This window comes from Gordionus sp. m RMFG-2023, chromosome 3, assembly GCF_954871325.1.
Source record: "Gordionus sp. m RMFG-2023 chromosome 3, tfGorSpeb1-WG-v2, whole genome shotgun sequence".
NCBI lineage: Eukaryota > Metazoa > Nematomorpha > Gordioida > Chordodea > Parachordodidae > Gordionus > Gordionus sp. m RMFG-2023.
In genome coordinates, this window is record NC_088777.1 from 1,769,304 (window position 1) to 1,841,392 (window position 72,089).

The following is a 72,089-nucleotide window of genomic DNA, read 5'->3' on the forward strand; positions in this document are numbered from 1 at the left end:
TAGTATATTAAATACGAATCCAATGTTCTTTAAAGAGCTTTAACTGCTGGAAACGTTCCTCCAACGAATATCTCGCTTGATCTAGTAATGCAATAAAAGATAACATCACATATTCTTTTTGAGGATCATGTATAGGCGTGTCATCTCCTTCGTAAGAAAATTGTTTTTGAACTTTACGTCTTACGAATGTTATTGTAGGAAAACACTGCTCTTATAATCTCATTTCCGATTCCTATGCAAGCTCTTTGACTGAATCAAGGGAGTTCTGAAGGCCGTTTTCCTTAAAGCGATCTGAAAAAAATCTTGTCTACTTTCTATAAGTATTCAGAATTGTCACTTTGCATGACCTTACTTACTAAATTCACCTGGGTTAATATATCAAACTGGATGACAAGAGTTACCAAAAATGGAAATTGTTTTATTTCTTTAACCAATGAAATGGCTTCTGTAAATATTACTAACCTGATTTCAAATGGCCTTTACACTGCCATCTCTTTTCGGGTAACGGGTTTAACGTAAAATTATTGATATGATCTTTCAAACATATAAAAAAAGAGTATATATTGAATGGACAACGCTAAAAATATGATTTTTCGAGCTAGTGATAATCGTGCCATGTAGCCAAGTGGCAGATTTAAAGCTGTATGGCAATCACAAGGCATGAAAAAAAACGCTCTCCGATTAATTTATAATATCCAAACCCTTTAATAGCATCTTCTCGTGTTTGATTTTTTAGATAATGATAAAAAAAAAAAACGTTTCCAACAAGGCCTGACTGGCCAGTACTGGAATCGATTTTTTTTATAAAGCCATCAAATCGCTCATTTATTTTAACGGAGTTGTTGTTAAAGTTCTATGTATCTTATAACTTAAAGTTAATCATTTCGGGTAGCTTATGCCTGGTGTAGTTCTAATATCGCTGAAAAATATATCGCGTCTTTAAATAGCATCAACAATTATTTTTTTTTCTAACATTCGATTTCCAAGGTAATGATTTATTTTGACTTCGATTTCCAAGCTATGATTCTTTAAACTTTCTTTCTTTCTTTCTTTCTTTCTTTCTTTCTTTCTTTCTTTCTTTCTTTCTTTCTTTCTTTCTTTCTTTATCTGCTCACAATATGACTTCCTGAAGGAAGGAAATGTCTAGCTTTCTGTCTGTCCTGCTTCCCTTCTGCCTTGTCTTTATGTGCAAGAATAGAATCATGAAGGAAGAGAAATGTCAGAGTAGACTGACCAGAGAAGAGACGAGAAGAGAAGAGAAGAGAAGAGAAGAGAAGAGAAGAGAAGAAATTCTTAATTCGACGAATGTGGTGGCATAATATTGTATCCAATTTTAATATAAAAAAAAAAAATCAAATTTCATTTTAATTTTTTTTTTCCCGTTATAATAAAGTATATTATATTTCCTATAGCTAAAAACGATTGAGTAAAATTATAAAATTTGACGGCCCCTAAAATTTTCTAATTTAGCAGGCTCGGAAGCGGCTGGCCAGCGGGCCCACCTCCGTCTCTACAGCACTGCATCTATTAGCCGGCTAGATTTGCAATTTTTAAAATCGCCATCCTAAAATATTGTCTGAACCCCTATACAGCACTACTGTTAAATCAACAAGGAACCACTGACAAACTAACAAGTAAATTTCAATGACATTATATCTATCCTATTTTTTTTAAAAAAAAATAAAATCACAATAATTTTAGGTGATTTTTTATATCCAATATAAATCAAATTCTTTAAGCATTATAATAAAATAAATCGATTTTTTTTAATTTTAAATCTGAAAAATGGTGATGGTAAAGTAAATTAAAATATAATTTTTTGTATAATTTGAAAGTTATCAATATAATCCAACATTTTATTTGGATCAAATTTCATAAGCCCCTATAAAAGAGATATCAAGAAACTGGCTCAACTTATTATTGCAAGTCAAAATAATTAAAAGATAGTATTCACAGCGGAACATAAGGAACTATAGCATTATTATCTAATCCAAGATGACCTAAATATTATATGGACATTTTGAATTAAAAAGGCATAAATTTATTCTTCTTCATTATTTTGATATATCAGATAAAAATATTAACACTCATATGGCAGTTAATATGCAAAAAAAAATATTTTAAAATCTTGTAAGGTTGGAATTTAATTTATGATTTATAGGAATTCATAAATCTCTCCTTTAAAATCCTTATTTATTTTTTTTTATATGTCCAAAAATCTTTATTAAATATAACGAAATTAAGTTTCAATTATTATATACATAATTTCAATTTAAAAGTTATTATGGATATTCTGAACAATAAAATTATTCTTTATAAGTATATCATTATTAAAATAAAAAATTGAATTTTAATTCATTATAACCTATATAAAAAAAAACTGATGAATGGTTTAGGAAAGCTCCTTGAAGTGGTTTTGCCTAACCCCGCTACTGGAACTTTTTGGGGAAAATTTTCAAAATATGATTATATATTATATCATAAAAAATATTTATAAGCCACCTTTATAGAGTATAGTTATATAAGGTATCGATTTATGTATCGTTATTTATATTAATATCTAAATAAACACACGATTATAGTCCATTTCGCAAAAAAAAGTCAGTTTGACTAGCCCCCAGTCTCCCCTATATAGCCTATAAACAAATTAAAGATATAATATGTAGTATTGGGATTCGTTTCCGCCACGATTTTAACCGGAAATGTATTCTAGCCAGGAAATTAGAAATTCATTCGTCAAGATTTTCAGGAAACAGGAAATAAAAAACAACCATTTTTTTTTTAAAGTATAGGACAGTTGTAAATAACTGATTAAAATCTTAATCTCGTAATAATGGGGTTGAGTTCGCGTTTAATTTTTGTTATAAAAATAACATAATAATATATAAATAAATCATTAATTATAATCATAATAACACGAATAGTTTATAATCTCATTATATTTAATTATGGATGTTTTCTAGTTTCTTTTTAACATTATAATGATCCCCCCCCCCCATGTATCTAGGCCACACTCCTATTGGATAATTGATTTTGTTTAGCATGGCGTATAAACGTATAATTAAGCCGTATATTATTGGCGTTAGCCTTGTATATTTTACCGGTAATATGCGTATTCATAAGGGTCTTCGCGTCAAAAATAATTATTTGATATTAGAAAAAAAAGGAGTTCCCAATAACTCTGATAACTTAAGAGAAGAGAAAGTATTTTTTTTAATGTATAAAAACCAATAAATCAAAGTGAGACGTATTATACGAAAGTCCTTACATTTTTAATATGTTGTTAGACTCTATTCAATCATGTGAATCATGCTATAGCTTAATGCCAGTTTTAATGAATATATCGCGTGTGCATCTCTCCACTAACCCTCTTCACCCCAAAATTTAAAATCGTTTAACTCTATTTATTATAAAACTTTAAACAAAACTATGGCATCAACATAATTTTATATAAATTTTTCAAGCACCAAATAACTTTAAAAAAAGTTTGGCTTACCAATTATTATGATACTATCGACACAGTGCGTTCTCAAAGCAATAAATCAAAATTTGTAACTGCATCATTCCTATTACATATATTTTATTATCTCCATCTCTCTGATAAAAAAAATATGTAGGGGAGGCCAATTTCCTAAAGTTATAAAAAATAATGTAATAAATATTATTATTAAAACAATTAATAAGCAGTTTAACGACCATTATAAAAAAAGCGAAAGAAAATATAAAAAAATGTAATTAAAATTTAATTTGTTTAAGGAAGGGAAAGGGGGGGGGGGTATAAATTTATATAATATAAATTTAAATTTTATATATATATTATATATTAAAATTTATATTTATTATTATTACAATGTTTTATATTTTTATTTTATATTAAAAAATAAAAATTAAATTAATTTCGATTTAAAAAAAACATTTTCATTTTATTTTAAAAATAAATATTATATTATATACAAATAAACGGTTATAATTTGTATATTTATTATTTTATTTATAATAATAACTTTTATAATTTTTAATAAGGTGTTATAAAATTTAAATTTAATAAAAAAAAAATTCAGCTTATATATCTATAATTGTATTTATATGAAATGTTATTTGTGAATATTTGTATATCCAGCATCAAATGTTGGGTGAATATTTTGTTAGGGGCAGAAGAGGGTTGAATTGGAATAATTAAAATTTCTTATTAAAGGAAAAATCCGCAGATTGGGACTGAAATTTTAGTGTGAAGGATTACCCCCTCCCCTTTTACTAAAATAAATAAATATGCGTTAAGGATTACCATATCCGTTAACTGTTGTAGAAATATTAAGATAGAAAAATCAATGTGTATATATATCAGAAACCCGGTTTTTTTTAGGAAAAATTATTCTTGCCCGGCCTAAATATATTTGTAAGTCCGGCCCGGATATTTTTTTTAAAAAAAAATTTAGGTCCGGGTATATTTAAATCAAGGCCCGGCATGTACCCGAGCCGAGTGTGGCTTAGGACCGGTCCTGCAGGTTTTCGTATACGCTCATTTTAACTTTTTATCCCCAAAATCTCTCAAATATAACGATAGTGTCTTTATTTGTCTTCATTAACCACAATGATTCCCCTCCAATTTCAACTATTATGGTGCGTCACACCTTCCTCCTCCATTTAAAATGATAAATAAACTAACAACTATAATAATAAAAATAGATGTAAGAAAATATATGTTAAGGAATAATTATATATATTGTATTTAAGAAACCATTTGATAGTGTGTATATATACGATTTGAGTCGATTTTTCAAAACGGTTCAGAGCATCGAAATTTTGGCAAATAGACTCTCAAAGCATTTCTGCCCCAGCTATGCGCGACATCTTTAGGACTTGCATAATGTTATTTTTGGTTGTGTATGATCTTAATCGACTTTTTAACAACACTAACTCGCAACAGATAAAAAGTCAAGAGGTGGGGTTAAATGGTTAATATAATTATATTTTATATAAAACAATATACCGTTTAAAAGGAGGCTAAAGTAAAGGGGCGGGAGGTGGATGTAACTCCTCTTTCTTACCCATCAATAGCGAATCTGTTTTCTCGATCAACTAGGCCCGAAATACTTAAACTAGCCCTCTCTTCGAGTGTGGCCATTTCAGAAGTAATGAAATAACAATTGGTTAATAATTGTTTTAAGCTAGTGGTCAAGCGTGGACAATCCAGAAGTAACGAAATAACAATTGGTTAATAATTGTTTTTAGCTAGTGGTTGCTAAACGGCTAACTCGGTAATTATAGCCAACAGAAAAAAAATAATGGCTAAGCCTCGAGATTACGTTAATACGAGCAAAATCTTAAGGCTTTGTGCATAATATTTTTTCCCTAATATAATAATATTAAGTTTTAACCGTTAACACGTTTTAGTTTATTTTCACAGTTTTTTTTTCCTACTAATTATAAATATTTAAAGACGAAAATCTAAAAAGCCAGTTATAGTTTATAAATAATCCCTTTCTTTATTTCTTCTTATAATTTTTTTATTTATTAAATAAAATGAAATGTTTTTAATATTAAATATATATATATATATATTTAATATTAAAGTAATTCGTGCCAATATTCACTGTTTTGTCATGTCTCGTTTGTGGTAAAATAAAAATATTTTTTTTAAATAAAAAAGGAATTGGCGAAAATTTTGTATAATATAATATATTAAATTTTATTTTTATTTTTTCTTTCTTTTTCTTAATACCATTATATAAAGGGGTGATCACGAAAAGAAAGAAGGGGGGAGAGTAAGGCAAGTAGGAAGGCTTAGAAATAATTTTTCTAAAATATATTTATATTTGTTTTCTTCAATTTTTTTTTTTTTTAAAAAAAAACTTTACTGTGTTTTTTTGAGAATTTTAAGCTAAAAAAATGTATGTATAAAATCTTTAAAAAAATATTATATTATTTTTAAAAAAAAGATAAAAATCGTAAATTTTAAGATATTTTTATAAAATATTTTAAACTTTGTCCTGTATTGTCCGAGGAATTTTAATTAAATATTTAAATTTACATAAATTTAAATATTACATGATATATATATATATATGAATATGTATATAATTCTATTCGACTCGCAAATAACGGAAAAATTTGTGCAATTTTTTCAAAACCACAAGGATTAAGATATATTCTTCGCCACCTCAATTATAACGCTTGTAAGTGATGGATCGATTCATTTCAAAAAAATTGCTCTATTTGCCTCAGAATTGTTTATATATCGTGATTCACATTATCGGAATTTTCATCCTTCCCATCCTTATCTTGGTAATTACAGGTAAATAAAATATTTGTTTTAATTATTAACTCTTTGGAAAAAAAAACATGCCAAAAAAAACTATTCCTAAAAATTATATTATCTAAACATAAAATTGGATCCTCCTGAGATGCATTTAATTTATTTTTTTTATTATTTCATGCCTTTTTATAATTGTAAAAAATTGCGATATAATTAAATCATGAATTTTAATTATGGGTTATTATATAAAAAAAAATATTAAAATCATAAGGTGAACAAATATTTGGGAAATTTGGTTAATATTTTAAATAATTTTTATTTTTTAAAGAAAATTATTATATTAGAATATACAACTTTTTGACAAAAATTACATCTAAAAATGTTTAAATTTAATATTATATATTTTTAAAACTATATCACTGTTTTGTACAGCCCTAAAATAAAACATATCTAATAATTCGGAAATATAAATTATAATAATGCAATATTTTTAAGTAATTATGATATAACGAATTTAACTTATTTATATACTATAAATATAAAATATCTGGAATTTTTTTTTTTGAATATGATTTATATCAATTTAATTATTATTTATTGTAATAAAATTGTCTTTTGATTTGATAATACTGTATAAGGCGGCGGCAATTGCGTTAGGGCTTATGCTTAATGTCATTTAGATAAGTAATAAATAAATGATGATATTACAATATATAATTTAATTATATATTTATACATATTTATACACTTATTTTTATGATTATTATTATTATTAAATATATTCATTTTATTTTGTCGCAACAGGTAATCAAATTTTGTAATTCCATTTTATTAAATGATAAAAAAAACGAGTGTATTATTTAAGTTAAAAAGAATCACGACAATATTGGAAAATATTCGTTTATTATATTGTGAATAATATTGTTGTAAAACAAGTTTATCTATATATATATATATATCTAATATATTCAGTGCCAAGAATTATAAGGTTGGGAACCTGAGACTCCTCTTAGATAATCCTAGATTTTTCTAAAATTCTTTTTAAAAAATTTATTAGTTATCTTAAATATGTCGTATTACAAATAAGCTAATTATTATAATAATAACTTTTACATAATAAATTCATATAGAAAAAATTGTATCTTAATTTTTATCATATAAAACACAGGTGAAAAATGATGTTTGTTGAGATAACACTTCAACCCTAAGTTAGGGGTTTTTTTACGAAGTATAATTACATTTTGTCGGAGTTTATGGTACATTAAAATTTATTTTTTTACCCCATTCCTAAGTGGGAAGTTAAATGGAATTCCTTTCATATTTTCTCTTTGGATAAAATATACTCCAATTTCCCAAATTTTCTATTCTTTTTATATTCTTTCTTTCTTTCTTTCTTTCTTTCTTTCTTTCTTTCTTTCTCTTCTTTCTTTCTTTCTTTCTTTCTTTCTTTCTTTCTTTCTTTCTTTCTTTCTTTCTTTCTTTCTTTCTTTCTTTCTTTCTTTCTTTCTTTCTTTCTTTCTTTCTATTAAAAAATTTTGTCCGAATAAATCCTATCCGAGAAATTAATTAGAATCTGTTCGTAAATCTTTATTTTATAAATAAGAATGAGTAGCCGATCTTTCGACCAAATCGAAAAAAAAAAATTATAAGCTAACTGAAGGACAAAAAAAAGAAATAATTGACATTCTATGGAGGTTTCGAGTTAGGCCAAGATAATTTTTCGAAATCATGGTTCCCACTATAGTGTTGCGAGAAAATATTGATTCCGGGGTAAACCGACCCTAGTTTGGTCTGATTAGGACCTTAGCCATTTCTATAATCTTATTCCTTATCCTTTGATAGACAAACAAAGCTAAACCGGAGAGGTACTTAATTTTAAAACGCACCCCATAACCTAAATATTCATTTTATTTAGCCCAACGTATGGTTATCAGTAGTTTTTTTTTCAATTGAAGTTAAATAACTGGCTGTAGTCGGCTACAAGTTGAACCAAGACACTGCCATATAGCTGAGAAATAAGCCTCTCTTTTTTTTTGAAATCCATTACAAATAAACAAAAATGGAAATTTTCAATAAATTTGGGTAAAATTTATAATTATTTAAAACCATGCCCAAATATTTATTATAAAGATAAATCATATTTTGCCCAATAAAAATTATGTTTGGATTTGAAAGTTTAAATTTACTTATAAAGCATATACATGAATGGTATAGATGATTAAAGTATTTTTAGGGAAAATCGAATATACATGGTTGTGGGCCAACCCTGCTCTCATACTATCCCAAGTCTACCCCAAAAACCCCTACTTGCATTATTACAAAAATGTGATAAATTTTGAATAAGCCCCCCTTATAAAAACTATTCTGGTTATGGCCCTAACTAGTGTTGTTAAACGACTCGTTTTGAGCCGATTTTTAAAAACGGCCAACTCAATATTTCATCTAGAAAGATCTTACCCAAGCCTGGAGATTTTGCTCAAAGATGGAACAAAGATCCAGACATTTAATTGTCGAAATCTTGAGACTTGGGAAATAATTATCTGGCTAAAATATTGAATCAGTAACAACACTAGCCCTAACCCTTTAACCCATTTTTTTACTCCTAATATATTTTTTGTAACACGATGACTCTTATAAAATTTTCAAAGAAATTAATTTATATTTTAATATCATCTTAATATTTTATAATAATAATAATAATATAAAAAATTTTTTTTTTATATATATATAAAATATAACAATCATATTTGTAATATAAATATTAAAGAAAAATGTTGTAATTTTGAAGTGCGATTTCCTGATATTATTTTATATCATTTTTAATAATTTTAAATTAATAAAATATTTTCAAAAAAAATATATGTAAATAAATGTATTTTTCGATATTTTTTTTTTGTTAATAAATAAATGAAGGAAAGAAATGCTCATAATAAATTAAAACACGGTAGAGGTCAACTGTCCTGGGTCATTTATAAAATCGGACATTTATCAACAGAGTCTTCCCTTTGTGGAAGAGATCTTTGACTAAATATAATCGTTAATAAATATTATTCATCTTTGTCAACATATTATTTTTAGAGGCTCAAAGGCAAGGACTCATAAACCCTAAAAGGCGTGGGTAGAACAAAGATTTTTAAAATTTAGCCCCTCCCTCCCCTACTTGGTATTCACTCATCTTCGCTAAAATTAATATGATAGTTTAGAAAATAAGTGCTAATAAGATCCTAATGCCCACGAGATCCCAGCTCAAGTATTTTAAATGCTGCAATTTAACAAAAAAAAAATTAAGAATTGGTTTTAATTATTCAATAACTAAAATTAAACCCTTATTCTATTTAAAATTATTCTTTATATGAATAAAAAAAATTGAACTACCATAAAATCTAATTTATTAAAGATATTGAGGTGTCTGCTTTTATAATAGGATTGAGACCCGGTGCTTCCTGGACAAAGTTCATTCATCTAGATTTTTGTTGTACCATAAAGGTTTACCCTAAATTCAAAATAATATACTTCTAATTACCAACTTTCTATCATGAACCGTTCCTAAGTCAATGAACGCCTGTAGGCAGATCCCTCTCTTGTGACATTTTTCACATATAGGGATTTTATTGTGAATAAAATTATAATATCTAATCTTCCCATTCTAAAATAAATTAAGATTTATCGACATGAAATGCTTTAAACCATTTCCATTAGCTATATACCCCTCTCATTTATTTGAGGAATTAACTTAAATAATTTGTCCACTCTTTCGCGTTCGCATTGCCTTCACCTCTAAAAACTGAGATTGTAAAAACAAAATCATTAATCTTCTGGCATATATTTCAAAATTTCGCCTATGATGCTTAGAAACATGAGAATTATGGGGGTTATATATTTGCAAACAATTTAAATGTATTAATATAATATGTTTTCTTCGTTTTTTTTACCTTATTCGAGATAAATTTTGTTGTTGGGTTATACTTATACTTATTTCTATTTATATAGGATTTTGTATCGAGATAATATTGTGTAATAATATGTATAATTATTGTATCTACAACAATAGGCGAAATATAACTTTTATTTGTTTAAGATTTTTATCATATTATTATTTGTATGAATTGATAATGTAATACTATTTATTATTGTATAAATATTTTTAATGGAATTGTATTATCTATATTATTTCATTCATTAATAAATATTTTCCTTTTAAAAACAATTCCAAATCATAGCAACAATCATCTTATAAAAATTTTTTTTATAAATAGTGCCACTATAATGATCAAAGTTGTAAATGATATAAACTTTATTCTTTATAAAATATTAATTGTTCAAAGACTAGCAAAATATATGTTTCCCAGCTCATTTCTATTTGCATAATATATGATTATATTTTATAGAAATAAAAGAAATAAAAGAACGAACGAAAGAAAGAAAGAAAGATAGAAAGGAAACAATGAAGAAAAAAAGAAGTCCCCTAAAGTTTATATTATCATAATGATAGCTACTTTTGATTTAGATAAAATTATATATATATAATATATATTTTTTTGTCTAAAAAAACGGTCGTTAAACTTAAATTATAGAAGATATTAAAACTAAATTATATTTTATGTTAATTTTTATTTCATTTTCGTTCACACCAAAAAATGTATACACACAAAATCGAGAAAATTATAATAAGTTCCACGTTTCATAAATTTTTCCATGATACTATATGATAGTAAGGGGAAATGTGCCATAAAAGGCCATGTTTGAAGACTGGCCACCACCCTTTAACTTTTTATCTGCTCAAAATTGGTCAAAATGTGTATATTTATGATATATGTATACCTCACCTAAGTTTATTTATTGAATAGATCAATGCAATAAAAAATTTTTTTACTGTCTTTAGTATATACCTCTTTCTAAAAGAATCATGTTGCGTATTTGTTTTTTGTTTAATGAAAAAATTACCAATTTAGATTACCGATATTTTATATAAATAGTGTCTTTAGAGCATTATTCACTTCACACATAAAAAAATTAGGCCTTAAAAGTTTTATTTAATAGACATATAAAGGCGCTTAATAATAATAGAGAGGTGATTCGCCCATTCAAGTAATCATATTGAATTGAAAATGCTATTGCAAAAAAACATTTGGTGAAATTTCAAATGACGAACAAGCTTAAGAATGTTTAGCAAAAAGATAATTAAGATATTAATTTATAATATTATCATTAAATAGATGTGGTAATAAATTGAGATATTAATACTAATTAAATTGGTGTATAATTGATTTTTTATATAACTAAAAAAATGTAGAAATATTAATATATGTCTTTTAAAAGTATAATTTCATATTTGTAATAAAATTCTTAAATAATATATTATGGCCAGTTAACACATAGTATATGGCCAGTCAATACATAGTGTGTATTTCTGTATTGACTGGCCATAAAAACAACTTTCACCTAACCTCATCTAGCTAGAGCTTTGATCCAAATTTTATTTTAAAGATTAATAATTAGGCTACACATTGATATGAAATTTATTTGGTTAAACCCAAATCTTATTATTTTTTTTAAAAAAAAGGCAAGCAATTTCACTTTTGTAAAAGTAGGATTATGCCAAACAAGCCCCAATAGTGGGGTTAGTCGGATCACTTTTTAGGCTTTCTATATACTTGAAAGATTGATATTCCCAAAAATTGACAGCCCGGTAGGGTCAAGTCACACTAATTATGACTACAAGCACGGTCCCGATCTCGTTCTCCGCTATAGATTTTTGTAATTATCCTTAGATCTCATGGGAGGAATTTACATACGAATTTTATATTGAGTATTTCAATTTTATAAATTACTTAAACAACTCGAAACAAATTAAAATAAAAACGAGTTGGATATTATTATTCTTTTTTTTACTATTCCTATTTTTCAATAGGGATTAAAGATCCGTAGTAGGCTGGTTGTAGCCAACACCTATCCGCCTATTTATATAAAAAATATAATTTAATCCGTCGGCCCAATGTTTAAAAATTTTAATTATTAATGGCGGTTCTGGAGCTATCATATTTATTAATATTAAATAAATATTTTTAAAAAAATTTAACTTATAAAAAAGAAGCAAAATTATTTTTTTTTAAATAATTTTGAAAGTCTGTTCTGTTTACTTAACCCAAAAAAAAATATTTCGAAATTCACCTTTGAAAAATTAGAAATAAAAATTAGCAAAAAAAAAATAAAAAACACACCCATTGTAAACTATTGTACCGATATACATTATTTATTAATTAATTTTATAATATAAATATTTAATGTCGTAAATTAAAAGGGAGTAAAGACTGATCTGGAATTCTGTTAGGATAAATCGGAATAACTCCATTTTAACCCCATGAAGGTTAATTTTTAAATTTCTTTCTTTCTTCCTTTCTTTCTTTCTTTCTTTCTTTCTTTCTTTCTTTCTTACTTACTTTCTTTCACGAATTATGTGAAATTAATACTTTATTAAAATTTTATTATTTAAAAAAAAACAATTGAAAAAAAAGAAAATCAAAATTTTTGGTACACATTGTAAAATATTAAAATTTGACGTGTAAATGGCTTGTATTAATCTTTGAAAACCTACCCCTGTCCTTCAGTAGTGTTGTTAAACGACTTGATTCGAGACGATTTTAAAAAATGAGGAAAATATTACCCAAGCGTGGAGATTACGCCAGATGTTCAATCCTATGTGCCATCTAAGAAGCAAAATCTTTAGGCTTGCATAATAATTTTCTGGATAAAATGATGAGTAAGCCGCTTTTATAGACTCAAATTGAGCCGTTTAATAACATTATTTCATTGTCTTTAAAAAAAAAATTTTAATTTAAAGGAAGTTTATAAAAATATTTTTATTTATTTTTTCTTATATGTTAATTAAGAATTAGGTTTAATATTCTACATACGACACGATAAGTTATTAGATTAAAATCTCTTATATCATTATAAAAAATTTTTTTTACTGCCACTTGAAAAAGTTATATCTAAGTATTAAATTCATATAACTGTGGTGACGTAAATTGTTTATATATGAATCCAATACAACAAACATTCTGTAGCGATCTAAGCATATTCTTGTTAGTCTACTGGATGTCTCATCTATTCTATACATAATATTTTTAATTTCAAAATTAGAAAGAATCGATGGCAGGAAAGAGATTCAGAATCCCTATGGGAAGGATTTCTAAATTTCTGTCTATCCTTTCAAATAAAAATATGTATACTGTGTATACTATACTGATGTTGACATAGAGAGAAATATATTTTCTTATCGATGGGTTCATATGTCGAGACACTTAAAACTTTATTACTTCAAAATGTAAGTTAGAATTGTCCAATCTGCCCCATAGCATCGATTGCCCGGTTTCTAACATAGTGAATAAACATGATAAATATATAAATTTAATTTTAATCATTTTATATTTTAGTCACGTGAAAGAGATTGGAGCAGCCACAACCCCCCCCCCCCCCACCGATTAAAACAATTTCAGGCCGGAAAATATGTGCTAAATATAATTTCGATTATAAAAATATATTACACGCTGAGCTAGACACTTTACACGAAACTAGTTTACGGGGAAAGCATTCTACCGCGTATTTTAAGAAAATCCGCCAAGCTCTTTAGGTGCTGCGTGTTTCCGCTTTCCTTCCAAAGTTAACTTATATTTTAGAAAAATAAACCAGAGCCCAAGATAGCTATATTATTCCTGCCTAGAAAAAGTTAGATTCAGCCGGCTAAAAATTCGGTCAAAAAAAAAATTAGAAAAATTATCTACGTTATTGTCAAAAAAATTTATAATAATTTTTTTTTTTTTTTGGCAGATAAAGTATTTCATTTCGTTATTCTTTTTTTTTTTTATTTTTTATCAAAATAAAATGTAATTTTTTTTATATTTGCCAATCAAAGATGATTGACACTTTTATAAGGTTATATTTTTTTTTTTTATTTTTTGAAACGAAAATATAAATTTAAAAAGGTATAAAAAATTTTGAATTTCACAAGGTAATTTTTTTTAAAAAAAAATAAAAAATAAATAATTGTCATAATAAAATTATTATTTTTTGTTATGTTATAAATGGGAACCAGTGCCATCATTGGGGACGGGGCCAAGAGGCGTCCCAGCCTTAGGCCGCATTCCTAGTGGATCCGATCCGACACGATCTAACAGCTGATCGATTTTTAAAATCTGTTTATGAGATCAATTTTTTTTTTGTAATAATATTAATTTTGTCTTTAATTCGATACATGATAATAACCCCAAGAAATATTGGTTTTAATAAAGAAAAATTGATTCTCATAAACCGATTTTTAAAAATCCATCAGCTGTTAAATCGTGTTGGATCGGATCCACTATGAATGCGGCTTTAGTACGACACCACCTATATAGTGTTGTAAAACGGCTGTTTCGAGCCAATTTTTTAAAAACGGCTATCTCAATATTTCTTCCAGAAAAATCTTAAGCAAGCCTGAAGATTTTGCTCATAGAAGGGACAAAGATCTAGACATTATATTTATCTAAATCTCGAGGCTTAGGCAATATTTTTCTGGCTAAAAATATTTGAGTTAACAGTTTTAAAAACCATTTAACAACACTCTACACCTATATTCAATTTAAGGGCATTCAAAACTATTTTATAAGAGGTGGTGCAATTTTTTTTCCTTTCGGAGTTTCTAAAAATACCATACACAATATAAGGCCTTCCTTGTTGGGTGTTCGTTATATCACCTATATTTATCCAACTACGATATACAGAATAAATGAACTTAAACTGAGTTTGAGCAGGTTTATAAAATTTGACTAATCCAATTTTAGGGCTGAAGGATAGTTTATTTATTTTCCTAAAGGAGTTGGCACAGGATTCACCCCATGCCTAAAAAAATGGGAATACATATAAGAATGGTTTTGCCACTATTATATTAAAGAATAAAAGAACGTTCAATGAAGTCTGGCGTTGAAAGATATTTAGACGAAAATGGTGAAAAGCATTTAAGAGTAAATACGAAATGGCATCACGACAATGAACAACACGCTACAACTGACTTCAATGTATAAAAATACTTTTAATAAATGAAATCTTCAATATAGTTATGAATGAGTATTAATATCAATGGGCAATGATAAACCATTATTTGTTTTTAAATAAAACTTTGCAATTATATTCAATTTTATGCACTGATTATTTCTTCACAGGAGTAAGCAGGATTCTGCTGAAGAGGGGAGGGATGGAAGCACTATTAGATAGGTTTATTCCTCATAAATTATTGTAGCCCTTATAGCTATTACTCGATTTTTTTAAAAGAAAATAATAATTCGTTTTTGAACACAGCTCTATATAAAAGTAATTTTAAAATATTAATAATTATATTCAATCGAAATTACATATCTTAATAATAAAATTAAAAAAAATTAGCACTAATTTATTATAATCCCTTTTCTCCTATTATTTTTATATATATACAATATACATATTTAACTAAAAATAAAGGTTATTTATGTAGTAAAACAAAAAATTTACTATATAGTTGATAGTCAAGGATTTTATGTATTAATATAAATTATAACTTTATAATATTTTTTATTTTATTTTTTTTTGTCATACATTAAAAAAAACAAAAGCCCAAAAATTACGTTTTATATTATACTAGACAAATTGTCGCCAAATATATTATTTTTTTTTGTTTAAAGAAAGTAATATTTAACGAAAAATATTTTAAAAACATATTAAAAATTGTTTTTTTTTAATATTTATTTTATAATTATAAATAAATAATATAAAGAAAATAGAAATGAGAATAAAATTTTGCTTTTAAATTAAAAGAAAAAAAATTTTATAATTAATTAAATATAATATAAGTTTTTTAAAAATTAATTCATAAAAAATCAAAAAAAAAATACATATTTTAGATATTCTAATAAAATAATGATAATAATTGTCAAATTAATTTGACGCTTCCAAAGTTTGTTAAATTTTTTTTTACAAACAATTTGTATTTTTAAATAAGAATTCTTTTAGATTTTATATAAAAAAAATATAGAACCACAAAAAAAAACTCAAACCACAACAATAAATTAAGTTTTTTTCAAAAAAGAACAATTTCTTTTAAAGATTTTTCGGTTTAAAAAAAGAAAAGGCGTTATAATAATTATTATTATTATTTATAAGTAAACATTAACACAAATTTTTTTTTTATTTTAAAAATGTTCTTAATGAAAAACTTGTTGGTATAATTCGGAAAATTATATAAATGATATTAGATACACATTCGATACATAATCCACATAATATTAGTAAACATAATTACAACACTCCTCGTAAAGTAGTCGATCCTCACGACTCCTGGAAAAATCATTCCGAGTATAGTAAAGATCTTCCTAATAATTCGGCTACTATCAATAACCCAGGGGTCCATCAAAGGGACTCCAACAGTATCGGCGATATTAATATGCAAGAATACAATATCTCGAACTTACCAAATTACAACGAGTCAAATATTTATTACGCCAATAATTGCTCCATTTATCAGCAGAGCAATTGTTTCATCCCAGAGATCGAAGATCATTATCCTTATTACGACTACGGGATCAATTCCGGTTTCAACGATAATATCAACGGAGCTAAACATCGCGGGTATGGTGTCAAATTTGACCACTTCAATTCTAAAACCGAAGGAGCCGAGGACCTCGATACCGAGTTTGCCAGGGGTTCTCACATAATATCTAAAAACATATTAAGTCAGCTGACTAATGAAGATAATTCTAAGTCGTTTAACGCGCAAAAGTATACAACACTAAAAAATTATTTTTGTTAATTAACTTTAATCGAAATATAATATTAACAAGCAATATATATATATACATACTTTGTTTTAATCATCTAATTGTTTGCTACATTAAGATCCATTTACAGTTAGCGCCTATTCGCGGCGAAGAATACAAAAATACAGCATATATTTTTTTTATGATTCACCGTGGATCTAAACTGTGACTGCAGAGTTACATCCTTCTCTTGATATATAAAATGTATCTCTTTTTATTTAAATGTCGCAACACATATTTATCAGAGATATAGTTTATAGGGATATTTTTTTTTAGAAGAGCAATTAGATAGAAAGAGAATACTTTGTCAGCCTATTTTTTTGTTCAGGCCCAGCCCACCAAAATCAAGAGCAATGTTTATCTAAGAGTGGACTTGGTATGTGAAAGTTTTGTAAGGCGGATGGGGGTGGAGGAGCGGATATATATAGTATATTACTTTCTATTTTATTTTATATAACTTTCTCAACAAGGGAAATTACTAGATAAATTATAACGTCAGGGAAACTGGTCAAAAAAGCCGGGGCTAGTTTTAATTTTTTTTTTAAACAATAACAATACTTTTTAAATGACATCATTAAAACCAAGTTAAAATTTTTATAACATAATAATGGATTAATTTTTAACATTCATTTGCTTGCAATATTTCTTCCTAGAGGATAGCATTTAAATGAATCTTGAAGGGATAGAAAATTAGCAAAATTTACGAAACTCGGGTAGGCCTAAAAAAAACCGAGGCCGAAATTTGAAAATGGAATTATTATATTTATTTATTTTTCCGCCTCGCGTAAAAATATTTATTTTGCGCGGACTTCTAATAATCTCATTTTATGTTAGCGGCAATATGTTTTTTTTCCGCTAATTGCAACACGTTTTTTTTTAATTTAAAAATCTGATTATACCGGAAATGCATTTTCAGCATGTTTGAGAATATAATGAATTGTAGATAATCTTTAACTTTTTGAGTTCATTCATAATTTATATGAAATAAATATGTAAGAAATTAATCTAAATTATATTAAGTTCAAATGTTCACGATAAAAATTTTTCCGAAATTCGTAGGGTAGGTAATTCAAACACGATGAAATCCATTTCCGGGCAAAATGAGATTTTTCAATTTAAAAAAAAAAAACTTGCTCAAAAATTGATTTAAAGTTTAAAAATTAACACAATTTTCGCTAACACATATATATACAATATGAATGTGATTTATTTGCAATTTTCGTAATGACCTTTTTCAATATTAAATTAAACTCAGATAGGACACTCTATTTTTAAAAAACTAAAAAAATGCTATAACCATAATATATAATTTCTTGGCAATTTTTGTATATTCCTTATAATTACTATAATTCCAGAATTGTTTAAACTACATGAGAGAATACGAGAACCGCCTCTCTACACCTTTCACTTTCCCCAGAAATTCTTCATTTTGCGATTTATGATTCTTTTTATTAACATTTACAACAACAACAAAAATAGAGTATATATTTAACATTATATTTGTTTAAATTTTACCTAAATTCTGTTATACACTTAAATAAGAAATAATTTATATTTTACTATATTATATGATTTTGTAAGTTTTGGCGCATCTCGTGGGCTGGACCGAATATATCGTTTAAAAATTATTAACGGACCTGAACCAATAAACAGATGTTCAGGTCGGGCTGCACCTCATTCATACGTTCCAAGTTGTCAATTCCCGAAATCCAGTCTAAATTTTTTTTTTTACTAAACTAATATTTTAGATATGAATACGATTCGAAAAAATAAACACTGCGAACCTCCCCCCCCCTTCCACTTCTGGGGCTCTCCTAAGCAAAATAAATCTACTCATAGCTCTGCACAATTCTCTTGTGTAATTGTGAATAATCGCTAAAATCATAACTATATTAAGTCTTTACAACCCATCCATATAATCTCATTCTAACCACAAAATCTTTAAAAAATAATTTGTTACCATAAAATTAATCAAATCAAAATTTCCTTTTTATAATATATGGCCAAAAAAGATATATTATATGGTTCGAAAAAATTTCTACCCAATTATCAATCCCTACATTAAAACCATGATAATTATATATATTAACGAAATTTTTTTATTAAATTGATAAATCAATACATATTATAATTTTTTTAAAAAAAAACTTTTGTTTTTTTTTGTCAAAATATTAATATACAGGGGGAGGGGGGGGGGATAGAATAGTATATATAAATTTTCTTGTTTTTATTAACAAATAATTTTATTTGCCCCGCACAAACTTTTAATAAGCCGGGGTATAATGACCTTCAAGCGCATTTCTATATATATATATATATATATAACGGAATCGTGCTCATACAACGGGATGAGTTGGGTCAAGGAGCTCCATGATGGATTTAGGATTTGCATTTAGACCCGCCAAGACTAACTGGGATAAATATAGCATTTTTTAAGTCGCAAAATCTCTCCCTTTTCTCGAAGATTTGGTCACTGTTACGATTCCTGAGCATGAAGCACTCCAGTAATCATGGGAGACCATTATATAATATATACATTACACATTTAATATATTTTATTTAATTTAGTAATATAGCGAACTCTTGTAGGCTTTCGGGCCTGGAAGTAAAATGGGCGTATATAACCCAAAGGCGGGAAACCTAATTTCCCCCCCCCCAATAAACCAGTTGAAATATAAAATGGCGCATAATACAACATTCATTATACCTAGTGTTGTTAAACGGTTCGATTTGAGCCCATTTTTAAAAATGGCTAACTCAAAATTTTAGCCAGAATAATATTATGCTATGCCACGTGATTTCGCTAATAGATGTCCAAACCCTTTAGGCGTGCATAACATATTTCTGAATTAAACATTTAGTTAGCCGTTTTTTTAAAAAATCGGCTTAAATTCTGGCCGCTTAGCAACACTGAATTCCTTATCTTTTTACATTTCAAAACTTTACCTTCGAATAACATTTTACAAAATGCAGTCAAAGGTTGCTTAAAATGAAGAAAAATAGGATGATGTCGGTATATATACTATATGTCTGAGAGTAGACCAATTTTTTCAGTTAGGTTTACTTGTCCTAAGCCGAGGTTGGCTGTAAAATTCAGTGTCGGGTCAGGTCTCAATAATTTAATCTCTAAGTGGGTCTCTGACATAAATAAAAAAAAAAATTTTTTTTAAAACAACTTTCCCGGCTTTAAACATATAATATATATAAACTATATAATTAGATTTATTTTATATTTTTAATGATTCAAATTTTGTGTTTTTTGTTTTTTGAAAATAAAAAACTTTTAAATTTGAAATTATTTTCGTATTTTTATAATCGAGTTGAAAAATTATTGTTTATAATATCCTTCTTTTATTATGTATTTTTTTTTACTAATCATTATAATATTATAAGGGTTTTTTTTTGTGTTTTTTTAATGTTTTTTATATAATTTTTGTATTTTTATGATCAAATTTTAAACTGTATAAATAATATTCATTATTGAAGTATAACTCTAGTTATAATATATATCATCGTTTACTAGCTCCTTTTTTTAAGTGAAATTATTTCTTTTTTGTATAATGTCATCTATTTTTTGATGGAAGTGTTGGGTAGTGTGATTGATAGAATAAACAATGTCAACGCGAATGACTTTTTAACCCACTAGCATAAAGACCCTTAAATTTTGTGTGATGATGTATTTTTATGTCTTAATTTCTTACCTATAATTCACCCTTTTATGAAAAACTTTCCTGGCTTTTAACTAATTTGGCAAAGAAAAATAACCCTTTTTCAACCAAAAATTATAAAAATCACCCCTCTAGTTAGCAAAATATAATTTGGCGCATAATTCAAAATTTTGCAAACATGTTCCTTAAAATCATAGCTTTATAAGTTAAAATTTAGAAAGTTTTTTTTTAGCTTAATTAGAAATCACGCGATAACCTTTTGCATAATATATATCACCCTGGGGCAAAGTTGTTATGGGTAAAATAGTTAAAATTTTCCGTCTGTTTAAAGCTGTAAAGAATAATTGAAATGCACTTGTTGACTAAAATGGGCACACTCAAATGGTATGGAGTAAAATGGCGGAAATAATCCGCTTCACATAATTAATCGTAGCTCCTATAGGTGGAAAGCATGACTTTTTTAATTTTATTTTGTAGATAAACGGTTTAGCTAAATATTTCAACATTTTATTGGAACAAAAAAAAACGAAAATACCGACCGTTTTACCCCGGTATTCCCGTAGTAATTTAAGCAGATATAAACTTTTGATGAAGTCAGTTGAGTGCTCAAATGCCAACTTTGACAGGAGACTAAATAAAATATCATACAACTCATTTCTTCTATTTTATCTTTTTTTTTCTTCTTTTTATATGGAACTCAATGACATATAATAATACCTAGACTTGCATTTGAAAGCATCGCAGAATGCAAATCAGCTGGAGCCGCCATTTTGGTAACCCGTATAGTAATTATTCTCATGTTAAAAAACTACTATTAAATTGATAACTTGTTTCCTTAATCATCTCGATGATCAGGCTAATATTTAATAAAGTTTGCGTCAGACACAGGAATAAATTGGCCTCTAGTTTACTATTTTTAATAATGATACGGGTATTCAAAAATGGAGTCCCCAGCGGTTTTCATTGCTGTGCACTTTTAATGAAAGCATCGTCATTCTAGGTATTATTATATGTCACTGATGGGACTCTACTTGGTCTCTTCATTCCATTCCCACACACACCAACATTACCCATACTGAAACTAAAGAAAAATATCTATGGATCTTTTATGATTTTCATTCCAGTAGTCATACATATCTACCAACTCTTTTTTTTAGCCTATAACATTAAAAAAATTCTTGGCGGTCAAATTAGACATTTCACCAAAAAAAAAGAGTGAAATAATTTTTATATATATTAGAATTTATTTATAAAAAAGTTTTTAAAATATAATGATGGTTCCTCTCTGGGAACACACGCGATTGTTAAATCCCTAATTTATACTTGTACTATTTAGGGCCCTTTTTTTTATTTTGTAACATAAGTTTTTATAATATACATGACATTTAATATATAAATAATTTTAAAATGAAAAAGATTACGATATGTAAAAAAAAATTATCCTTATATATTAGTTTGGTTTGAATATCGGGGGGGGGGGAGTTCTTTACCCAATAATCTTTGATAAAATATTGCGATTATTCTTGTACAAAATTTTAAAAAAAATTTCCTTAACCTTATTATCCGCTAGTCGATTTTTAGCGGAAAAAAAAAAGTATTTAAAAATAGATCGCTTTTACGATTAAGAAACATTTATATTTAGATCCGGGTGATAGGCTTACGGTCCCGCTGGCCGAGCGGCAGTTAAAAATTTTTTTTTTCCCCCCTTTAAACAAAAAAAAAAAATTTGACTATATAATATGCCCGTTATAATTACGAGATTGTCGAAACCATTTTAATATAGTAAGTTGAGTTAAATTTGGGAGGTGGGGGGGGGGAGGGGAGGGGGGTTATATGGATTAATATTCGACTCGGATTAAAGGTTCAAAATTCTATAGCGAAGATATGGGTATCGTTTTTGGGTCATTAAATGGTTATATTGCTCAGAATGCTTTTTAAAATAGAAAACTGTTTTAGTTTGATTTTAACTAGTATATACATTGTTAACGGCTAACTAAATATTTTAGCCAGAAAAAAAAATATTGCCAAGATCCCGAGATTTCACTAATATATATCCAAACATTTATGCCAACTTTTAGCAAAATCTTCAGGCTTGTTGTCGTAATATTTTTCTGGATAAAGTATTGAATTTTAATCATTTTTTTAAAAAAAAAAAAATCTGCTCAAATTGAAACGTTTAACTAAGGCTAATTTTTAACGTATTTATTCTCGAAATTATTATAAAAGCGTATATTGAACATAATGCTTGAAAAAATTAGGATCTAGATAGTTTCACCCGAGGGCGTTCGGCTAGACTTTTCATATTGTCAGTGTTCAACTAGTGTTCGAAAGCGGAAAACGTTTAAATAAAGGCGGGAAAAGGGAAGAGGGGTGGCTAAAATTTTGACAATGTTCTAGTCCCCTTGGCCCTACCCATACATAGTAACCAGATATTATTTTAAGATACTTTTAAGATACTTTTTCCACAGTTTTATTACAATATGGAGAACAATCATATTTGCCCCCCAAATTCAATAAATTAAAGAAAATTTTATGATTCCGTATATATTTTATTGTTTACATTCTTATATAATAATTTATATATATTATTTCAATGGATCGCTACGATAATATTTGTTGGAATCTTATTCCTCAATCGAAAACAGTTGATTAAATAACCCCTCTAGGTAAATCAGTAAAAAAAAAAATAACAAATTTATATTTTCTAAGGTTTCGATTAGATATTCGGATATATAATATACCATCCTCCCCAATAACTAATTGTAACTAAAATATACGATTCTACCATTTAAATCTGTTTCTGTGTGGGTTTTCCGCCCGTACCCCCTTTCGCGCATAGTTTTTTGAAAAATCGCCTACCATTTGATTAGTTATTGTAAAAAAATGTCGTATACGTCTGCCCCCACAACTGCGTTATATAAATGAAAACCATTGGAATTTTTATATTTTATCTTTAAAAACTTCGACAGCTATTCAAAAAAAAGTTTTCCCTGAAAAAAAAAAAGGACAGCTAAAATAACTTTATTTATATTAAATATCGAAATTTATCATTGAAAGCCATTTAATATATGTCACTATTTTGTAATATATCTTATGCAATTTTTTTTAAAACAAAAATATATGTTAGTTAGAAAGTTTTGAAGTGAGACCTAGAATATAGGATTTGTAATCTCGACTCTCTAGAAGGAATAAGAAGAAAATGTAGCATATTTATTTTTTTTTAATTCCTAAGATATGTTAATTTATATAATATATTGTATAATTAAATATATTATATACTTATCTACATTATAATATATCATACATATAATATATATAAGGCGACAAATTGTCTAGTATTAGTTAGTTATATGCACAGTTTGACCTCTTCTTTTTTTTTATACACACATCATTCACAATAGTTATACATAATTTTTTATTATAATTTTGTCAATTTTTATCTTTTTCCTTATTATTTGTTCGCAAAAAAAATAATATATAAAAAAATATACCTTTAACTTAAACTAAAGAAAAAAATTGAAAATTAAGATAACTTTCATATTTGGGGGGGGGGGGGAAATGGGGCTAGGGGAGATACTATGTTATAATATTTATGGGAAATTTCATTTTTTAAGTTGTAAAATTTTAGATTTAAGTTAGTAAATTTTATATGATTCGTTAATAATTTTCAATATTTTTTTTTATGTCATAATTATAATGTATAGTGTTATTAGTAAAAATATAATTATTTTTTTTAATTATCTCATATTTTTAATATACCAAAGTGATATATAAAAATATATCACGTTTAATTACACATTATATTATAGAAATTAATGTGTATTTTTTTTGGGAGGAGAAGGAGATTTGGTGTTTAAATAAGGGTCCCAACCAATCAAACAACGAATGGTACAAATACAATATTTCTAAAAACCAATGAGTGACCCGGGTTAACTAAAAAAAAAATTTTACACCAATTGGCGGCTGCGCATAAACATACCTCTTTGCTGATTATACTAGTGGAGACCAGACTATAACAGCAGATGTGATACATTAGAGGATAAAACTAATTGTATCATTGGATAATAGCCACATCATTAGACTACAAAATAAATAAAAAAACCAGGGGCTTTTTGCCTTTAATTCTGTTGGCTCTATTTAAGGTTCAAGTAAATATAGTGTTTTTACTATTTACCAACGAACCTGTGTAAAATATGAAGCATTTCGGGGAAATGTTCCCATTTTTAATACACTTTAAGTCTTGGCGTTTTTTTTTACTATGGTTATAACTTTTGCCGCACATTATACAATTTCCAAAATTAGATTTTAATAATTTTTTCATATGTAGTTTAATGCTCATTTATTTGCCATTTTTGCCCCCTGACGTTTAGCCCCCTGGTGGGTAGGAGTTAGCTTATAAACAGCGCTAAAGAAACTTTTCTAGATAAGCTAGTATACTTAAGAACTAAATTCATCCCGTAGCTTAGACATTGGCCAGTGTAGTGAATAAATTTCATAAAAATCTGAACGAGTAGTTATTCCTGTGCTCTTGATCAATATTTCTCGAATAAGGAACTCACGTTACTGAACCAACATATGGTAGATAGGTATGAATAGAAATGCATCATCTGACCGAAATTTAAAACAATTAGTCCTAAAGATGAAATAGTCGTTTGCCCATTTTACCCCCGCCTGCCGAACAGCCCCGGTATCTCCTATTACAAGAAAGATCGAAAAAAATTTAACCTACTTTACTTCGCCAGTTTAAAAAAAAAGAAGTTCTCAGCTACTCACCTCTAATAATGGTCTAAATTTTAAAAACATTTCCCGCCGATAGTTTCAAAAATCCACCCGATGCTAAGCATTTCGTTTTTTTTATTACCAGATTATTTGACGTCTACAAATGACAAAATTTTTAAGCCCGGTTTAAACCGGTTGGGAGTTAGTTTTTGCCCAACCCTATTTGTCCAAAATTGTACTAGGCTCCGCCCAATTCGAATAATTTTTACTAAAGTGATCCGGTCTGACCCTGTTTTTTATCCTATGGAAAAAATAAGCATTAATATCCAAAAAATGTAGGAAAAGGAAAAAAATAATATCGTATTTATCAGAGTTGTTAAAGGATCTAGATACAAGTATCTAGATCATAAAAATGTGGTATCTGTATTTAGATACATTTTTGATTAAAATATCTGTATCTAGATATTATTTTAGACGATGTATCTGTATCTAGATCCATTTAAAAAGTATCTTTTAACAACTCTGGTATTTATGAATGAAAGATCTTGATCATTTAATCCTTAAAATTGTAAGTTAAAACAGAAATATATTATTTTAACAAAAAATTTAGGGTATTAGTAATCAATTTTTTTCTCTTTCCATTCTCTACCTAATCGCATCCTGTATTTACTACTTTTTGCAAGTCCGGTCCAGCCTGCTAAATTTTTTTTTGCCCGATCTGGCCCAAATTTTTTTTTTCCGACATTGGGGACAGGCCATGACAGATCTCTAAGATCTCTAATAGGGAGAGGCCATTTATTTCGGGATAAATTTTCATTGGCTTTAATATGGGTAAAATTTTATTATCGAAAAGAAAGGAAGAAAGAAAGGAAGAAAGAAAGGAAGAAAGAAAGGAAGAAAGAAAGAAGAAAGAAAGGAAGAAAGAAAGAAAGAAAGAAAGGAAGAAAGAAAGAAAGAAAGAAAGGAAGAAAGAAAGAAAGGAAGAAAGAAAGAAAGGAAGAAAGAAAGGAAGAAAGAAAGGAAGAAAGAAAGGAAGAAAGAAAGAAAGAAAGAAAGAAAGAAAGAAAGAAAGAAAGAAAGAAAGAAAGAAAGAAAGAAAGAAAGAAAGAAAGAAAGAAAGAAAGAAAGAAAGAAAGAAAGAAAGAAAGAAAGAAAGAAAGAAAGAAAGAAAGAAAGAAAGAAAGAAAGAAAGAAAGAAAGAAAGAAAGAAAGAAAGAAAGAAAGAAAGAAAGAAAGAAAGAAAGAAAGAAAGAAAGAAAGAAAGAAAGAAAGAAAGAAAGAAAGAAAGAAAGAAATATATTATCGACACTTATATATCTGTTTTTCTGTTACGTTAATTAAATATCATTTTTTTATTGATTAATAGACTTCTTTGATCAATTTGTGTTATATACTATATAATTAAATTGATTTTTTTTTATTTCACTGAAGAGGTGCTAATTATTAGCTGACTTAAATTTTAATTAACCCTTTAAACTCGCTAATAATTAACGAAATACACACCATTACATTACTACGAAATAGATAGATAGACCTGTGCAAAATATGAATCGAATATATATATATGCATCCATTATATATTATAATTGTAAGAATTATATAAGTATATTATATTTCGAAAGAAAAATTCGTTTAAAAATGTTTATATTTAAAACAAATAGAAAGGGAGAGAGAGAAGAGAGAGAGGAAGAGATAAAAGAAGAAGAAGAAAGAGAAGGAGGGGGGTTTTGCCCATTTATGGGGCCTAAAAATTTAGAATTTTTGTTAAAATAATATTTTAAACAAAATTGAAATCACAATTTCTGCTACAAATAATCTAAGAAATAATGATCTTAATAAAAAGAAAAATTGAATGAACAGATTTTTTTAAAAAACTGTCATCTGTTACGTTTTTATGGCCTAAATAAGAATGAGTGTGTGCAGATATGTTTGGAACCTGTCATTGAAAAATCTCTGGGCCTAAATAATATTATTTTGGATAAAATCTTAATCGGTCCGTTTTTAAAAAACAGACTCAAAAAGACCGTTTAACAAACACTTAGCTGCTGCGTCTAATATAAAGTTCGTTAATTTTTACTAATCTACTTGATTCCACTAAAAAACATAGATTCGTTAAATTAATAAATTTATTTATTTATTTTTATTGTAATATATGCCTTTTCACCCTAGTGGTGTGTCCTAAATGAAACGCCTGACTTAGTCGGTTTCTAGTCGATTTGTGACCGACCACCAAAAAAGTTTTTAACACTAATATTATCAACACAACCTAGATGGTTTTAGTAAAGTATGATGTCAATGAGGGAAATAATATGTGCAGATATTTCCTCACACCCTCTTTTAAATTTATAAATGGTTTAAAATTCTTGTTTTTATTTTCTTCTTTTGTAAAAAAAAACAAATAATTTTATTCCTTTAATTTATTTTTTTTTTGCCAATTAGAAAATAATCCATATTAAGTGAGTAATTTTCAAAAAAAAGGTATATAATAGAAGGGAACGTAAAGGAAAAGTCAAAAACAGCCGCCAGAACGAGACGGGAAAAAGAGAATACGGAATTTTTAGAATTGGCCAAACTGTTGCCCATTCCTTCCGCTATAACGAATCAGCTTGACAAGGCCTCTATCATAAGATTGACCACTAGCTACCTCAAAATACGACAAATTCTACCTAAGAGTATAAAAAAGATATACTTATTATACATTTTTTGAAAATATTTTTTTTTTTTTTATGATTTCTTAAAAATGATATAAGAATATAAATTATAAAAAGAAATAAAACATTCTCTATATAGAGTTCCGGGAATTCCCGTCAGTCGCGAATTTTCGCACCGTTATTCAGCCGGTTAAATTTTTTACCCGGTCTAGCCCGGCCGCGGACGGTTAAAATATTACAAAAAATTCTTTTTAGCGAATTTTCCGGTTCTGTATTTTTATTTTTATCTGATCTTGACAATGACAATTGTGGCATTTACATGTTTTCCTTCTAAGACTATCTATTTCTTTTTGCGTAAATCAGTTGTGCTCGATGTGACAAGTAATTGTGTAATTGTAATTGGATTATAATCATAAATTACTAGTTTAAATTATATATTTTTTTTGTGAATTTTAACTTATACTATTTTTAGTTAAACATTAGTTAGACAATTCTTTGATAATACAAAATTAATTTTCAAATTTTAATAATCCAAAATCATAAATGTTTGCTTTGAAATTCAATAAAAAAAAATCACCATCTTATTTTTCCTGGACTTGGCTTGATGAAAATTATTAGAAAAATCAGAGATTTCCCAATGACATATAATAATACCTTAGACTGACGATGCATTTATTAGGGAAACGCCATTTTGGTTACCCATATCATTATTAAAAAATTTTAAATGACCAATTAAATTACTAGTTTAACAAACTTTATTAAAGAAACCCCTGATCATCGAGATAATAAGGAAGCAATTTATCAATTTATTAGCAGTATTTTAACATGAAGAGAAGAGAAGAGAAGAGAAGAGAAGAGAAGAGAAGAGAAGAGAAGAGAAGAGAAGAGAAGAGAAGAGAAGAGAAGAGAAGAGAAGAGAAGAGAAGAGGGGTTACCAAAATGGCGGGTCCAGCTGATTTGCATTCAGCGACGCTTTCAAATGCATTTATTATGAATCATAGAGATTTCCTTATTTATTATGTGTAAATTATCCCCTCCAAACTCGACATTTTTTTTATGTAAGAATTGTCCAGCCACACCCATTCATTATAATATTTTGCTAGGGCCCGGCTTGTTAATGATTTATGTGCTTTGCCGATCTTCTAGTCTATATTATATAATAATTTTTTGAGGCGAAAAATATACATCTCATTTTAGCTTATAAGAACCACTGTTGAATTGAGATCACATTGAAAGGGGAAGGAAAGTAGCTAGGGGAAGGTTCGGAATATAGCACAATCCCTCTCCCTTACTAAATTTAATTTAAATTTTCCAGGAGTTTTCATAAATACCGTTTTGTAAACTTTTAATAATTTTGCCGCTATTTTTGTTTTCTTTGATAATTACTCAATCTAAAAATCCTATAATTTAACTTTCTTTCTCTTTTAAGCCATTATATCTATTTGTGGCAATTCCTTTAGCAAATTTAATTTTTTTTTTTATGATTTATATATTTATTATAATTTTTTATTTTATTTTTTACCCGAAAATTAAATAATTTACAACAGTTTGAATAGAATATATTAAAAGTCATCATTGAATATTTTAAGGCATATTATTTATCGAAATATACACATATTTTTTTTTAGCTATAATTCCCTTTTTTTGCTCATAATGCTTTTGCTAAGTTTTTTTTACTATAATATATCATAATCATGAACCACTTTATTTGTCTCCGCAAGACCAATGTGTGGTACGTTATTAATGATATTTATTAAACACTAATGTAATAATAATAATAAGAATATAATAAATTTTCTTTTATAATAAAATTAAATTTAACGAAATTATCATGGAATCCCAATTCATTCCCCTCTCCCCCCCCCCATCCTTTTCTGTTGAAAAAATAAAAATAAAAAAATAAATTAAATTAATGTCACAAAAATATTTACCAAAAAATATATAAAAAGTTCTGACAAAAAAAAATTAAAAAAAATTGTTATATTATTTAATACTAATAAAAAAAAATTTTTTTTTAGCTTTTGTATCTTATTTGGTACATTTTGCCTTGTGTGATTCAATTAACATTTTTTTTTATGATAAATAATAATTGAATAATAATCGGCAATGAATAATTATAATGTCTTATTTATATATATATATTTTATGTATCGATAGCAAATCAAATCAATCAAAATTAAAGTTTCTTATCATTTTTTTTTGTATTTTTTTGGTAAATAATAAATTCTCATATTAATTATATTAATGAATTGTGATGATATCCAAAATATCTTATCTTTCTTCCATATATATGTAATAATATAATATAAGGATAAGAAGATATTATTTAATTAATTAATAATTATGTATGTATGCGTATGTATATATGTGTTAATTCCCAAAAACCTAAAAATGTCGGAAGATTTATGATGAAATAAAGATTTTAAAATTATTTAATATATAAGGGTGGTTTAATGTATAAGGTTTTTGTGTGTTTAATAGGTGTGAAGGAGAAATATATAATTAGCCCGTAATCTGGTATAGCTGAAGACCAACCACCTTAGTCCATTTTTTTTAAAGAAATCGATATGTATGATAGTACAGAAACTTCTACATTCCTTCTAAGACCAATAACAATATTACCATCTAAAAATACCTCCCCCCCCCTCTTTCCGCCCTTAGGATTTCCCAAGAGAAGAGTAGTAGGTTGTGCCCAATTCCTTTAAATATAATATCATGAAATTTTTGTTCTCCAAAATAGTCCATCACAAGCATATTATAGTATAATAGACAGTAAGTTCACAGGGGAGGGAGGGTTGGGGTAGCAGGGACCCATGCCACTCAAAGTAATTTTGATAATGTTAAGCTTAAAAAATACAGAAGGTAATTTTTGATTGTAAAGGCTAATCACGCTCCTGATGATATAACTTTTGTTTCCAAGGTCATAACATAATAGGGAATTATTTTAAATCGTTATGAGAAAATTGAAATATATTGCAAAAGATGAAGAAAACAGTTTCCAGGATATATTGCGATTAGAATAAAGAGAACGAGCATACAATTAGAAATATATATAATTTATTTTTTCGTTTAAATACTATTAATCCAAATTTACCCACGTGGTTCAGCTACACAGGCTATCTTTCCATATGGCTACTCCAACATAGTATATACTATATACATCTCTTCATCCAATATTCCTTGGGAATTTCGTTTATTATGCTCAAACCATCCAGATTTTATTTTATATTATAAGATTTTATGGATTTTTTTTTTTACTTCGTCTTCTTTCTTCTCGGAGTCATCTCACACATCATCATTCCAACCTTTCCCATCTCAGTTCTTTCCCATTTTGATTTCGTATAATGCCACCAAGTTTCGTCTTATTATGGATATAACGTATCTCACAAAGCATTTATCTTTTCTTTAAATTCTGTCTTTTGACTTCTTTTGTTATATCGATACCAATTTATTACCAACTCTACTAGCTTTTCAATTGTAATGACATATTGCATCATAGTCCAAACGATAATTTATTTTTTAGTTCAATATTTTAAAAGCAAATTATTTTTTTTGTATAAAAATTTGAAAGCGAGGAAAGCAGAAGATAATAAAAATTTCATAAATTTTATAGTCGCAATTTCATTGTTACAAAAAATGTATGCACAACTATATAGCATAATTTTAGATTTACTTCTTCAGTGGATAACTTCTCTAATTGATTTCTTTTGGTTATCAACGTTCACCTATAGCTAAATGCGCTAATTATATATAATAATAATAATCCTTTAATATATTGGTATGATGAAACATTATTCAGCACTGTTAATTCCAGTCCTTCACCTCTCTGTATCATGTTATCCGTTAGATTTAAGCTCTGTAAGTCTTCGAACATCACACACTTCTATTTCTTATTTGGATGCCTTCTATTTTTTACAATTTCCTGGTTCGCTATTTTTTTCTACAATATATTCCGACTCTCTCCTTTCTGCATGATCAAACCAACATAACTCACTTTCCTTTATATGCCAGAATTTAAGAGAAGAGATCATCAACATTTCCCTTATGGATCCCTTAGATCTAGAATCTTTGAGCATTCTTGCATATCGTGCGGCTCAGCCTCCACACAAACCTACCTAACCATTGACAAGTATATTTTGCTCTTAAGGTCTAGTCTTATATCTTCTTAATAGTATATATTCTTAACTCTACACTTTCCATAGGGAATTTTAGTTCCTTCATGTTAATACTCTGCAAAGTCAATGACCAATATTAGAAAAAAAGTTTTCACTTCCCTACCTCTAAATGGCATTTCTTCTCTTCTCACCCATACAAAGGATCAGACGTAAGCATCACATATATCATTTTTCTTCTATTTACCTTAATAACAAATCTCTCCTCCCATAACCTTACAAGTTTTGGCACCGATTTATCATTTCCATTCACCATAGAAATACCAAAAGGTATACATTGTAGACACAACGACTGTCTCTAATAAAGTTTCATTATTATCTCAAATATCTCGTATTACTTAGACTTCTGGGATCTTTCTTTTTCCCACCACCATAAAAAAATCCATAGGAACTCGATCATAAGTCTTGCCCAAATCAATGAACACCATTCATATATAGATCGCTCTGTTTTTCGCGGAAATATATTTTTACTTAGGTATTTAACTACAAATATAAGATCCATCGTAGATTTTCCCATTCTGACATATTAATTATTTATTAACTAACACAACGTTTTTCCATTATCCATCAACATCTTCATCTTATGAACTATTAACTTAAATGATTCTGCGCATTCTTTCGCATCACCTTTACCCCTAATAACTAGAAGTGTGTAATAGATTTATTAAAATTATCTGGCATCTCCCTTAATCCTAGGTCCAATCTAATCTCTTATTTAGAGATATATTTGAGAAGTAAAAAAAAATTAATACTCCAAAATTAGCTCCATCCGAGTCAAAAAAAATGTCTGTCTGAGTCTGACACTGGGTAATTTACCACATAGCTCTAGTTTATTTATACTATTGAACTTTCCTGCGCATCACCATCATTTTTGGATATATTTTTTTACTGTTGATATTCCCTGACCTATGAACCCCCCCCCCCTTCCCTTTAAATATTTTTTAATAATCTTATCAATATCCCCTCTTATAAGCGATGCATAATGATTATTTTAAAATGTTATATGTTTATAATATATATTTACATTTATTATTTTTTTGCAAAGTCAAAGAGCAAAAATTGCCACATATTCTTCAAGATTTAATAAAATATATAACAATAAAAATGTAACGATATAACAGTAAATATATTACAAAAATAACTCGAAATGATAAAATTATCCCATTGTCAACATTATATAATAGGTATATACATAACATTGTACAATAAATATTTATTTACTCATTTTAAGTGTCATTATCTTGTATTAATCTATATATGCCCTCTTGTATTTTTCGATGAATATGATCATACTTATATTTTTTGGAGGGGGATTTTTCAAGTGACGGAATTATGATTTTTTAATTTATTTATATAAAGTTCAAATGACAAAACATTTTACCCACTTAAATTTCACGACGTTCGACCTTTATGAAAATTTTTAATTTGCTAGTGATTTGACTTATCAATTTATATCAAATAAATTCTCTTAAATAATTCTGCTAATTTTTAACAAACACAAAAAAAAACGCCTAATGATAAATTTGCGAGAAGCTTCCCCTACCCTTCCCTCCTATCGTCAATTTCAAAATGCCAAATGCTTAAAAGATATTTAAAAAAATTTGAAAAAATAAATCTCAACTTAGATGTTTTTAAAATCAAGTTTTTGGTCTCAAAATCATCTTAGTAAACCTAAGATTGGTATTGGAACAAAGTTAGATTATATTAATAACATTATATCGTTGTAGAGCCAGCGAATAGAAATCGTCATGTATATAATTATCGTATAAATTGTCACCCCTCTTCTTCCATAATTAATAATGATAAATTTTATTATAATTTTAAAAATAAATATTAAAGAATTAATTATTTTTTCAAATTTAATATTCATTAAAAAAAATTGTAGATGGCAAAAATCAATTCAATATACAAAATTTTAATGAATATAAATTTTGATTCAAAATTAAATTTGTCATTATAATTTTATATTATATAAATATATAATTATCTTTTAAAAAAAAATATATAAAATTCAATAATCCTATTAATTATAGCCTTCGTTTGAAAATGATCCCTTCACAAATTATGAGAAAATTATCTTATTCGAAAAGACAATTTTTGGTTGCTGTTAATACATTGATTTGGGGCATAGAAACAAATTAGAATTTAACAATTATCTTCGATGCTCAAAGCATTTTTTTAAATATCATTTTAGCACTGTACATAACTCACACTAGTAGTGGGATCTCCCACCCTTAACGGTTAGGGGCAGTCTTAGTTCTTCTAAGAGTGGGGACAGTTGTTTTAGTAAATTTTGATGAACCTTCCTCCTTGTTTACCTTGGTTATTGTAATAAATTGTTAAAATTTTTGAAAAATCATTCTAAGCTACTAGGATTCCAGTCTGGCAGCAGGATCGTTCCCTGAGGTTTATCTTAGTTAGGCCTTGGCTTTAAGGAGGAAGCAAAAGTCGGTAAAATTAAAAATTTTTCAAAAAAAAATAGTAAATTAAATGGAGACTAACATAACTTGCTATGCATCATACTCTAAATCTAAAGAAGTGGACGTCCTTTATTGTTTTTCTTCTTCAATATATATTTAATTTCAAGGCGGCAGATATTCTAGGGCTGCTAAATCAAAATATCTAGAGATAAAAATATTTCTGAAATAAAATATACGCGGCAATTTATATAAAAGAACACTGTTCATTAAGATTGTGATTATATACAAATAAAAAATTTTAAACAGTTTTATATGTTTATTCTGGCTAGGAATGAGCGGAAGTCCCCAGTTCATTTATACAATTCCCTCGGCCTAGGTTTATTATATCCTCGTAATATATACCTATGGTTGAATTATGGAGATTAAGTCAAGTCTCAATCCCCACCTAACTCCTTATATTCATGTTCTTGCGCGAATGACACAATCCTTACCATAAATATTACAAACAATATACTCTTAGTATACACTGGAAAATATAATAAACAATCAAATCTCTATCCAATGAGAATCATAAGTGTGATTCTGAGACTAATAATGGCATAACCCTCATTCCCCTTGTCAAATGGCTTTACAATGTCATGGGAACTATGCGTTCATTGATTTCGCAGATCAGTCCATATTTATACTCATCTGCCATAGAAAACCCCGAGGTTTAAAAATAAATATAATATGTCGGCTTAAAATATTATCTTCATGCCTATAAGTCATCAATCAATATACCCTTTTAAGTTTTTGGTACGATGATGAAGAAATTAAATTTGATTATCAAAATTTAAAAAAACCATGGATATATACCAGATATCCCACTATGAGTTCTATCTTCGTCAGAGAATATTAGATCCAGAGACCAGACACCTTCTTAGGAGCCAGTCTCCATCGTAGTAATAAATATCAGGATTATAACGTAGAAATTAGTTTTTTTACATATCCCAACTACGAATTCTATCTTAGTCAGAAAATATTAGATCCGGAGACCAGAAACATTCTTAGGAACCAGTCTCCATGGTAGTAATAAATATCAGGAATATAACTTAGACATTAGATTTTTCTTTGTAAATTGATTTTATAAGGAAGATTATTTTAACGAATCTTTAATATTTGCCTATTTAGAAATTACGCTATTAAAAAAAAAGGGATTTATATATTAATATATATTGTTACGAATAACGCATATGAATAATTCATGTTTATATAATATATATTACTAATGTATAATTTGGATAATTATCAATTATTATTATATAGATAAGATTACGGTGTTTCCTTCAAAATAAATTATTTTGTTTTTGGTTTAAAAAAAATAAATAAAAAGAATATATCTTATAATATAATCAATGACATATAATAATAACTAGACTGGACGATGCATTCATAATAATGCATTTGGAAGCGTCGTTTAATGCAAACCAGCTGGATCCGCCATTTTTGGTAACCCATATAGTAATTATTCTGGCGTTAAAAAACTACTATAAAATTGATAACTTGCTTCCTTAATCATCTCCATGATCAGGGCAATTCTTTAATAAAGTTTTTGCGTTTTCAGACATGGGAATAAATTGGCCTCTCGTTTAAAATTTTTAATAATCATATGGAGTAATAAAAATGGCGTCCCCAGCTGTTTCCAGTGATGCACAGTCTAGGTATTATTATATGTCATTTGAATATATGAATTTTATCATAAATTAAATTATTTTGTCCAACAAACGGAGAATATAAAACTGATATAATCAGCTTAATTCTTATTTTTGTCATATTTTAAGGTGGAAAATAAGAGCTGGTTATTACCAGCGTTTAAGCCATTTCCCGAACAAATCTTTTTTTTTCAAGGCGAAAAAATGAATGTAAGCTGGGTTTGTTTTTTATTTTTGCCGTTTTTTTTTATTAAAACAAAAAAAAACACCTTTGGAAATATTCTTTAGATAAAAAAAAACAAAAATTTTGGCAAAAAGAAAAACTTTAAAAATAGTTTACAAACAAAAATTGTTAAAAGGAAAATAGCAAGTATATTTAAAAATTAATTTAAAAAAAAAAAAATTAGGTTTTGAATGAGGAACTATTTAAGCTACTTATAAAATCAAATAGGTTTTTTTTTAAAATGGAAATATTAAGAATGGTATTAATTTCATTCTTCCCATACCATTCAGAAAAATTTATTAAATTATAAATAATAATATGTCGGTTTCCTATCTTATAACATTGAAAGTGCGTTTAATATAATGTAGTTTTAACGACTTTGATTTTTTAAAAAACAGTTAACCCTATGTTTTAGCCCCCCAAAAAAATATTACCCAAGCCTGAAATTTTGCTCGTAGATGGTCAGAGAAACAAAATCTCGAGTCTAATACTATTATGGCTAAATAGATCCCTTTAACAACCCTAGTAGACTATATAGAAGGAATTCTAGATGGTTCCTTAGGCTTCTTACAAGTTGACTTTTCTCTTTTTTTTGTATATGGTCTAAATTATAAATGAAGACTTAAATATAGAATACCTAGACTGACGATGCATCCATTAAAGGTGTACATCAATTAAAACAGCTGGAGACGCCATTTTGATTACCCCATTATTAAATATTTTAAACGGAGAGGCCAATTTATTTCTATGTCTGAAAACGCAAAAATTTTATTAAAGAATTGCCCGATCATCGAGATAATTAAGGGATGTAAGTTATCGATTCAATAGCAGTTTTTAACATGAGAAATAGTTACCATATGGGTTACCAAAATGGCGTGTCCAGCTGATTCATTCAACGACGCTTTCAAGTGCAATATCATGAATACATCGTCAATCTAGGTATCGTTATATGTCATTGATCGAGATTAATTTTTCAAGCCCAAAATGTTTCTGGCCGCGCTATCTCTAAAGAATTTTTTTTTTATCATTTGTCCCGAATATCACGACCCGAATTTGACCGTCGCTTGGTTCGAATATAGAAAAATTTTAAGTTTTTTTTTTTTTAATTGTAAGTTATAACTAAATTATACTACATATGACTTTATCGTTCGCATTCGCTAGAAAATATGTAATGTCAATCATCATGATATAAAACATCCTAATAAACTGTAATTTAATAAATGTATGGAAATTCTACAAAATAAAAAAAACAAAATATATAAGGTGCCTTGTTGTAAGAGTTTTTTTTTAAAAATATTATAATTTTATTTCTCAAAATTGAACATCGTATTCAACAATTGTGAAAAAATTGTTTTTTATTTATAACGTACAGTGTGAGTGAATGATTTGTCAGCTGTCTCCACTCTTAGAAGAATTAAGAATATCCCTAACACTTAAAAGGTGGGAGGTATATCCTAATAGTAATGTGAACCTTAAAAATTGAATTGTTTGACTTGCCTAATAATTATTCGTAAAAATTAACTATTATTGATAACATTTTTTTAAAACAATAAAATATAGCAAGTAGTGTTGCTAAATGGCACGTTTTGAGCTGATTTTTAAAAACGGCTAAATCAATATTTAGGCAAGAAAAATATTGCCTAAGTCTCAAGATTTCACTAATAAATGTCCAAACCTTTTTACCATCCTATGAGCAAAATCTTATGGCTTGCATAAATATTTTTCCTATTAGCCGTCCGTTTTTAAAGATCGGCTCAAAATGCGCCTTTTAACAAACACTAGGAAATTTAAACAATTTTTTTAAAGAAAATTATTTACAAATATATGGAAGTGTTTTGCAACAAATCATTATTATTGATATCATGTAAGTGTTAATATAAAAAAAAATATATAATCACTTTTCTGGATTATTTTGAAAGAAAAAAATATAAAATTTCATTTAATTTTTACTTAATTTTTAATTATAAACTGTTAAATATAAGCAACAATTTTATTAATGGATTTTTTTATCGTAGAAGACTTAAGGCTAGAAACGTTATACTATACTATATTTATTCGATATTATTGATGTTTTGAAACGTTATATACATTGATTTTTATTTAATATTAAATTGATGTTAATTTTGTATATATAGATGATGATGATTATTTCCACCTTTTGTTTTTTTTTTGATTTTAGTCGATAATAAAATCTTCATTCCTCTTTAATTATTCAATACAATCGCACACAATTTATTCTACCATTCTACATTATTTATTCTTGTTCATTATAAACCAATCAAAAAATTTATGTTAGAGTTCTAATTAGTGTTGTTAAACAAGCTCGTTTTGAGCCGATTTTTAAAAAACTGCTCAATCAAATAACTTCATCCAGAAATTATATTATCCAAGCGGCCTGAAGATTTTGCTCAGAGAAGGAACAAAGGTCTGCACATAATATTCTCGAAATTTCGAGGCTTAAGCATTATTTTTTTCTGGGTAAAATATTGAGTTAGGCTTTTTTTTTAAAAAATCATTTTATACACTAAAATAAAAATATAACCTCTCTAATGGGCGAATAATCATAACCAGCTATTTTTTTTTTGTTCAGTTAATATCTTTTTTTTCATCTTTCAATTTTTATCAGATATACAAAATGACTAAAATTTGCTCAAGTGAAAAAATATGTGATATCGGTATTAAATTACAAAGTTGTTTAGTATTTTTTTTTTATCTAACAATTTTGGTTGAGCATTAGAATAAAAAAACGCTGCCTTTTATTTAAAGGATATTTTTTTTATTGCTAAATTGACGTTCGGATGGTTAGGGGATTCTAATTTTTAGAAGGGTTAGAAATTATCTGAAAACCTGTTCTAACGCAAGATATTAGGGTGTGGGATATGACTAAACCTGGAAATTTTAAGCTAAGAATTATTTAAATACATGGAGAGGAAATAATATGATACATACAGGGAAGTTTGGCACTCCGCACTTTAATACTAAAATATTTAACCTTTTTTCTTCCCTACAGCTATATAATTTTTATAAATTTTTCTAGAGTTCGTAAAAAAATTTATCAAGGGCTGATACACTAACACATCCCCCCCCCCCCCCCTATTTCATCCCCTTCAAAAAAAAGTAAAATTTTTTACAACAAGGACATCTCATACATTATTCTGGAAAAAGATATAATTACATTTCTAATATATAGAAATATGTTAATAATTTTTTTTTTATAGATGAAGGTGATGATTGGGGGAAACTGCCCAATGTAAAATATACCCCAGCTGAGCTTCTGGCAAAGGACATTGGTTCTCATCTACTTCAAGTTTAAAAAATATATATATACATTATTTTAACTAAATTATCTCGGGGAATGTATGGAAAAAAATGGTAAGGATCTCTGTTTGAATAAAGATTACCATCTTCCCACTCATCTAATTTTGTTTTCTTTGCCATTCCTTAGAGCCCCTGACAACTCGCCTAATATAAAAAAAAACTCTTTGATTTTTAGCATTTTTTTTTTACTTTTTACTAATAATTATGATTTAAATAATGTATAAATGCTCATATTTTTTCTTTAGACTTTAGAAGGATTCTTATTCATCATATCTCCCGACGGGAAAATTGTGTACATCTCCGAAACTGCATCCGTCCATTTAGGGTTATCTCAGGTTAATTATCATTTATTTATTCCCCATTTACATATATATATATTTTTTTTATATTAAAACATTTTGAGAGCGGATTATAGATATTTAATTTAAGAACTATATTTTCTGAGATTTTAGGGATTAGATTCCCCATTTTCTAAGCTATAAATCAATACTAATTCTATGCTTATCAAGTCAAAAAAAAAAGGATATTGTTCAAGGTGTAAAAAGTGTCCGTAGCATCTAAAAAACCTTATTTTTTTAAAAAATTCTTTTAAATCCACTTTCCCACTTATTTGAAAAAAAAATTCTGATTCATTTTTTGTTAGCAATTATCCTTATATACGTCTATCTTTTATTTACAGGTGGAATTAACGGGCAATAGTGTATACGATTATATTCACACTGAAGATCACGAAGAAATAACTAACATACTAACCCCGGAACTCGATAAAATATCTGATACAAATAAAGGTATTGATATAATAAATTGATTTTTTTTTTTAAAAAAACACTAAAGATGATTATAAATACATTATAATTATAATTATAATTAATTATATAAACAATATATATATCGGAGATTTGAAGAGGTACTATTTGCAAGGACCGGGTGCGGATACTTTTTTTTAAAAAAAATTTCGGCACCGGCCCGGGTTTTATGATTTCAGGCCCGGCTCGGATTGTTTTTTTTTTTAAAAATATATTATATTTATTTTTTAATTTTATTTTTTTTTGGTTTTAAAACATACAAGATTATTCGTTGGTAAAAGATTTTTGTATACGTATGAAATGCGTGTTAGCGAAAAGAAATGCTGGATTGACTAGCAATGGATACAAAGTTAGTAAAAAAATAAATAAATTGAAACTTAAGGAAATGTAAAATATAGATTTCTAAGGTTACCTATAGAGTCCTTTAACACGGGGGAAGAGGGGAGTGATTAAGAAGCAATTCGGTTATTAAAATTGTAGGGTGAGGGGGGGGGGGGGTTAACTTGGGGAGGATGGTATACATTCTTAGGTACAGATAGTCAATATTCCTTTTTTTTGGAATAATTATAGTCATCGGGGGAATTCATTCTCACTGGATTAAGGGAGAGTGGGTCCTAGAGAGCCCTGGTTAGCTTTCCTCATAGAAACATTGATATAACACAATTATTCATGGCATCCATTTTTTTAAATTTGAATTTTTTTATTTTATATAACGCATCATTAGGTCATCCATTGCACAGGGTATCTGAAAGTTAAATGTCCTGCTAAACCCCCAAAACATACCGCTATAGTAGAAAATGAAGTTTCCTCCAGGGTAATAGGTTTATTAGCGGTTGCCTATTCCTTTCCCGCCAGCGCTGTCACTGAAATCAAGTTACAGAGTGACATGTTTATGATGAGAACAAGCTTAGATCTCAAGCTCATATTCTTGGATTCGAAGTTAATCTCTTTTATTAGCTTGTTACAGCCGTGAGGCTGTCTCCCATTTCGAACAGCTGTTTGGCCTTGAACTAAACAACTCGTGAACTAGGACACACCCTATTCTGGTTCGCTTTAAGTATTCGGGGGGGGGGGGCAATTTCATTTCTAGTTTTTTTCGTTTTTTTTTATTAAAATTATATCTTTTTAAGCAAAAAAAAAATCAAATTCGGCAACATATTGAATGCTTAATAAGTTGCAGTGGCGTAGCTAGAAATTTTCTTTAGAGGGGTCCATACATATAAAAGCTGGGCCCTTTTGCCCGGCCTTCAGCCGGGTTTATCTTACAAATCATAACCATATCTTCAATAATATATAATAAATATATTTTTTAAATGCATCAATAATAAGTTATTTATAATTTAGTAGATTATTCTCAATGACTTTATAATAATACTATCCAGAATAATTTCAATAGTAATATAATTGATATAAAATCACTTTTAAGTCTTTTGAACGTATAATCTAAAAAAAAAATTTTCTTTGGGAGGAGTCCAAACCCGAAAACCACCCCCGTAGCTACGCCACTGATAAGTTGACTAGACTAATCATTGCAGTTTAGCCCTAAAATATCATCATATGTTTCTGCGAATTAATATTTATATTCCTCTTATTAGTGTTGTTGGACGGCTCGATTTGAACCGGTTTTTAAAAGTGGCCAACTCACTATTATTAGTCAGGAAAATATAACACTAAGCGTCAAGATTTCGCCCAACAGATGTTCAATCCTATGTGCCATCGAGAAATCTTTAAACTTACATCATATTTTTTTTTGGATAAAATATTGAGTTAGCCATTTTTAAACAACGCTACCTCTTATTTTAGTTATTTACAAAAATCTTTGAAATCACTCAACTAATTCTAATAAAATCATAATTTACCGAAAAGTGGTATTTTATTAAAATGTATTTTTTTTAGTCAGAAAGTAACGAATTTCCAAAAAGCGATCCTTTGGAGAAATCATTGGAATCTCCCAATGTCCGAATTTAATTTCTTTTTTTTTAATTTAAAAGGATTAATTTATTCAAAAAAACCAATATTTGGAAAAATATATTAAATGAAACCTATAATAAATTATATATTAAACACATATATAAGGGTCACATCCTTGATTGGGTACGAACCTCAGGATTTGGTAGAAAAAAGTCTGTATCAATTTGTGCACACCTCTGACTTGAAAGCTTTGCAAAAGTCTCACCTTACATGTAATTTTAGAAAATAAAACATTATAATTATGTGATAATCATTAAGAGGGGTTATAATATAAGTTGAGTGTAATTTGTCTATAGTCATATATATATAATAATTATTATAAATTATACTTACATTGTTCAATGGATTTATTAAACAAAAAAAAATGTCGTAAATAAGTGATTATAATAATTTTAAAAAAAAAAGATTTAAAACTATTCCCTTAATGAATTTAAGGAGCATAAATTGTCGGTCTAGAATAGAAATGCTCCATTCGTAATTTTTAAACATGGGCCGGGCCGGATTTTAATTTTTTGAATATACCCGGGCCGGACCGGGTTGATTTAGAACTGGATAAAAAATTATTTGCCAAAATTATAGCTCTCACATAATTGATCAAAATAAGGTTTTCCTATTATTTGATTTTAAAACTTTAAATGTTGATTTTCTCATTTTTTTAAACATTTGAGCAAAGTGAAGAGCATTCCTATTCTAGGAGCCGATGAAATATTGAGTATACAGTAAATAATATTTTTTATACAATGATTAAAGTACTTAAGAAAGGACAAGTTAGAACGCCTTATTACAGATTCATGACTGTGAATAACGGATGGGTGTGGATTCAAAGTCATTGCACCATCGTTCACAACAACAGATCATCCAGGCCGCATTGCATAGTTAACGTGAATTATGTCTTGAGGTATATATATATAAATATTACGAATGTATACGTGGTATATATTTTGAAAGCTTTATTTTGGGTAGTAATAATAAATTTTAAAGAAAATAATTATCTTATAGTTTAATATACGTTTGCTAGCGTCAATATGTTTCCAGGCAATGTATTATTTTTTTTTTCAACTTTAAATCGTTTTTTAGAGTATGATTTCCGGAAATATACTCTATCAGTGGCGTAGCTAGGAATTTTTCTTAGAGGGGGTCCATACATATAAAAGCGGGGGCTTCGCCCCCAAACCCCCTTAAACGGGCCTTCGGCCGGGTTTATCTTACAAATCATAACCATATCTTCGATAATATATAATAAATATATTTTTTTAAATGCATCAATAATAAGTTATTTATAATTTAGTAGATTATTCTCAATGACTTTATAATAATACTATCCAGAATAATTTCAATAGTAATATAATTGATATAAAATCACTTTTAAGTCTTTTGAACGTATAATCTAAAAAAAAATTGCTCTGGGAGGGGTCCAAACCCAAAAACCACCCCCGTAGCTACGCCACTGTACTCTATAATGTTTGGAATACCCTTATAAATTTCAGACAATTTATGCCATAAACTTTAGAACTTAATTAAAATTTATATTGTCTACAATTCATAAGATAAGGTATTCCAAACATGATGGAATACATTCCTGTAAAATCCGATCTTTAGATATTACAAACCGGGCTCATTATATGATTCAAAGTTGTAAAAATAACACATCCCCCCCCCCCCCCGGAATAAAACCCATTGACGCTTACGACATTTTATAAATGAATGTCTTCCACTTATTAATTAAACCTTTTGACAAATGAGCACTGTTATAAATGGATATTTATTTATTGTTTATTAATGTTTTGTAAAAAAAAAAAAAAAAAAAAAATCAAATATATTTCCAACAAAAAGTAAACACGATTCGGAAAACTTATCGATGGACGAAATTAGAAAGCAAAATTACTCTTTACATCCACCAGGGCTGGATATTCTGAATAATCCTTCGAAGATGTCGGCCGAACACAATGCTATCGCCTCCGGAGGTAGGGGCGATTTATATAGAAGTAGTAACGACCCACTTAATACACTCAAAATAAATGTAAATCATAAGACAACGTCAGAAATGCGAGCGTTATCGGAACAACAAAAAAGCTTGAGGTCTTCTTCGGCGAAAAGCGCATCTTCTAATGTTAGAGATATTCACGATACTCCGAAAAAGAAAAGAATCGAAACTTCTAAATTAAACCAAACTCGTATTCCCGAAAAGAGCTCATTGCTAACTTCTTACAGTGACACCGATAATCGTATCGCTGAAAACCAACGCAGCTTAGCAATAAATACCGACATCTCCAGGAATTCTTCGAAAGGTTTATATGATCGCTTAAATACGGGAGCATGCCCACCTAACGATCTTTCGCAGCAATACAATTATATCGAAAATTTTTCTACTTCTCGTAATAATAAATGTCATCATCCTCGTGAAAATGACAGCAGAGATACATTTCCCAAAAGCCAATTTTATTCCCCTCATCCGTATATCTCGCATGCCACTCTTCATTCGGGATGGGAAAATTATCAAAATCAATCAATATGCCATGATCCTAATGTAAGCGTGGTGCCCGGTTTGCACCACCTATACCCGAAAGATAAGTTGATACGTAAAATTTCGTCGGCAGACGTTAAAAGAAGACTACTACCGACACATTATCCAACCCTCGTAAAAGAACGAACCGAAAATAAATTATCGAAATTTGACAGCTGCTTATACAACGAGGAAAATACGTTTAAAAATAAAAGGGCAATCCCTATTAGTCATAATAACGGTAATTTAAAAAAAAAGTTATCAAATATTATTATATTTCTTATCTATATATAATTTATATATATCAGGCACGTAACCAATAGGGGGAAAGGGGGAAATTCCCCCCCCCATCGCAAATTTGACTATTTTCATAAATATCCTTTTAAGCTAATAAAAATTTTACCCCCCCCCCCTCCCACCAATCAAAAATTTATAAATATTTGAATATCAATTTTCAAAAATATTATTCAAAAATATTAATAAAATGGAAAAATATTTGGTCAAAGAGATTGAAATCAAACGATAATATATAAATAAGGCTGAGCATGAAAAAAAGTAATGTGTCGTCAGCAGCGATATCATTATTGAATTCAATTGATCAATCAGAGTTTATCATTGCTGCTAGTTGCATCAATAAATTATTTTTAGCTCACTACTTTGTAGAAATTTACAAAATCCAAATTTAGATTTGGTTCAGGTTATTGATTTGGCGGAAAATATACATGAACAGGTAGATACAATAAGAATGAATGTAGATAAATATTTTCATAATATTTATCTAGACGTTGAATCGAAAGCTAAATTTTATGATATAACACTAATTAAACCTCGTCTAGCACCTAGGCCATTATTGAGATGAAAATAAATATTGGCTCAACTGAAGAATATTATAAAATATCCATTTTCTACTTTTTTATCGCAAATAAAAGTACGGTTTTTAGCTAAAAAACAAGTCTTTAACAATCTTCAAGTTTTATTACCCAAAGATCCTTCTTCATTTTCTAATGCCATTGGTAAAATTAAATATTTAGAAAAATTTTATTCCTATGAGATTGATACTGAAATAAATTTAATCAGTGAATTCGAATTGTGGTATAAATATTTATACGTTTAGCTATTTTACCTGAGCATGCTATTGATGCTCTCAATCGGTGTAAAGAAACCTTGGCTCAATTTCCTAATATTTTGAAGTTGTTTTATTTTCTTGCATGTTTGCCTATTACAACATGTACGAATGAAAGGACTTTTTCCAACTTGAGAAGGTTGAAAACATATTTACGAAGTACTGAATCTCGGCTAAATGGGTAAATATACACAGAGATTTGGTTCCAACGACAAACGAAATAATTAAAAATCTTGTATTTGATAAGAAGTTAAAAAAACTTGTTAATTTAATTATTTTCTAGTCAATAACACACTACTATTAGTATTTTCAATAAAAAAATTACATTCTACTTATATTGTATGAAAATTTAAGGTTGAGGCTAGTTTTTAAAGCAAATTTTATAAAAAAAAAATGACATTACACTTTATTTCAACTTTACATTTAAAAAAACCTTTATTAAATATAATATACCTAACTTGAAATAATAAAAAATAGGCTTGTAATATCCTATCCATAAGCACGAATTAGTAAATAATAGTTAAAAATAGAATTATAATTATTATTAAATAATGAATAATTTCCCCCCCCCCCTATAAAAAAATCCTGGACACGCCACTGATATATATGTTAGCTGCAATGTATTATATTTTCAACTTTAAATCATTTTTTTTGAGAGCGTTTTTTTTAAATTCAAAAATTTGCCTACTTCGTAAATTTTTTGTAATATATTGTCATGAACTTTTGAACTTATCACAATTTATTATTGGGTTTTCCCATAGTTTTTTTTATATAAATTATGAATGACTCAAAAATAGTGTTGTTTAAACGGATCGGTTTGAGTCGATTTTTAAAAACGGTCAACTCAATATTTTAGCCGGAAAAATATTGCCTACGCCTCGAGATTTCGCTTAATAGATGTCCTAACCTTTGTTCCTTCCGCAATCATAATCTCGAGGCTTTGCGTAATATTATTTGGAAGAAATATTAAGTTACTCAAAAGTTAAAAGGGTAATTTTGTGAAATTCATATAAGATATTCCAAACATGAATCGAATATATTTCCGGTAAAATTATATTTTTCAAATTTACGAGCTACGGAAAAAAAATACAATGCCGATAACATATGGTTTTCGGATATTAATCGGGTTTCTATCACACACATATTTGATTTCATATTATATGCTCAATTATATTCTAAGGAGATATTTGCCATAATATTACTAGGAATGTTAATATATTTTTGGCATTGTGTAACCGTTTTCAGAATTTTATCCAATCAGCGCGTTCTGACAAATATTTACAATTAATTATATTTCTTTTAATTAAAGAAAGTCCCTTCTCCTACTACAACAAAGGTCTCAACATATCGCCTATAAGTGGAGACACCTCGGACGAAACCACCGACGGGTTTTTTAAGAAGGCTAAATACAAGAATTTTTCGGATACCAATTGTAAGAAATCGACAATCGATATATCGACAAACCCTTTTCCGTTAAATGGCATATTACTGGATGCCAATAAATTGTTGGAGAGATTAGTCACTCCCCCAGATTCGCTAATAAATGGCTTTACAGATAATGACGTCAAACATTCCTATTGCAGGGAGTAAAAAAAAATAAATAATGATAAAATCGTATACACGGAAACTTTCATGGAATGAGAATGGATAAAATAAAAATGACAATCAATATCTAATATACAATTGGTAGATGCAATATTATTCAGTTTTCGGATTGACAGATTTCAATCAACGCATAATAATTGATTATTTACATTTGGATAATTAATAATCTAAAAAAAATAGAAAAAAATTAAGTTTTAAAAATTAATTCACAAAATAATTAAATATATATATATATTTATAAACTTTCAAGAGGAAAAAAAAATATAAAATAATGCATATTTTTATAAATAAGTCTATATATTATTTATTAATTTATATATTTTATGTTAGTAACTGGAGCACATGCATAAACTGTAGAAAATAAAAATCAGAATATACGAAATCTTTATAATTTATCAAAAAATAGGAACTTAATTAAAATCCTATTATAATATTGTGTGTCCTAAATGTGACTTCACAAAAAAAATTTTTATATCATAAAGTTTCAACCATAACGGGATATTTTAACAAATTGTGGGTAGGGAAAGCAATTGATCTAAACTTCGATCGTCAACTTTTTTTTCTTCTTGTTTTTAAGTTACTGAACATTAAATTCACTTTTTCACGACCTAGTTAGATTAGGCAGTATCACTTGCTTCATTTTACTTTGTATCTTAAATTATAAGTTACTTTTTAGTATCTTCAGTTATAAGTTACTTTTTTATGTATCTTAGTCACAATATGCTATTTATGTCTTAGAACGAAATACCTTTTGATTTTTAATCTTTGGCAAACTTTTGTATTTTTCTATTTAGCTAATCTAGAAAGTATATTCTATTTACAGCTAAGATCAATGGAATAGCTAAAAAATTTCGTGAGGGGAAGGGAAGGTGGGTGGTCAAAATTTTTTAATATATGAGGGGTGGTAGACGTGATCTAGTGTCTAAGGAATTTTAAAAAAATATAGTTTATTATTTGATATGCTTTTGTATTATTTGAATAATTAATTATCTTTTTTTTTAAGAAAGTATATTTTAATTTAATGACAGTTAAAAAGTTAATTTCTAAAAAATAGATATGCTTTCAGAACTAGGAACGAATGCTTCTCAAAGTTGCTTTAACTGAGATAAGCATTTAAACACCTTTTCGACCAAATAATAATTTGTAATATCCCTGATATGAGATCACATATAATAGTTATATTTTAAATTCATATTTAAATAGTATTTAAAATGTGTACGTATAAAGTATCTTAAAACTTTTTTGGTGAAATTGTTTGAATTCTAATGACAAGCCCATATTCTCCGTGGATCTTTAAATCTTGAATGTGATTTATAGATAGTTATTAATATAATAAATATCTATAAATTGGGTTCTAGATGTTCAGGGTAAGCGTAAATTTCATTATGGCATGATATATATAAAATAACAGTTTTTAGTTAATTATCTTGAAATTAAACTTGCAAAAGTACAACGAAAATATATTATTTATTCCCTACAAAATTGGTCTCTAAGATTTCTTTCCACAATTAAAATGTGCCTGAACCATTAAAACATCATGGTATAAAATGAAAAGATTGATATAAAATTATACTAGTGGAAAGGTACGGTTCATTTTCAGCGCGAAAGGCAAAGTTTTAATTTTTTTTAAAAACGTATTGAGATCGCGACCCTGATTTTTTAAAATAAATAATTAATAAGATACGTTTTCAGTGATTGATTGATTAAGGTTATAGATATTATGATTCATCATGATATCTTGATATGTGTAATATATTTTAAGAAATACAATTAAATGAAATAGTTTATAAATTCTATTGGTAAACTAGGCTAAACCAAGGTTCGATACAAATGATTGTCACCTGCCTGACTTCTATTATTGCCGTCTCGCGTATAATGTCCTTCAGAGGTGTGGTTGTTTTTTATATAATCTTATATATGTATATCAAATACACGTCCGCGAATCAACCGTCAACCGAAGCTCTGGTTCAATCAGTGGCGGGAACAGTTTTTTCTTCTATAAGCAAATTTTGACGAGGTTGCGGTAAAATTAAAATGGTCGCAATTACTTACGATAAACCATGAATCGATAAGAAAATAAAATTGGTATGTAATTAGAAAGAAGGTAAAGTTAATATTTTTTTTTCGTCTACTTCTTTTTTTCTCTCGGGCTGTGTCCAAAAACATAAAAAAATTAGATTCACAAACTTTAGAAAACTTTAATGAAAATAAATTAATAAGTTATTTTAAATCGAAAAATAAGAAACATGTCCAAAACATAATTCTAAAAACTATTTAAAATTTGTGAAAGTTTTTGATTATAGGCATAGCTTAATATGATTAAAAATATAGTTATTATGCAAAAATACAAACCTATTTACTTAATATTAGACTATATAATTGAATTTTCTACAAACAGAATATTTACATTTTAATCCATATAATCACAATTTTTTTTCTTTTTTATATAAAAAAAATATATATAAATAAATATGCGTTTTAAGAGGGTTCGGTTCATCACTTAATATATTTAATTTATAAAAAATTTATTTTTTAAATTAAAAAAAAAATGAATATCGAGATCTATCTGTTTTGTTATTTCCGGTAAATGTGTTATTTTTTTTCCAATTTAAATCACTATTTGAGCGCGTTTTCTTTCTAAATCTAAAAATCTAATTTTTACCGGAAATGAATGCCGCCATGTTTGGAATCCCTACTCTACGAATTTCAGGCAATTTTTTCCCATGAACCTTTTAAACTTAATTATAATTTACAGAGTTGTTAAAGGATCTAGGATCCTGTATCTAGATATAAAAATGTGGTATCTATATCTAGATAGATTTTTGATTAAATAATCTGTATCTAGATGTTATTTTAGACGTTGTATCTGTATTTAGATCCATTTAAAAAGTATCTTTTAACAACTCTGATAATTTATAATAAATTTTCCATACATTTTTTTTTTACATAAATTATAAATCACTCAAAGGGTTATCGGCAAAATTGTCTACAATTCATGAAGATAGGTTAATGTTGTTTCGGGCCCATTTTTAAAAAATGGCGAACTCCATATTTCTTCCCCAGAAAAATATTACGCAAACCTGAAGACTTTGCTCATAGAAGGAACAAAAGTTTTGACATATATTGTCGAAACCTCGAAGGCTTAGGCAATATCTTTCTGGCTAAAATATTGAATTAGTTTGTTTTTAAAAACCGGCTCAAAACGAGTTTTTAAAAACCGGCTCTAAACGAGCTTTTAAAAACCGGCCTCAAAACGAGCCTTTTATCAACTCTAAGATGAGGATTTCAAACATGATGGGAATATATTTTCCGATTAAATTCCTATTTTTTAAATTTAAACGCGCTCATGGAAAAAATAAAGCATTGCAGAGGAAAAAAAAAAAAAAATTTTTACGCTTTTATACAAATAAACAAAAAAAAAGAAGACATTTATTTGTCAAAATTCTTTCGAATGAGAATGTATATATTTTATAAAATATGGTTCTAGGTAAATATATATTTTAATTTATATTTAAAAAAATGGCGCCTAACTTTCGTCTAAATTAAATAAATATAATATATATATATACATATTTTCAAATTCCATCATATGTTTTTTTTTCTTCAACTCCTAAGGGCGTGCAATCTATCTCTCATATCCCTGACCTCGTCTTCGTTCTCTTCGTCTTCTTGAGTAGTTTCGCGCTCTAATTCTCTGACCCGCACTTTTTTATCGGAGACGGATGTGGGTTTTGAAGTGGTGGGGATAGGTTCTTCCTGAACAGCCCGGTTCGCTTTACCTAATTGACCTTATATATATATTAAAAAAAATATATATAATTTACTTTATAATAGAGAATTTGTTTTGCTAAAGATTGCCCATAATTTTACACCAGTCTCTAAACCTAGGCTAAATGGAATTTTTTAAAAAAAAACCCTTATCTAATTAGTTACAAGTTTTCTCGTAAAATTCGAAAATCGATGTTATCGAAGGGGTGATTCTCTTGGAAAACATGTTAGACTGGACCTATCAGCGTCCATTCTCAAGCCCCACCACGCCAAATCCCCACTTACAAGAAAGATATCCCTGAGAAGATTTTGTCCCAGGTTCGATAATCAAGTTGTAGAAAATCACGGCGGCTACTTCAAGAATAGATTTATCAGTTAGCAAATAAGCACACCCCCCATAGTATTACAACTAGTGCATGCCGCCATCATCGAGATCACCGATGACACGTTCTGCTCCTCTAGATTCCCAGGAGTAACGGAACCTCAAGCGTAATATCGGATTTCTCCAAAGCATCCTGCAACTTTTTTAAGTACCTGTTCTGTCTCAAATCTATCCCAAGAGCAAGGAATATTGATCTATCAGCCTTCTACTCCACCCCCCCCCCTGACCCAGAGTAAGAAATTTTTTTTAAAATTTGTCGATACAAAACCCTCCCCAAGGCGGGACTTTCTCCCTACGCCCTCCAGAACATAGTGCTTGACCTGTGGGCGAAATCAACCACAAACGCTAACTACTTGGTTTACCTAGTATGGAAACGATTATCCTACTGCTTCCAACACCAATTAAGAAATGGAATGCGCCTCCAAACAAAACCTTTCAAAATATTTTTTGTTTTACCGAAAATACAATGTTTTTTAAAATATGCATTTTTTTAAAGAGAATTTCAAGGGCTACATGATATTGTCACTATAGACCAAATATTTTTTAAATTTAATATTCTTTAAAAGGTTCTCATCAAACTTTGAATCCATAACTCGAGATATATTTGAGCTAGAGCATTAAAATTTTGATTTGGATAAAGCATACAATCCACTTAACCTTCACGCAAAGTTTCATTCATTTCAAAATGGTCTCCAAATCACTGGTCGATTTGTCATGGAATCACTCATAACGGAAATGGCATTACTTTGGAAAAAGGGAATTTTTTTTTAATTTGAATGACAGGCTGAACCCAGATGGAGGTATTGATCCCCCTGCTGTTATAAGTGTCAGATATACATGAAAGAGATTCAGAGAGATGTCATCGCAATAAAAATATATATCTGAAGTTTAAAAAAAATCTTATTGTAGCTTTGCGAGAATTTGCATGGTCTATGGTGGCAAAAAGTAAACAATGAAAGCAGCAAATGAAGCTAAATTAAAAGAACGGAGACGGGAAAAGTCAGATGCATGTGTGGGGTATCGTGGAGAAAGAGAAAAAACAAACAATAAAGGGAACGGGTTAGAGTAGAGGCCATGATTGGTGTTAAGAAAATATAAACTGTGATCTGGGCATGTTGGACAAAAGATGATTGAGTGAAGAGATACACTTCAATGAAAGTAATAAGATTAAGCCCTAAGGAAGGCTAATGAAGACCTGAAATTATTGATATGTACAACATGACCCATTGTCTCGTTTTCGGTCGCTTACCAAAAAAATAAATAGCAAAATTTAGTGAATCCGGGAATATTATGTATAGAAAATTCTTGATAATTCTTGATAAATTACCTTGGGTGATTTCGTAAAGAACACCATCTATTTCCTTTAGAACTTCCTCATCATCTTGGTCAATGCCCAAGCTTTGGTCCATGTTCTCAAATGTATCCTCCATCATTTCCTCGACTATTCCATTTTTCAACATTTCTTTTGACATTTCACGCATGATCCCCATCATTTCGGGCATCTTTAATTAAAGAAAAACAAATACAATGAGCTTTTCAATTTTTTTATTAATTAGATAAACAAGAAATTTAAGTTTTTTTTAATTTATAGATAGATTAGCATGTAAATATTCTAGTTAGCAAATTTCTTTTATTCTTAATCATTGGATTATAAAAACAAAAATTATTTAACTTTGTTCAATTTTCCAAGGCTCCTCATAATTTGGGTGCTTTTGTCAACACTTCCAACTAGTTTACCTACTGATTGTTGGTTTTTTACTGCCATAATTATGCTGTTGATTTCAGCTTTGGCACTGTGTAACCTCGCAATGCTTTTTCGAGAACGAACAATTTCTTTGGCCAAAACTGAACAGGAATTTCTGTTATCCCCAGCTTTTTTTACTGTCTCCTTGAGCATGTGAACCGTACGATCTTGTTCCCTTTGGATGGCTTTGGAAAAATTTTTAATGTTTTATTTTGTGATTTTTACTATTATCAAAAACTAAGTATTAACTCAAGAATATATTTTTAAATTATTGAGTAATTAATGAAGATTTAAATGATTATATTCTCATAAAAATGCTAAAGGATAAATATCAAGTCAGACTTGACCTAGACTATAAAAGATTGAATTTGCATAAGTCTATATTTGATATATTATATTTTCATTGCATAAGAGTTCAATTTATTCATAAATTCTTACTATTTTGATAACAAAAATTGAATATTTTTAAATAGGAATAAAAAATATAGGACAAAAAAATAGATTCAATAAATATGCTAATAGTTTTTTTAGAGTAACTATATAAATATTTATTTCAAATAATAATTTAGCAATATATGTGTATTACATCGTATTTGCCTATCTAATACCCTTGATTCTGATCTCAATTTTGAAGTCCAAGAGTTCATCTTAAATATATGAGATAAATGTAAGCAGAAGATAATAATACCTGCTCCTTAGGATCCTTCGACTTAGATTTCCCAAATAAGGAAGACATAAATAAACTCCAATTTTAGTAGAATTTTAAAAGTTTTAATACATATGATTAAATGAATGTAACAATATTTTGTTACATCGAGTTGTCCTCTTTATGTGGTTGATTATATAATTTAACATTTTTGAATAATCAAAGATATATCTAGTTATCTTAAACATCTTAGAATTTAAATCATATTTGGCGCCGTGCTGATTAATAATGAATAAAAATATATTTATTAAAATTGACTTAAAAAATTGTTTTGTGAATTTAAATATTCTTTTATTGGAATAAGTTTAATTCATATCATCCCTAATTACTATATAACATTACAATTAGTTTCAATATAATATTAAAAGATGTCTTGATTATTTTGTACACTAACTATTTTTCAGAGATATATGGATAAACTGAATGCTGTTAAAGCTACATTTAATAGATATCTCGTTATAGCTTTCAAAAATTTGCCCAAACGTTCAGCGTGTTGAGAAATATGTAACACTTTTTAGTTTAGGTTACCTTTAATATATGTTTTTTAATTAAATTTTTTTTAAGTGTTCCGTGTCACGTTTTATATAGGTAATATAAATTTAGATTTTAAATAAAATTACTAGTATTCTCTTAATGAACAAGAAGGGTCTAATTTTATATTCTTCATAGTTTAATTTAAGCCATAATGATAAATGATCTTACAAATTAATTTGGCTTAATTAAAATTAAACTCCATCAAACTTAAACAAAGTTTAGTTTCTGCAGAAAAATTAAAATCTGATAAATACATGGTTTCTGATCATTATCATTTTATACCACTCATTATGACTAGTCTTGCAACTTTTGATCCACAAGCTCAAGAACTAATCAGAAAATTACGACTGCCAACACAAAAAAATTAGAACGTTGAATGGGTTGTCGGATTTGGGGTAAAGATGTTTCCGATAATCCTCCCAAGATATCACGAGAATTTCAATTGTTTTGCCAATCAAAAAGTATTATTAATATTGAGCGAACATAGTGCCACAGGTCGAAGTCCTGCTAAGATAATGTGAGACAGGCAGGTGAAAACCAATTATGATTTTGTAAACTAGAATTTCATAATGAATTAGGAAAGCCGCAAGATTTTGGTTTAATTTGCTTAAAAATTATTTAATATTTTAGCACTAAATAATTTTTAATTGTTATCGAGCATCAGTAGCGTAGCCAGGATCTATTCAAGAGGAGAGGTGGGGATGGGGAGGAAGGGTGTTATTAAATTTATTTATGATCTTCATCTCTAAATTTCTTATCTTTCCTATCCTTGGCCTGATCACGCCACTCATAAATTATGATTAGTTATTTTTTATGTTTCATTTTTTATTTATTTAGTTTAGAAAAAATATGTAATATCTTTATTACATCATCACCATTAAAGTTGACTTTAGCTAAACTATTGGAAGCACTAATTATTTATGCTAATGTCTCGCACTTAATGGGTGTCTATGAATGTTTAAACTATAAAGTGAATAATGATTATCAATAATGGCTAAGTTTAAAATTAAAGGGTGATTGATTTATTTCGAAAATAGAATCGCGCTTAATTCTATACAATTTTAATCCGTTTGGTAGAGTACTGATTGTAAAAGAAACAAGTATATTTTAAGTTGTGTTTTCTTTTAAATAAATATTTATTTCTACTTTAAAAAATAAAATAATAATTATTATAATATGTATATCATCGACTGGTATATATACTGGTATATGTAACAAAACATTTAAATTAATACTCAATAAATTATTTTACAAATTTGAATAAACAACACAATATACAAAACATCTAAATTAATACTCAATTAATTATTTTACAAATTTGAATAAACAACACTATTAACAGATAGATTAATATGTCTTATTGCTTTCATCTGTTTGGTATATGATTTACCTATTACCGGATTTTGTTCCTTTTACGAATTATTAAATAATATATTTATCTGCAAAATTTTAATTTATTTATAAAAAAATTCATTTATATTTAATTTTAAAAAAATATTATTTTTAAATATTTATTCTATACCTAAATTTTACTTTCCAAATCTCTTAAAACATCAAAAAAAAATTGACAATGCCTTATAAAATATTTTTCTTTACTTCACTTAATTTTATGTTCGTTCAAGTGCTAATTATGTTATTACAGCCGTATGTGTTATTTTTACAAGAACTAAAAAAAGTAATGAATCTTCAGGCTTTGCTAAGAATCTACTCACTCCTGCCTGCCTAATTCATTCGAAATAAACAAAGAGGAGTTTTTTAAAAAAATAGTTCTATCCATTAATAAAAACTCAGCAAGGGTAATTTACTGTTTTTGACCCATTATTTCCAATTAATCCCAAAAATTCTATTAAGGATATATTTATAAATTCATCGTTTAATACTTAGCAAAAATATATTGAACAAAGGATTATCCAGCCAGGTTAATCAAATCCTTTTTTGGTCCAAGACTATTTGCACTCTCTAAGCCTGAGGGTGGGGTTCGACCGAGTGAAATTGAGCTTTTTTATAGAAGAGCTATAAAATAATTGTTGGGCGCATCAAACTCGATGCTTCAAAAGTTCAAAGCATATCTATCAGGCCTTGGTAAGGGGTGGGGGGGGGGGTGCAAAATGGATTCCCGATCTCTATGTACTTATATCAATGATCATCTTCGCCATAGTCTATCACCATGATTTTAAAAATGCTTATAATTCCTTTTCCTTGAAAAGTATTCTTCAACCTTTTTGTTTCCAGTGTATGCAAAATTTATTGAACAATTATATGGCCATGGAACCTATTTCAAATTTGGAGATTATACGATTCCCTCTGATGAGAATATATAAAAAAAAGAACCTTTGGGTCCTCTCTTCTTTAGCTTAGGCAAATAACCTAACTCATTCTTAAAAACTCTATTTTCCAACTTAAAAAATAAACATATAGTATCTGGATGATGCGTCTGCTGACCATCTAAAAAATATTTTAGCAGTGATAGATTATATAGAGCTGAATTCTCTAAAAAAGAAATAGGTCCTACCTCTAAATAAAGCAAAATCTGGATAATGTTTTTTTTTTAAACTTGAATTTTTACCACAAAATATATTTCAAAGTTGATATAAATATTATAAAAAAATTGAGAGTATTTTATTGGTCTATATAATTTATTAAGGATTCTTTTTTAAAAAAGTAATCTGTTTATGAGCCAATAAAAAATTATCATAATTTATGTAAAAATTTTAAAAATCAATTATAGACCAAATATATTCTGAGATTTTGTTGATAATTTTGATAAAATTTTGCAAACTTACGATACTCTTCCCTTCCTAACAATCATAAGAAGGAAGAAAAAAAACAAAGCAAATCGAGATTACAATTCCTATTAACATCGTAAAGCATAAGGAGGTTTATTATGATGAATAGTGTTGTTAAAAGGTTCTATTGAAGCCGATTTTTTGGCTAAACCATTATTTTATCCGGAAAAGTATTATGAAAACCTGAAGATTTTGGCATGGCAGAAAGGTTTGGACAGCTATTAGAGATATATCGAGGCTTAAGAAATATTTTTCTAGCTAAAATATTGAGTTAGCCGTTTTAAAAACTCGGGCTTAAATCGAGCCCTTTAACAAGACTATTGATAAAATGAAATATCCACAAAAGATACAAAAAATATATCATAAGATTTAATGGAGCGATACATTTAATAAATAAACCTTTATCAGATTGGCCTGGCTTTTTGTAATATCTTTTCTAAATTATCCATAAGGTCACTGACACATTGTGGTAGGATCAATGACATATAATAATACCCAGACTGACGATGCATTCATTAAAAGTGTACATAGTAGAAACAGCTGGGGAAACGATTTTGATTACCCATATCATTATTAATATTTTTAAACGAGAGGCCAATTTATTCTTATGTATGACGCAAACTTTATTAAACACTTGCCAGATCATCGAGATAATAAAGGAAGCAAGTTATCAATTTAATAGTAGTTTTTTTAACATGAGAATAATTACTATATGGGTTTACCAAAATGGCGGCTCCAGCTGATTCGCATTCAACGACGCTTTCAAAGGTATTATTATATGTCATTGGGTAGGACATAAAATTAAAACCGACAGAAAATATTTTGAAATCGAGGCCTATACTCATTTTCTTTACTCCATGAGCGGAAAAAAAAACACGAATGAATATCTAATTACTGAGTGTATCATTTCTCTTTATAAGTTTCTAAGGGTTTATCCTTCCTAAGTTCCAGGGAAACTATTTCTATTTTTGAATCGTTACGACTATAGTGAAATATTGCTAACATCATTTTACGCTATTACACAGCGTATACGCGAGCGATGGGAAGTAGGAACAGTTTGCATCCGATTTTTTTTATGAAGGGAGGGGGTAGGCATTTAAAGGGAGGTGAGGTAAGATAAATTTATTGGTGAATTTTCTATCAAATTTTTTTTTAGATAAAAGAGGGCTAAAATGAATATTGCTGTTAATTAATACCTTTATTGTAGACCTTATTAATACAATGATATCTACGACATTCTATCAGTAAAGCTCATATTCATGCCTAAATAATATACTAATAATAATGGCTTTAAAATGTGGGGATTTTTGATTGAATTCATGTTCAAAAAAAAAAATAACTCTTCTACATTCACAATATTTTGCTAGTGGATTTATTAGTTAAATTAATAATTTAATTTATCCTTCTCAAATTTATTAACCATTATTATTTAAAAAAAAAAGGTGGAATTAAATAATGCAAAAAATTATCGCTGTCAAAGATGGTGAAAATTTTTTTTAAAGGAGTGATGGTGGGTAGGGAGAAGGGGGGTTGCATCCATTGAATATCCTGCTAAGTTGACTCTGTTATCACATAATTTTTTCAAAAAAATTTAAAATTTCATAAATTAATTTAAATTTTTAAATCACCAAAATATTAATCTTTTTGGTGCCCAGTACTATTGTATCCAAAAGACAATCCATTAAAATGCTTAACAGTGAAAAAAAATTCACTTATTTATTATTTTCTTGGGTCGTGAAATGATTATATTATTAATTTTTATAGTTCCTTAATGCCAAATTGGGGGAAACTGTCATAGAGAGAAAAGATGGAACCTAAAAAAAAAAAAATTATAATTAAATGCTAAAATATAAATTCTAAATCTTTAATTAAATATAACGTGAAAACATAACCAAACAAAAATAAAAGAAAAAAATAAAAAATTAATATAAGAAATTTACTTAATTTAGTCATTTAATTACTTATTTATATTATAACATATCTAATCCATATTTTAATCCGCATAATAAGAAAATAAGCAATTTCTGATTAAATCCCTTAGGAAAAAACAATCATAGTAACGGCGAAGCCTTAGAAACTATCATTCAAATCATTTTTAAACAAAATTTTTTGAAAGAAAGCAGATTTTTTATTAAATTAAACATTAAGTGGGTAAAAATGTTTTGTAAAACAAATCTATGAAAAATTAAATATTTTTGAGATGTTCATGCATGAAAAAAAATCTTTGATAAAATGATAAATTATATTTTTAAAATAACAATCTACAAAAATTTTTGATCTAAATATTTTTAATTTTTTTTTTTATAAAAAAACTCAGTTTTAAATAGCGAGTAGGATAATTATATGCTAAAATAAATAAGTTTTGAAGTTAAAAAGAAGAAAATAACAAATCAAATCGCATAATATTTTCTCAATTATATCCTTTTCCTTTTAATATACATTTACATAGTCTCAATTTTATAATACAATAATTTGCATCTATAGACATTTCTTGCGTTTTTCTTGTTTTTATTTTAAAGTACACCTATTAAAATACTTAAAATAATAAGAATCATAATAAATACAAGCGACAATTTAGGGTAGGTAATGAAATTATAAAATATTTCACAAAACATCATATTAAATTAGCAATATATATATACAAATAATCGCGAAAAACTTAAATTATATTCTTTTTATTAAAAATTAGGGTTGTGTTTGTATACTTACTATTATCATATTTACGTAAAGTTTAGGACCTTGCTAAAGTGATAATAATCTTGTTTCCGAAACTATTCCCGACCTAAAAATTTATTTTCAAAAAATATTGAATTTTTATGTTAATCATGAATTTGATATGTTAGCAAATGAGCCTATTCCAAAAACAAATAGAATATTCGGTTCATTTCGAATAATTAAAATCGAATAGTAACGAATACGAATAGTAAACTTCGTTCGATTCTAATAAAATGAATAACTTGATGGAATATTTAAATTATTGGGAATAATTTATATTCAATATCGATAACGTACATCAATTTGACAAGTGACAAGGTGCACATCACTTACAAACTCGTGAAGATCTTTCATGAGTTTGGAACTAATTTTCTGTCAAAATAAAAATGTCCTAACGATATGCAAAACTCTTTGCCTTTTATAGATTAGATTAAAACTTAAGTAATAACTAGATTAATTACGTGTAATTTTTTAATCATAAGTAACTTTTTTTCTGTTTAAAACTGGAGATGGAATATTAAAAGAATTATGTGAATACATTTTCGTAATGAATAATTATTTTATATAATAATTACTAAATTTTATTTACCTAACTAAATATGAATCAGTAAGATTATTTCGATTCTTAGCATTCGTCTTTGAATAGGCTAATTAGCTAATATATGAGCGCAAGCGCAATGTTTAGATATAGTATTTTATAATGATTGCTTACATTTAATTCTAGAACGGCTTGTTTGTCAGTCGCTAAACTATATTCTCGCGAGAATTCGTATCTCAGAGAAACTTCATCTATCGATAACTCATAGCGAGTCATATTCGCATTCTGTTGTCTGTTAAAGTAAACTTGTCGAGATATCAATCTAACAGGCTCTGCTTCAAAAATTCTAGAAATCGAGGGTTTACCATAGACAATCTTTTGCGTTTCAAATTTATTGACAACTTTTTGGATAATTTTCCTGGTATCATTATCGTTTTTTAGTTCATCCTCTTTAAAATATCCGTTTAAATTGTCTATCATTTTAGATAAATGATGCTTGATATCGAAGGCGTGCCATATAGGATTGGGACTCGTGGAAGAATTAGTAACTTCATTTACTGGAATTTCCGCTGGTATATTTTTGTTTTTTTCTTGGCTTATAATAGCGTTGTTAAATATTTCTGAGTTTATTGGACCAAAATCTCCAGAACCCTCAGTGAAAATGGTTGAATCTTTACCAGAACTTTCTTGATAATTGTTTAAACTGACATTCTGCATATCTTTATTCTTGTATATCGTTATTTTTGTAATTTTTATCACCCCCGGATATGATAGTGGATTGGGATTCTTCTTAGCTCGTAGAGCGTTTAAGGATATCAACTTACCGTTCCACGAAAAAGCTTAACGATAAAAATGTTTTTTTTTTAAAAAAAGTGCTTATAAATGAGAGATCTGGCTCGGCCCGTACCCGGCCCGAATCCGGTGAATTGGGTTCGGGCCGGGCCGGGTCGGGTCTTGAAATTTTTTTTAAAATTTATCTTAAATTTATTAATTTTATGTTGAATTTTTTTATGTAAAATAAAAATATCTAACTTTATTTATAGAAACTGGATGCCATATAACATATCTTTTATTTTTAGTAATTATAAAGATGAATTTTTTAAGGGCCGAGCCGGCAATACTTTATTTTAAAAAAATTTTGGACCGGGGCGGGTTTGAAAAATTAGGCCCGATGCAAATCTCTAATATAAATGTATAATGGTATTTTGATAATATAAAGGTATATATTTTTTTTTAATGATATTAAAAACGAGATTTCATTAACATAAACGATATTAATTTTAAAAAAAAATTATTTTAATTTAAAATTAAATTACTTATATTCATATCGATGGTGGTAGGCTTTTCGATGGTCATTAAAAGTTGACAGTCACGAAGGCTCAAAAAGGCTGGGGTATCTTTTTCGAAATCTATCAGTTTTCAATATTCAATATTTAGTCGAAACATATTTTAATGTCATAAATTATCAAAATTATGCCTATTAAACGGTTATAACACTCACTAAAAATCGTTTTTCTTTAGATGTATATATGTCGTAATTTTTAAAGGGATTATGACTATCCGGGATCTTCGCGGGATTTAAAGGGATCCCTTTAAAATTTCAATTTTTTTAAAGGATAAAGAACTATACGGTATCATCACTGGGGCAGAGATTGACCTCCAGTTAAATAAATCTTTTGATTAGCTATCGAATGATACCCTTATACTAGACATATCTTATATCATAAGGCCAAAAAAAAAAACAAAATTAAAAATTAAAAACGCAACGCAACTCGTGGAAAACGCTTTTAAAATAAGATTCCTCTTTATCACGATTAAAACGTGATAATCACGTATTATCCTTCCTTAATTATCAACCCTAATTTTTTAGTTATCTCTTTAAATCCCGCGAAGATCCCCGACAGTCATGATCCCTTTAAAAATTACGACATATATATAAATTTATTGGATTTAAAATTATTATTTGCTAGACTTCCTTCCAAGATAATCGGATTTTGAGGTGATAACTGCAACGCTTGACTAGAAGTTCCTGGAGATTTTCTCGTAATTTTGCACGAATCTTCAGAGGGATAAAATCCCTTTGCATCATTTTTACCCGCATTATTAACTTATTTAAAATTTAAAAAAAAAAAAATTATCATAAATTTATTATTTATTAAAAAACCAATAATTTATGATGAACTAACATATTTCTTAAGATTAGAGATAGAGTTATTATTTTAATAAAAAAAATCTTCCTAGGTTAAATCTGTCGAATCCCAAATTTATGAGAAATTAATTTTGACATCTATATTCACTAAAAAAAAGGCCAAAAAAAAAGTTAAAAATAATAACTTTTAGCCTTTTGTCAATTTTGGGAACATAAATAAATGGAAAACTAAACAAACTCTTATTTTAAATATTTAATAAAATGATGTATTTAGTTTCTAATATAATTTATAAAATATTTTGAAATGTAACAAAAAAAAATATCTAAAAAAATCGAAAAAAACAGCGAAGTAACGAAAAAAAATGAAATAAAAATAAAAGAAATGATCGGAACAAAGCGATTCTCGAAGGAAAAATATTCATATTCAGCGTCAATGTGGCCATTTTTTTCAACTTTAAAATCATTTTTTGAGCGAGTTTAATTTTTTGAATTTAAAGATCCGATTTTACCGTAAATAGAATTCTAATCATGTTTGGAATACCTATCTTACGAATTGCAGACAATTTTGCTGTTTAACCTTTGAGTCATTTATAATTTATATTTTTTTTAAAAAAATGTACGGAAAATTTAATACAAATTATAATTAAATTTTAAAAAGGTTCAACTGAAAAATTATCTGGAAATCCATTAGGGTTAGGTATTCCAAACATGGCGGCACACATTTCCGGAAAAATCCGATCTTGAAATATTGAAAAAAACGTGCTTTTAAAACATATTGAACATATATATATTTTTTAAAAAAAGGCTCTTAGAAATTCTACGAAGCATAATATTAAAACCAATGACGTATATAATACCTAGACTGACGAATGCATTTTTAAGAGTCGTTAAAAAGCAAATCAGCTGAACCCGCCATTTTGGTAACACGTGTAGTAATTATTCTCGTGTTAAAAACTACTATTGAATTGATAACTTGCTTCCTTATTATGTCTCGATGATCCGGTAATTCTTTAATTAAAGTTTGAGTCAGATATAGGAATAAATTAGGCTCTCGTTTAAAATTAGTGTAACCAAGATGGCGTCTCCAGCTGATTTGCATTTGATGTACACTTTCAATGAATGAATCGTCAAGTCTAGGTAATATATATGTTATTGATTTAAAACATGGAAAATATATTTTTAATTTGCAAGATATTATAAATAAAAACATCGATTTTTTTTTGATTTTTTATTACTATTGTTAAATGAATAAATCAACTTTATCTTAGAAATATCTAACGGTTCAGTGCCCACTATCTTAGAATACAAATTAGTGAAAAGTACAAATGCGCTAAATATGAGACAAAGAATTGCCATATGATTTAGTGTCGGAATATATTTTTAAAAAAAAATATACATAAATATTATATTAAAAAATAATTAACGAATTTGATTTTTTTTTTTTTTGAAATTCCAAGTTTATATATAATAGTTTTTTGATTAAATTATTACCAGCTTAAACTAAAATTATAAGGTAATTTATTTTTCTTTCAAATCTTGGAAATATTAGTATAAGGGGGGGGGGGGAATAATTAAAATTTTTAATTATAATAAATATATAATTAGGAGAAATTTTTTTTAAAAGTTTTTTTTGCACAAAAATAAATCGGTGTTTTATTGCACGCAAAATTACATTGTTTTATTTTAAAAAAACTGAAATTTATAAAAAAAAAACAATACGATCTAATAAATTATGAAAATTCTAAAATGAGAATGAGGTAGGTATATTATGATGTCAATTGAGGAATTTGATAAAATTTATAATAAATATTTTTTTTCAAACAATTTGTTAATAAGCTTTATATAAAAAGAATTTTTTACATTATTTAAAAAGTTTTTAAGCTATTTATTATTTTTTTTGTCGTTTAAATGATTCGGGAAAATATTCTCTTAATTTCATTATTAGTCACACATTAACATTTTGCAATTTCGGATAAGGCATCAGCAGGCAAATGATCCAAGACACAATTTTTTTTTTAACTTCCGCCCAAAAAAATATGGGGGGGGCCGAAGATCGAAAAATTTAATATACTTCTTGTATCTATGACACTAGCTTGAGAAGGAAAATTTTTTTTTTTTATTAAGAGTTTAATTTCATTATCTACCAGAAGGACCTTCTATAAGAGGGCGGGGTAGTATGACCCAATATTTTCGTTGTAATAGGGAGAGGGTGTGGTAGATCAAAGGGGAATATTGAGTTAGTAAGGTAATCTTAAATAATATATATTTTTGTTAAATTTTTTCAAAATAATAAAAATAAGTTGTATATTGTTCTACCGTAAATATCCTTCTATCTCTAAGCATAATGACGTCATTATTCAAACCACCTCTAAAAGGTCAACATATGTTATCTTTATCCTTGACCAGTATAAACTACAGATTACAAAATCTTACTAGCTTGATTTAAAGCTCCACCTCTAGTCTGGAATTATAAATCGACTTCTTGGGGCAAGTTCCAGAATTACATCTCGTCCTGAATCTAGCGGGAAGCCTAAAAAAATTTTTGTGAACAATTCTGAGTTTTTATTTCCCCGAGTCTTATCCATTTTAGAGTAAATTAGGAAGAATAGGGAGTAATTAAAACACATTTTAGTTCTTAAGACATTGTAATATGCATATTTACACAATTCTCATAATATATGTACATCTAAATAATTATGTATATGTTCGGGGATTCGTAATCTCTCAATTAATTAACAAGAAATGTATTCTATTTGTAGCATGTGTAGAGTATTTACCCTATAAATTTCAGCCAATTTCAGGCGTAGATATTTTGGTATTTTTCAATTTATGATGAAGAATCCATTCTAAAGTTCGTGGCAAAATTCTTCGAAATTTACAGGTTGGGTACTCTAACACATGCCAAAATACGATTCCTGTAAAATCAGATTTTCAAAATCTAAAAATCGCCCTTATTAAACGATTTCAAATCAAGAGATTCTGAATCCCTCCATATCACCATACGACACAAATATATATATATATATATAATTTGCTCATGTTTAAATCAACTCACCAAGTTTTATTTTGTAAACCAACAAACTGCTCGATAAACCTCGCGGCCCTTCGAATCACAATAGTTTCAAAATGATTGACATCATATTGATGTTCGACATGTATGTATTGTCATAAGATATTATATAAAACTAAATACAAAATCTACGAATCTACATTTAAACTTTACTTGATTAACATTGGGTATTATAAAAGTTACATATATTAGAGTATCAAGAACGCCGCTTGCTTTTACTTTTATTGTCCATATATATATATAAATAATGTAGAAATACACAATTATATCACATATAATTGAATACGTGGTAAAAATTATCCTCTAATAGAATAGATATATTAGAGTTCTAAACTAGGTAACACTCATTTCCATTAAATAGGATATTAAGTTCAAGGGGATTGAGAGCCATTTACTCATTAGTGGCCAGGCAGCACATACCTGTCCGCATAAACGGTTCAAAAGCTGTCATTTAAACGTCTATAGGATGGGATTAAAAAGGGTTGGAGAAAGAAAAAGTCTCCAGAGAAGGACATATATTTAATAACACTTTATGGGCAGGGGGAAGGCCTGGTTTTAATCTTTAAATATCTACGTTAAAATAAGTAGGTTCTATAGATAATAGTAGTGTTGTTAAACGGCTCTTAAGCCGAATTTTAAAAACGGCTAACTCAATATTCCATCCAGAATACTATCACGCAAGCTAGAAGATTTTGTTTGCAGAGGAAACAAAGGTTTTGGACATCTATTAGAGAAATCTCGAGGCTTAGGCAATATTTTTCTGGCTAAAATATTGAGTTAGCCGTTGTTTTTAAAAAACGGTTCAAAACGAGCCGTTTAACAACACTAGATAATAGGCCTATTCAAAAACGAATTCGAATCGAATAGTGCATTATTCATATTCGATTCTTTAAACGAATCGAATAATTTACTATTTGAATTCGTACGAATAATAAAATCTACTATTTGTATTCGATTCAAATTATTCGAATATTTCGAATAATTCGAATTAATTTTTTTAATAAAATAAATAAAAGGAATATTATGATTTATAAATAATTTTAATAAATTATTCTTAAAATTAATTTTTTTTTGAAGAATTTGGTGTAGTCTTTAAAAAATGTCAATTTTATTATTTTTTTTACTAAGGTGTGAATGAAACCTATTATAATGATTAATAAGAGGAGATGTTGTTTTGCATTTACATTTTATAATACTCTTGCAATGATTGCAAGCAGCCTTTTCACTATCTTTAAGGATTTGATATTGATCCCATATGATTGCTCTCTTTTGTGAGGAAATTTTCTCATTTTCAACATCAAGCATAATTTCATCAGAAGCATTCTCCTCTAACATAAATAGGCTAGCTAACAATAATTATTGTAGAAATGTAATATATTTTTATGTACCTCTGGTTTGTGTAATTTTTAATATAATTTATTATGAGATTCAAAAAATAAACTTTTCGTGAGATTCAAAAAATGTGGCAAATAAGAATTTAAATATATGGCAAATAAGAATTTAAATTTTCACCTCAGAAAATTTTAAATTTGTGCTAGAATTTTAATAAACACAAACCCATCACCTGTCCGATTGGCAGGTCAACAAATAGAAATGACAAAAAACAATTTATTAAATATTACGAATAATTCGTTTTATTCGAATAATTCGTTTTATTCGAATCGAATAAATGATTATTCGTATTCAGATAAAACAAATAATTTATTGATCGTATTCGTAATTATTCGAATCAAATCGAATATTCGAATTATTTTTGAATAGGCCTAATAGATAATGATTTTAGTGGGATGAATAGATGGTAGGTCTAATTGTTATTTTGAAGGTATTTACTATATATATGATTAAATAATTAATAACTTTTGTCCATCACAATTTATTTGACCGGAAATACAATTATTTCAATTGATATCATTTTTTTTTATTAAACTATTTGGAACTAATGGTTTAAAATATCTAACGATTCAAATTCAAGCTACATAAATATTGCCCATATTTTGAATCGGCTTATCAAATTTTTGGAGATTCAAAAAAGAAAAAGAAAAAGGCATATATCATTTGAGAGAATTAGTTGGGGTTTTTATTTATATAGGAATTATCTACTTATTTTTTAATGGCATTCGTTCACGGATAGATAGTAATTCTCAATTTAAAGAATTCCAAATGACATCGGATCAATTTTTTTTTTAGTAATATCGGAAAATTTAAATCGCCCTCGAGTTTACAGTAATTGACCATAATTAACCGGTCAAATACACTTTCGCTCATTTCACGAACCGGCCAACCCGGTTTTTAATAAAGAAATGAAAATGAATGACGGATCAATATAATAAACGATAGACATATTTTTGGAATCTTCAATACAAAACTCTTTTTTTAGTGATAATGTGGTTTTCATTATTTTTTAAGATAAGATGATAGGTCACCATATTATATAATACATTCATGCATAGACTGAAGGATGATTAATTCATTAAAAATGCATTTTGAAGCGTGGTTGAATCTAAATAGGCTCGTAACACGCCATATTGGTTTCCCCTATAATTCTTTTATTTATAAATAAAGTTTTATTTTATTTAAAAAAATAATGAAACTTTCGTAAAAATTTTAATATAAATTCTATATGTAAATCCAAAAATAACCCTCACCATAATAATTTGTTAATGATATATGTTAAAATTGTTGAATAATATAAATTATAATGTGTTTATTCGTATTCTATTATTTATTTTTAGTTTTATAAATCGTAACTGTATTATTCGTATTATATCTTTATTTTAGTTTTACTTTCAAATTATATTTTCATTTTAGTTTTACTTTTAAGTTAACCTTTTTATATTTATTCAAATATCATTTTTGTAAAAAGATATATATATATGTTACAAAAAAGAGAAATAAAACAGATTTAAAAAAAATAATAGTTTTACTTTTCTTCATGTTGCCCCGGTTGAGGAAGAATGGCAAAAAAAATTCGCCACTATGTAATGCATTTTTTTAAATTTTTTTTTTAAAAAATTTTTCTCTTCCATATTTTCTTATGGTGAGATGTTATACGCAACTCTACCACGAATCAATGATCTAATAGCTAAACTTTCAGAAGGAAAGAAATTTACTAAGATTGAGTTTAAAAATGTTTTTTTACAGGTCCCGATTGATAAAAGTTGCAGAAATATTTTAACTATATCTACGCACAAGAGATATTACCAATTTACTAGACTTCCTTTTGGGCTCAAGACCTCATCTGCAATCTTCCAACAGATCATGGTCCAAATCTTCGGTGACATGGAAGTCGTCATATTTTATATTGATGATTTACTTATAACTGGGAAAAACGATGAAGCCCACCTTAATAACATAAAAAAAGTGTTTGAATATCATCGTTTGAGCTAGTACCTAACATCAACAAAAGTATGTTCTTTAAAAATAAAGTGAGGTTCCTGGGTCATGATATTGACGTCAAGGGGATTCATGCCAATCATGACAAAATTGAAGCAATAATTAATATGCCAAAACCAAAATCAGCTGCTGAATTATTGAACAATTTTGCAGAAATAGCCGAGCCTCTATATAAAATCGTCAACAAAAAAAAAATGGGCTTGGAACTTAGAACACTCTAGAAGTTTTAATGATCTTAAGAAGTTGATTAGTCTTCCACCTGCTTTGACATATTTTAACCCTGAATTACCTATAGGGATAGCCACTGACGCATCTAAATGTGGTTTAGGAGCTGTATTATTTCATACTGAAAAAGACGGTAAGAAGTTGATTAGTCTTCCACCTGCTTTGACATATTTTAACCCTGAATTACCTATAGGGATAGCCACTGACGCATCTAAATGTGGTTTAGGAGCTGTATTATTTCATACTGAAAAAGACGGTAAAGAAAAACCTATAGCTTTCGCGTCAAGAACTTTATTAAAATCCGAAATGAATTATATCAATATTGAGCGTGAGGCTCTCGCTATTATGTTTGCTATAAAGAGGTTCCAGGAATACTTAATCGGCACGAAATTTACAATTATTACTGACCATAATTCTCTTGTTCACATCTTTACCAAAGGTCTTAAGGAAAATAGTACCATGTCCTTAAAACTCCAGAAGTGGAATATAACATTAGGAGGATATGATTTTAATATAAAGTATAAAGCCGGTAAATATAATGTTGTTCTTGATTGTCTCTCGAGATTGCGACAAGAATGTCATGATGAAGCTGTTGAAAATATTACCATAATAAATGACTATGGGGATTTATCTATCAATTTTAATCAAATTTGTGATGAAACCTTGAAAGATATTGAATTAAAACAAGTCATAAATGATATTAAGAACGACAGGCCTATAAAGAACAATATCTATAAAAACATTGAATCGGAATTAAGTATAACTAAGGATTGTCTTCAGGGGCTTCGCTAGCCTTTACAATCTCAGGGGGCTCAGCTAAAAAAAAATTTATGGGGGGGGGGGGCGATTTCTAAAAATAATATTTTTTAATACAAAATCTATTTATTACAGTATAAAATATTTTCGATTGCTGATATAAAAAAATTTTGCGTAAATAATTACAAGTGATAAAAAAGGTTAATTAATTCATACATATGCCTCAATTGATAATGGTTTTTAAAAACCACATAAGGAAATATAATTCTAGCAAATTACATTGACAAAATGTCATGACACTCACGATGATAACCCATATCAGAATTTATTATGTTAGATAAATTGATAAAACAAAGACAGTAAAATTCTTTAGAAGAAATTATGCAAATATATTGAAGTTTTGAGTTATTTACACGGCAAGGATGCCATATTAGAAATGAAACATTATTTAACTATAAAATAAGAACCAGAGTGTTATGATGAAAGTAATTAATATTTTATATATTATTGTCGCACCACCTCTAGTTGGTTTATTATATCTTAAAATAATAATAGATTGTAACGATATTAAAAATATATTAAATTCTCAAAACTGTTTTTCAAAGAAGAAAAAAATAGCTTTCCTAAAAACACGTAAAAAAAGAGAAGAAAAGATATCTAATTTATTACATTCATTGTGGGATGAATAATAAGAAGTTTAATTTTAATAACATATTTAATAAATAGAAATAATTGAATGCAAATTGTAACTTATATTTATTATCAAAAGCATTATTATTAAGATTTTAAAATTAAACTGTAATATATTATATAAATGTCAAATATGTCTGTAAAGATGGCATTTTACCTAATATTTTATAAATAATAATATATTATAAAGGATTATAAACTATTTATCTACTTACTTTTTATAAATAAATATCTTATACTCATTTGGATTTGGACCTTGAAGATAATTTTAGAAAGATACATGATAATTAAAAGTCAAAATATAGTTGATTAGTGATTTTGAACTCGGCTAATTTTCAATTAAAAAATGATTATATTTATTTAATTAAGGTTATATAATAATTTAAATAATAAAAGTCAATTAAGCTTCAATTGTTAATTCTAATTTAATATTTAGTGAGTGATATTGATATATTTTTAACACAGAATTTGATTCCAAGTTGACAGAGTGAACATATAATTTATATGTAAAATCTAATCTAATAATTAAAATCGTATTCATTTAATAAAAATTTAGATAGTTTTATTAATTTTTAATAAAATTAAATCTATATATTACTTAATAGAATTATAGAAGAAATCATTCAGGGGGAAATTAAAAAATTTTATTTTTAGTTCAAGGAGATATTAAGGAGCAATTAA

At 27.6% G+C, this 72,089-nt stretch overlaps 3 protein-coding genes across 3 annotated transcripts; 1 reads left to right on the forward strand and 2 right to left on the reverse strand.

Moving 5' to 3' along the window:
* The first annotated feature begins 16,501 nt into the window (after positions 1 to 16,501).
* On the forward strand, positions 16,502 to 48,265 carry LOC135927448 (circadian locomoter output cycles protein kaput-like). Its single transcript, XM_065463424.1, has 11 exons — positions 16,502 to 17,044; positions 27,948 to 28,141; positions 39,845 to 39,933; positions 40,190 to 40,279; positions 40,624 to 40,732; positions 41,014 to 41,099; positions 41,475 to 41,689; positions 42,827 to 42,933; positions 43,472 to 43,619; positions 44,555 to 45,465; positions 47,657 to 48,265. Exons 1-11 carry the CDS (start codon positions 16,512 to 16,514, stop codon positions 47,935 to 47,937), a joined length of 2,763 nt encoding a protein of 920 aa, XP_065319496.1. The 5' UTR covers positions 16,502 to 16,511; the 3' UTR covers positions 47,938 to 48,265.
* Positions 48,266 to 51,419: 3,154 nt separating this feature from the next.
* On the reverse strand, positions 51,420 to 54,645 carry LOC135926160 (charged multivesicular body protein 3-like). The gene is made up of 5 exons (XM_065461893.1): positions 54,535 to 54,645; positions 54,433 to 54,493; positions 53,775 to 54,031; positions 53,430 to 53,604; positions 51,420 to 51,740 (listed from the first exon to the last, which is right to left on the reverse strand). Exons 1-5 carry the CDS (start codon positions 54,580 to 54,582, stop codon positions 51,556 to 51,558), a joined length of 726 nt encoding a protein of 241 aa, XP_065317965.1. The 5' UTR covers positions 54,583 to 54,645; the 3' UTR covers positions 51,420 to 51,555.
* A 5,706-nt stretch (positions 54,646 to 60,351) lies between these two features.
* LOC135926589 (uncharacterized) lies at positions 60,352 to 64,670 on the reverse strand. The gene is made up of 5 exons (XM_065462515.1): positions 64,510 to 64,670; positions 63,098 to 63,232; positions 62,442 to 62,534; positions 61,300 to 61,964; positions 60,352 to 60,654 (listed from the first exon to the last, which is right to left on the reverse strand). Exons 1-5 carry the CDS (start codon positions 64,628 to 64,630, stop codon positions 60,604 to 60,606), a joined length of 1,065 nt encoding a protein of 354 aa, XP_065318587.1. The 5' UTR covers positions 64,631 to 64,670; the 3' UTR covers positions 60,352 to 60,603.
* Between the last annotated feature and the right edge of the window lie 7,419 nt (positions 64,671 to 72,089).

What these genes read in the sequence shown, in the direction of transcription:
- LOC135927448 (XM_065463424.1), top strand. Translation starts at nt 16,512, where the DNA reads ATGATATTAGATACACATTCGATACATAATCCACATAATATTAGTAAA. An exon ending in AACGTGAATTATGTCTTGAG is followed by an intron (nt 43,620 to 44,554) that starts GTATATATATAT and finishes TCCAACAAAAAG; the next exon opens with TAAACACGATTCGGAAAACT. An exon ending in CCCTATTAGTCATAATAACG is followed by an intron (nt 45,466 to 47,656) that starts GTAATTTAAAAA and finishes TTTTAATTAAAG; the next exon opens with AAAGTCCCTTCTCCTACTAC.
- LOC135926160 (XM_065461893.1), bottom strand. Translation starts at nt 54,582, where the DNA reads ATGTCTTCCTTATTTGGGAAATCTAAGTCGAAGGATCCTAAGGAGCAG. An exon ending in CGAAGGATCCTAAGGAGCAG is followed by an intron (nt 54,494 to 54,534) that starts GTATTATTATCT and finishes CATATATTTAAG; the next exon opens with ATGAACTCTTGGACTTCAAA. An exon ending in GCCTTGGAAAATTGAACAAA is followed by an intron (nt 53,605 to 53,774) that starts GTTAAATAATTT and finishes CTTTAATTAAAG; the next exon opens with ATGCCCGAAATGATGGGGAT.
- LOC135926589 (XM_065462515.1), bottom strand. Translation starts at nt 64,630, where the DNA reads ATGGCAATTCTTTGTCTCATATTTAGCGCATTTGTACTTTTCACTAAT. An exon ending in GATTTATTCATTTAACAATA is followed by an intron (nt 63,233 to 64,509) that starts GTAATAAAAAAT and finishes ATTTTAAATAAG; the next exon opens with TTAATAATGCGGGTAAAAAT. An exon ending in CACCATCGATATGAATATAA is followed by an intron (nt 61,965 to 62,441) that starts GTAATTTAATTT and finishes TTTATCGTTAAG; the next exon opens with CTTTTTCGTGGAACGGTAAG.